The 72,089-nt window shown below is 42.9% G+C and overlaps 2 protein-coding genes across 8 annotated transcripts in view; both read right to left on the bottom strand.

The window, feature by feature from the left end:
• Window positions 1-20,469: 20,469 nt before the first annotated feature.
• On the bottom strand, window positions 20,470-54,135 carry IL20RB (interleukin 20 receptor subunit beta). Of its 5 annotated transcripts, none has more exons than XM_077752352.1 (7): window positions 53,940-54,135; window positions 40,249-40,375; window positions 38,482-38,672; window positions 34,206-34,330; window positions 32,379-32,557; window positions 28,576-28,718; window positions 20,470-21,395 (listed from the first exon to the last, which is right to left on the bottom strand). In XM_077752352.1, exons 1-7 carry the CDS (start codon window positions 54,010-54,012, stop codon window positions 21,148-21,150), a joined length of 1,086 nt encoding a protein of 361 aa, XP_077608478.1. In that variant the 5' UTR covers window positions 54,013-54,135; the 3' UTR covers window positions 20,470-21,147. The 5 variants fall into 5 exon arrangements, with proteins under 5 accessions (XP_077608478.1, XP_077608480.1, XP_077608482.1 ...); XM_077752353.1 differs by having other exon boundaries at window positions 21,194-21,395; window positions 32,379-32,529; XM_077752354.1 differs by lacking the exon at window positions 28,576-28,718 and having other exon boundaries at window positions 32,379-32,529.
• A 10,710-nt stretch (window positions 54,136-64,845) lies between these two features.
• The window catches only part of NCK1 (NCK adaptor protein 1), a 71,304-nt gene continuing 64,060 nt past the window's right edge, over window positions 64,846-72,089 (bottom strand). For all 3 annotated transcript variants that reach the window (XM_077752342.1, XM_077752341.1, XM_077752344.1), the window contains 2 exons: window positions 69,641-70,353; window positions 64,846-66,736 (listed from right to left, as the gene is read on the bottom strand). In XM_077752342.1, coding sequence (XP_077608468.1) covers window positions 66,542-66,736; window positions 69,641-70,353 — 908 coding nt within the window. In that variant the 3' untranslated portion in view covers window positions 64,846-66,541. The remainder of the gene's footprint in view (window positions 66,737-69,640; window positions 70,354-72,089) is intronic.

The following is a 72,089-nucleotide window of genomic DNA, read 5'->3' as shown; positions in this document are numbered from 1 at the left end:
AACCCATGATCAATGAGATCATGACCTGAGCTAAAGTCGCACACTTAACCAACTGAGCCACCCAGGCGCCCCTCAGCCTTCTTATTCTATTCAGGCCTTCAGTGGATTAGATGAGGATCACATACCTTAAAGAGGGCAATCTGTATTACTCAGGCTACCAATTCAAATGTTAATCTCATCCAGCAAGGTCTTCACAAACACACCCAGAACAATCTTTATCTGCATATCTGGGTATCCCATGACCCAGTCAAGTTGATACAAATTAATCATCACAAGTCCACCCCTTGTCAATTTGGCATTCACATGCCTCTCTGAAAACATGCTCTATCTCCAGGGGCGTCTGGGTGGCTCAGTCCATTGAGCATCCAACTTCAGCTCAGATCATGACCTCCTGCTTTGTGAGTTCAAGCCCTGAGTTGGGCTCTGTGCTAACAGCTCAAAATCTGGAGTCTCCTTCAGATTCTGTGTCTCCCTCTCTCTCTGCCCCTCCCTGTACTTGACTCGCTTTCTCTCTCTCTCTCTCTCTCTTTCCTTGTCTCTCAAAAATACATAAACATTTTTTTTTAATTTTTCCAAAAAAATTTAGAGGCTCAAAGTCCCCAGCTCCATCAGGAACTTCATCCCACACACCTCCAACCCAACTCACAGGATTCCATTCTTTCCCAGTACGCCCCCACTTTAATACCCTGCAAGGCTGGGAGTTCAATTTACATTATAATTCAGCCAATTGCAGGGAAGATTCTGCATTTATTTTCAGCAATTTCAACTCCTCCGCTGTAGTAGAGAAGAGTCTCCTTCAGGGCACACAGAGAAGCTTTCAGGTGATTTGTGTGGCATTTGAGCTGGGAATTCAAATCCCTGAGTTCATCCTTTTCTTCTGCCACTTTGTCCGGCAACATGAGAAGCAACCAGCCAATCTCATTAGATATGTTACTTTTCAAAAAATGTTAGAGAGCATTATATACACAGTTACCCAGTTCCTTGTTTATTAGTGGATGATTAAGACTATCCAATAAAGATACTTTGTACATCTCTATTGCCAAATTATGCCATGGATTATCAGTGTTCTCCTTACTTAGGAAATAGAGGCATTAGGATCCTTAAATCTAATCAAATTAAAGAACCAATTCCAGAAACCTCAGAAACAATTCAGAAAACTCATCCTTAAAAATTCTTTTCCTCTAGAACCACTCTATCAAGATCTGTATTGGTCTGGGAGATGGATGTATAGACAGATAATAAGGAATTGGCTCATGTGATTATGGAGACTAAAAAGTCCCAAGGTCTGTATCTGGCAAACTGGAGACTCAGGACAGCACTGGTGTAAATTCCAGTCTGAGTCTGAAGGCAGGAGAAAACTGATATCTCTGCTTGAAAACAAGCAGAGAGAGAATTCTTTCTTACTCAGCCTTCTTATTCTACTTAGGCCTTCACTGGATTGGATGAGGCTCACCCACACTGGGGAAGGCAATCTGCCTTACTCAGTCTACCAATTCGAATGTTAACCTCATTCAGAAAAACCTTCACAGACACACCCAGAATAATGCCTATCCAAATATCTGGGCACTCCCATGGCCTAGTCAAGTTGACACAAACGTAACCATCTAAAGCTGGAAAAATAAAATTAATTGCCTACATCATGGAGTTACAGTCTGAGAACTTCAACAGCAAATCTTATAAGGAGCTCACAAACATGTCCATAGAGAAAGAAATTAGCTTTAAACCTCAGCCAGACCCAGGGAACCCAAACCCAGCTTTCAACTGTTTCTATCACGTAAGCCCCTCCCTGAGCCTCTTTTCAGCTCTGCCCTTCTTGAAATCCAGTATCAGACAGGCCCACAATGGCAGCAGGAGAAGGTAGAAGAAGGAAAAAAAAAAAAAAAAGAGAGAGAGAGAGATGGAAACAGACCACATACTTCCCTGAAGTAAGGGACCCCCACCTGCTAAAGACAAAAGAAGCTTTCTCTCTCATAAGTGTTCAAAGTTTTTCTTACTATTTGGGAATAAGTGATTTTAATTATGAACTGAATTAAAGTGACTGAGTTAAAGTAACTATAGAGCTTGCTATCACCTAAGAGTGACCAAAAAAATCATCGACTGACAAAGAATAAAACTGCCCCCACTAGATAAATTTTAAGGGAGAATGGGGGACACTCCGTGAGTCAGTAGATTTTCAAAGTATCCATTACTTCCATCTCTTGTGTTTTGAATTTTTCTGTTTGCTGAGTCTGTGAAATATGCCTCATAATGGATTCCATCATGTCCTTTGTCATTTTTCTTTTCTAGCTCATTCTCCATGGGAGTGTTTTCCAGGAACAAGTTGCTCCACGGTAGGTACTTCTGCAGCTGCCTTAGCCCATTCTTCCCAGTTTGCACACCCAGGACCAGGTTGTATGTTCTGGAGTTTCAAGTGTTTGCTCTCAGCCAACAAAATTCCTGATGCTGTACCCCTGTGCAGGACCAGCCAGTTCCCATTTTTTAACAAAGATGTCCCTTTTTCTTCCTGCACCTTGGGCAACAACACATTTCTGGAATGTTTTCAGTCCCCATTCACTAAACAGACAAGACAATCAGCCCCAACCCAGCTTCATGCAGGGAGCATGGCTCCACTCTTCTGCCAAGTGTGAGGTACACTCACTGCCATTCCCACATGAGCTTTGAAGCCCAACCTATGTATAGCCAGTTCCGTCTACACTTGGGCTATACTTCATCAACTTACTCCATACTTTAGTCTTCACTACTGGTCCACAAAGACTGTGTGTGTGTGTGTGTGTGTGTGTGTGAGAGAGAGAGAGAGAGAGAGAGACAGAGAGAGACAGAGAGAGACAGAGAGAGAGAGACAGAGACAGAGACAGACAGAGACAGACAGACAGAGACAAAGAGAGAGAGACACTTCAGTGTTTGGAGGAAGTTACAGAGGTTTGATGTGTGCTCACTCTGCCAACTTGATCATATTTCTTCCAGCCATGCCTCACACACTATAAGTTACTACATGTTCCCTTAGTGATGGGAGGAACTTGCTTATTACTGGCTTTGGCAGAAATCGCTCCCTGTCTTGTCCTGCCTGCTCAGAAGAGTGGACAGCTCTCCATGGGAGCTGATACAGGACAAACTGTTCCACATTCTGGAGAGCCACAGGGCTAGAAGCTCCCCCAAGCTGGAGGGAGCCCTCCCTCTCAAGGAACCTCAGAGGTGACTCCAGACTTTCAGATAAAATCTCCGATGCAGATGCTGATACCACACAGGTCGGCCTGCTACTCCAACAAGCTCAGAAGGCTCTGAGCCTCCAATGCTCTCTCCAGACTCCTATTCTCTTCTGGGGCTGCACCATCAGCCCAGCCTGGCAGAGCCTGGCTGATCAGCCCAAGCCCTGAAGCTCCAACAGGGTAAAACTGACAAGAAGAGGGGCCTGAGCACTCCCACTGGGGCAGGTAGAGTCTAGACCCAGAGAGGCAACAGAGATACCTCAGGAACCACATTTGCTTGGCACAGAAGCAGCCCACAGAGCCACACCCCTCAGGCCTCAGCAGCCATACATCACCTTCCTTGAGAGCAGAGCAACTGGCCAATCAGCAAGAAGTTCAGCTGATTGGAATCACGGAGTACCAACTATCCACCAGACACTGCACTAAAAATTTCACATACATTTTCTCATTTACTATCCTCCCACCATGATGGGGGAGGTAAGATTAGTTTCATTTTTCAGATGAGTAATTGAAGCTCAGAGAGGTTAAGTAACTTGCCCAAGATCACACAGCTATTAAGTGATAGAGTCATAATTCAAACCCAGGGAGTCTAAAGGCAGAAGCAATGCTATTGGTCCCTCTGCTCCCACTGCCTCTGGCAGTGGGGTTCTCCAGGATGTTGAGTTAGCGCACTCCACATCAGTTCCCATGGAGAGGTATCTGCTCTTCTGGGAGGGACAAGAAGAGACTGGGCCTCTCTGTCTAGGCAATAGGGGAAGGAAGACTGCACTATGGAAGGAGAGAGCAATCCTCCAACCATACAGAGTCCGAGCAAGAGGGCCCTCAAGGATCCCTTTCAGACTTGCTTTCTGATGAGGTCCCAGGGTTCACCTGCAATCAAGACTCCCAGGTATCTCTTATTGGAGGGTGCCCCAAAAGTCCAGTGCAGCCCTACCCTGGCAAGGCAGTCCAGACGCTCCCAGCTCTGCCTTCAGGGGGAATATGGGCATTCGTGTCATTTAGGGCTTGGAATTAGGCAAGACACCAGGTAACCTCACTAGCCTACTTCTGTGACCCAGACTCTCCCTGTAGCTGCCTGCACGCAGGTCTCTGGCTCCTCTGACCTGCACTGCTGGCGAATGCCCTGTGCCAGGCAGCCTTTGCCTGCTGGGCACTCCAGGACTTTTGGGTTCAGACCAGTCCCCAAAACCTACATAGTCCTCAATGTGGAGAGTGCCCACTCCCTGAAAATCTTTCATAGGTGGCAGCTTTATACCAGCGACCCTCAGCCCCTACTTGAACTGGCTACCTGAGGTGGTTCTGGGTTTCTCCAGCAAGCAAGGCTCCCAGGTGTCTGTCACCGGAGGGTACCCGGCCAGCCCAGGTGGGGCCCACCCTGCCAAAGCAGCCCACAGGCCTCCAACTCCACCTCCAGGGGCCATATGCACATTTGTGCAGATGAAGGCCTGGAATTTGGCAGATGCTAAGTAGCTCCCAAAAAATCCTTTCCTGTAACCCGGCCTCACTTAACGTTGTTCTGTCCCAGGTTCCCATCTCCCCTGTGCTGTAGGCACATGCACAATCACAGACCACAAACGGCACCTTGTTAGCGGGCCTGGGACTACAGGGGGGCACTCCCAGACCTGTGGGTCCCCGGCAAGACCCCACCAACTACATGGCTTCAGGTATAGAGGGAGCCCACGGCCTGAAGATATTTCTGAGGCGCCATTTGAAACAGGACTTCCAGTCCCTACTTGGACCCCGCTGCCTAACGGTGTCCTGGGCTCCTCCAGCAGTTAAGCCCCCCAACTGTCTCTTATTGGAGACCACTCTGACCTTCCCACGTGGCCCCACCCAGCAAGGCAGCCCACCCGACTCCAGCTCTGCCCCCAGGGAAGCTTGGAGCCTTGTCCCCTCCCCCCCCTCCCCACAGCCCCCAGCAACCTTGACTGGGCCTGAGCGACGCTTGCCCTATAGCAGGTACCTGGCTCCCGCGACGCACACGGCTCACACATGCGCAGCACGCACGGCTCACACATGCGCAGCACGCACGGCTCACACATGCGCAGCACGCACCGGTCAGCTTTCCCAGGGCAGCCCCAGGCGTCCAAGCCTGTAGACCTCAAGGCGGTCCCAAACCACCTGCAGAGCCCCCAGGGAAAAGGGAGCCCAACTCCCCAAAACTTCTCTGAGGCAGCTGCTTTAAAGGAGCAACAGTCAGTCCCCATTTGCACTGGCTGCCTGCTAGGGTCCCTGGCTTACCAGTCATCAAGACTCCCAGATGTCTCTTAGGGAATGGTACCCCGGGCAGCCCGCCAGGCTTCGTCCTGGCCAGGCAGTCCAGACTCCTCCAGCTTCTCTTTCGGGGGAATGTGTGCATTCTAGTAGGCTAAGGCTTGGAATTAGGCAGACGCCAGGTAACCCCAGTAGCTCCGTCAGGTAACGGCTTCTCTCTACAGAGGCCAAGTTTGCGGAGCCTGCCTTCCCGGACCTGGGCAGCTCCCGCATGCTCAGTACACACCCTATCAGCCCACCCAATGCAGCCAGGCCCTCCGGGCTATGGAGCCCTGGACAAGCCCCAAACCACATGCACAGCCTCCTGCGTGGAGGGATCCCACCCCCGAACATCTATCTATCAGAGGCAGCAGCCTTAAACTTGCAACAGTCTGACCCCATTTGGACTGCCTGATGGGGTTTAGGAGTTTGCCCACAGTCAAGGTTCCCAGGTATCTCTTACTAGAGGGCACCTCAACTGTCCAGCACACCCCCCTGCCCTGGCAAGGCAGTCCAGATGCCTCCCGCTCTGCCTTCAGGGGATATATGCACATTTGTGTAGGTTAAGGCTTGGAATAAGGTAGATGTCACGTACCTCCAAGCANTGTGTGTGTGTGTGTGTGTGTGTGTGTGAGAGAGAGAGAGAGAGAGAGAGAGACAGAGAGAGACAGAGAGAGACCGAGAGAGAGAGACAGAGACAGAGACAGACAGAGACAGACAGACAGAGACAAAGAGAGAGAGACACTTCAGTGTTTGGAGGAAGTTACAGAGGTTTGATGTGTGCTCACTCTGCCAACTTGATCATATTTCTTCCAGCCATGCCTCACACACTATAAGTTACTACATGTTCCCTTAGTGATGGGAGGAACTTGCTTATTACTGGCTTTGGCAGAAATCGCTCCCTGTCTTGTCCTGCCTGCTCAGAAGAGTGGACAGCTCTCCATGGGAGCTGATACAGGACAAACTGTTCCACATTCTGGAGAGCCACAGGGCTAGAAGCTCCCCCAAGCTGGAGGGAGCCCTCCCTCTCAAGGAACCTCAGAGGTGACTCCAGACTTTCAGATAAAATCTCCGATGCAGATGCTGATACCACACAGGTCGGCCTGCTACTCCAACAAGCTCAGAAGGCTCTGAGCCTCCAATGCTCTCTCCAGACTCCTATTCTCTTCTGGGGCTGCACCATCAGCCCAGCCTGGCAGAGCCTGGCTGATCAGCCCAAGCCCTGAAGCTCCAACAGGGTAAAACTGACAAGAAGAGGGGCCTGAGCACTCCCACTGGGGCAGGTAGAGTCTAGACCCAGAGAGGCAACAGAGATACCTCAGGAACCACATTTGCTTGGCACAGAAGCAGCCCACAGAGCCACACCCCTCAGGCCTCAGCAGCCATACATCACCTTCCTTGAGAGCAGAGCAACTGGCCAATCAGCAAGAAGTTCAGCTGATTGGAATCACGGAGTACCAACTATCCACCAGACACTGCACTAAAAATTTCACATACATTTTCTCATTTACTATCCTCCCACCATGATGGGGGAGGTAAGATTAGTTTCATTTTTCAGATGAGTAATTGAAGCTCAGAGAGGTTAAGTAACTTGCCCAAGATCACACAGCTATTAAGTGATAGAGTCATAATTCAAACCCAGGGAGTCTAAAGGCAGAAGCAATGCTATTGGTCCCTCTGCTCCCACTGCCTCTGGCAGTGGGGTTCTCCAGGATGTTGAGTTAGCGCACTCCACATCAGTTCCCATGGAGAGGTATCTGCTCTTCTGGGAGGGACAAGAAGAGACTGGGCCTCTCTGTCTAGGCAATAGGGGAAGGAAGACTGCACTATGGAAGGAGAGAGCAATCCTCCAACCATACAGAGTCCGAGCAAGAGGGCCCTCAAGGATCCCTTTCAGACTTGCTTTCTGATGAGGTCCCAGGGTTCACCTGCAATCAAGACTCCCAGGTATCTCTTATTGGAGGGTGCCCCAAAAGTCCAGTGCAGCCCTACCCTGGCAAGGCAGTCCAGACGCTCCCAGCTCTGCCTTCAGGGGGAATATGGGCATTCGTGTCATTTAGGGCTTGGAATTAGGCAAGACACCAGGTAACCTCACTAGCCTACTTCTGTGACCCAGACTCTCCCTGTAGCTGCCTGCATGCAGGTCTCTGGCTCCTCTGACCTGCACTGCTGGCGAATGCCCTGTGCCAGGCAGCCTTTGCCTGCTGGGCACTCCAGGACTTTTGGGTTCAGACCAGTCCCCAAAACCTACATAGTCCTCAATGTGGAGAGTGCCCACTCCCTGAAAATCTTTCATAGGTGGCAGCTTTATACCAGCGACCCTCAGCCCCTACTTGAACTGGCTACCTGAGGTGGTTCTGGGTTTCTCCAGCAAGCAAGGCTCCCAGGTGTCTGTCACCGGAGGGTACCCGGCCAGCCCAGGTGGGGCCCACCCTGCCAAAGCAGCCCACAGGCCTCCAACTCCACCTCCAGGGGCCATATGCACATTTGTGCAGATGAAGGCCTGGAATTTGGCAGATGCTAAGTAGCTCCCAAAAAATCCTTTCCTGTAACCCGGCCTCACTTAACGTTGTTCTGTCCCAGGTTCCCATCTCCCCTGTGCTGTAGGCACATGCACAATCACAGACCACAAACGGCACCTTGTTAGCGGGCCTGGGACTACAGGGGGGCACTCCCAGACCTGTGGGTCCCCGGCAAGACCCCACCAACTACATGGCTTCAGGTATAGAGGGAGCCCACGGCCTGAAGATATTTCTGAGGCGCCATTTGAAACAGGACTTCCAGTCCCTACTTGGACCCCGCTGCCTAACGGTGTCCTGGGCTCCTCCAGCAGTTAAGCCCCCCAACTGTCTCTTATTGGAGACCACTCTGACCTTCCCACGTGGCCCCACCCAGCAAGNCCCCTCCCCACAGCCCCCAGCAACCTTGACTGGGCCTGAGCGACGCTTGCCCTATAGCAGGTACCTGGCTCCCGCGACGCACACGGCTCACACATGCGCAGCACGCACGGCTCACACATGCGCAGCACGCACGGCTCACACATGCGCAGCACGCACCGGTCAGCTTTCCCAGGGCAGCCCCAGGCGTCCAAGCCTGTAGACCTCAAGGCGGTCCCAAACCACCTGCAGAGCCCCCAGGGAAAAGGGAGCCCAACTCCCCAAAACTTCTCTGAGGCAGCTGCTTTAAAGGAGCAACAGTCAGTCCCCATTTGCACTGGCTGCCTGCTAGGGTCCCTGGCTTACCAGTCATCAAGACTCCCAGATGTCTCTTAGGGAATGGTACCCCGGGCAGCCCGCCAGGCTTCGTCCTGGCCAGGCAGTCCAGACTCCTCCAGCTTCTCTTTCGGGGGAATGTGTGCATTCTAGTAGGCTAAGGCTTGGAATTAGGCAGACGCCAGGTAACCCCAGTAGCTCCGTCAGGTAACGGCTTCTCTCTACAGAGGCCAAGTTTGCGGAGCCTGCCTTCCCGGACCTGGGCAGCTCCCGCATGCTCAGTACACACCCTATCAGCCCACCCAATGCAGCCAGGCCCTCCGGGCTATGGAGCCCTGGACAAGCCCCAAACCACATGCACAGCCTCCTGCGTGGAGGGATCCCACCCCCGAACATCTATCTATCAGAGGCAGCAGCCTTAAACTTGCAACAGTCTGACCCCATTTGGACTGCCTGATGGGGTTTAGGAGTTTGCCCACAGTCAAGGTTCCCAGGTATCTCTTACTAGAGGGCACCTCAACTGTCCAGCACACCCCCCTGCCCTGGCAAGGCAGTCCAGATGCCTCCCGCTCTGCCTTCAGGGGATATATGCACATTTGTGTAGGTTAAGGCTTGGAATAAGGTAGATGTCACGTACCTCCAAGCACCTGCTCCTGTGATCTGGCTTTCCTCTACAGCTTCCCTTTTCCAGATGCTTGGCTCCCCTGACCTGCAACGCCTTGCATGCTCATTCCAATCCCATCAGCTTTGGGTAGCCTGGCACTCCAGGCCTGTGGCCCTAGGCCAATGCCCAAACCCCTGTGTCCAAGGCCATACAGCAAGGAACCAGCTACATCAGGACAAAAATGTATCTGTAATAGGAACAGACTTCAGTACAGTGTTTCTTATTCTTAGCCATCTTCTCAGTAGTTACAGTCTTTTGTTTTCCCTTTATTTTGTTGTTTGCTTGTTTACTGAACAGTAGATTAGCAACCTCCTTACCGACTCCCCAACCTTCCCCAGGAAATCCTTATTCAAGTCATCTGAGGACCAGACATCTGTCCTTTTTAACATTCCCCAAGTGACTCTGGCATGCTGGTATCTGCTACTCCAGCTGCTCTTGCTCTCCTTGATTCTTTCCTCCTGTACCCATGCTTTTGGAAGGAGTGGGCTGCCTCTTCCACTCCTTCTAGCTCCCTTCAGAGCTCCAGGCAGTGGGGCTTTCAGCCCCCACGTTTAACACAGCCTTCCTGCCAGACCCATTGACCTCTTCTCTCCACAGCACAGGATACTGACAACCACCCTCTCCTTGCAGTTCATCTCCCTCAAGTTCTAGGAAACTGTAAAGATGGAGAGAACAAACTAACCCACCTCAGTTCTCTGCTCACACAACTTGGCCTCCCTGTCCACAGCCAACCCTCCACTGCAGAAATGAGTCCTGTGTCTTGGGACTGTTGCTCTCACTGTCTCCTGGACACGTGGCACCCCAAACCTCATCCCAAAACAAACTCATCATCCTTGCCCCAAGCACAGGCCATTCCACCTTCCCAGTCTGTCATTCTTCCGGTCTCTTAGACCCTGGACTTGAGTAATTCTTCCTTCCTCTGTCTTATTCATTGGCTAAGTGCATTGTTTAAGATCAAATGCATAGTTTATGGGGCTCCTGGTGATGAAGCAGAAAAAAATGTCATTAAAGGCACATAAAAAGCTTTTTCCTTTCTTCTGTGATATATTTCCATGCTTGTCATAGGGTTTTTATTTGTTGTTTAATGTGTTCTAAGTAAAAAATATCATAATCTTTCAATATTAGCACACATTTTACTGTTCGTTTTTACATCGCAAATATCAAAGCATTTAGGTGTTGCATGGAGTCACTAAAATGACACAGTTTCTATTTCCTGGCTGTCCCCAGACAGTGCCAGGAGCTGGCCAGAAGAAGCAGACTCAGGAAGCTTGGAAGGCCAGGATCCATTAAACTTCAACTCCTAAAAGCATTAATTTTATGGGTCTTCTCAGTACATGAGTAAAATCAAAGATACTTTAATTAGAGTTTGATATCTTATGGGGCCTTGTCTGACTCAGGGTTTCAACTGGCAGAGTCAATCCACTTATGTTCTCCTGAAACATAAAAATTCTTTCTAACTGAGGTATTCATGTTTATGCATTTCTGTTTACTTCATCTATACAGTAGAGAAGATAGTAATACCAACATAATACACTTTTTTAATCTTCTCTTAGACTACATGATTTAAATACATTCTGCATACCATTTTAGACTCATGACTTTTCAGGTTTACTCTATGTCAACTTGGCTTACTCTGTGAGAGTAAGCCGATACTCTTATTTCTAATGTTCAAGTTATCTCAACTTTGCTGGTGGAAGCCCCTTTTAAATTGGTTCCAATGTCCTTTTGATTCCATTAATTTATTTAGACTCTCCTGCTTCCTGGTCTTGTTTAGTTATTCAGGTTCACCTTGAACTTTCAGTTTGAAGTACAGAATCTGCCATTTCTCCCAAGGTGCTTTCGGAGGGAAAAGAGAACTATAGACCAGAATGTGGAAGCCAAGATGCATTGTCGGGTGACATGTCTCCCTGGCCACTTCAACAGACAAAGAGACAAAAAGATGTATTTTTAGTTTACTATTTTTATTCTTTTAAAAGCATGAGTTCATATTGATTTTTCCAGTTCAGTTCTAACAATACAGTATTCCTACTCAAATCCTTTATTCTACAATTGTACTTCCTTTTCTTTTATGCTAAAAAAAAGTCTAGAGTCTTAACAAAATTAATATAATTGCTCATTTTCTTTGTCTGAAAAGAAAATAATTCTGAAATAGCTTTACAACATTAATGTAAATTATCTAATTACCAAATAAAGTTCAATTTTTCTAATGCTCACTTTTTTTAGGCTGTATTCCACTAAAGATTTGCAAAAAAAAAAAAACCACAAAAAACGAAAAAACAAAAAACTGCTCTAGAGTCATGTATAATCTCTCATTCTATTTGGCTTTGTTAGTCCTTGCATAGGGCTTTGATGCAACCATTTTCCTTCATTTTCTTTTTTTTTTAATGTTTATTTATTTTTAAGAGAGAGAGATACAGAGCATGAGCAGGGAAGGGGCAGATGGAGAGGGAGACACTGAATCCGAAGCAGACTTCTGGCTCCGAGCTGCCAGCCTGATGCGGGGCTCGAACCCATGAACCGCAAGACATGACCCGAACTGAAGTCAGACACCCAACAAATTAGACACCCAGGCACCCCCGTTTTCCTTTGTTGTCAGTCTGAGAGCCCTAGCATTAGAACAGCCCACAGACCAAGGCTCTTAGGAGGTGGAGACTGGCAGCCACAAGGAGAAAGAAGGTCCTCTCTGACATAAGATGATGGAGAGAACTCTAGTAGTGGAGTGGCCAAAATTCTGCATGATGATTGCATTTCACCATTACCCATCCATCTACAATGGCTTACCCCATAGGGATAGTATCAAGATTGGTACACATGATTTCTGGCTGAAAAAACCAATTCTGCCTCCTATTAACTAACCTATCCAATCTACATTATTTTTACATCTTCAGTTGTTTTTTTTTTCCTTTTCTTGTAAAGTCCTTTTCTAATCTTCTAAGCTTTTTAATTTATCTTGATCCTTTTATGAGCTACAAGCTCTCTCTTCTTTTATAATGTTCAACATTTCCTTACCAACCTATTATATGGTGTTATGTATTGTTACCTCAAGGTTTGCAGTGAAGAATCAAAATCAGTTAGCAGTATCTTAAGCCCAGAACTAATCAAAGCTTTTAATTTTCTCACAAAAGGATCAAATTCTTTATGATTATCCAAGAACAGTACCTGTAAATTCAGAATCTTGAGATTTTACCTGAAATCCATTTGACTTATGGATCAAAACTCAGACTTTACTTCATGTACATTATTATTGTCCTTATTTCAATTGCTGATCAACATAGAGTAGAACTCCAAATTCTCCAGTCTTTGGGAAACACAGTTACCAATTACCTTCATTCTATACAAAATTCAAATTTGCCAAAGCCAAATAAGAACTTCATAAAATACAACCAGATATACTTCAATAAAGTTTCAATTTAAAAATACATAGCTAGATATATCAAATTATATCACAATTTTTAATGACTGAAAAGAACAGATTATTTCACCTTTAAACCATCCTCAAAAAGGTTAAGTGGAAACCCTTTATAAATCCATAAAATTTCCAGATTATGTGGATTATCACAGAACCCATTCATAAAAGACATCACTGTTTAGAAATTATACCACAGGGGTGTCTGGGTGGCTTGGCTGGTTGAGCATCCTACTCTGGATTTCGACTCAGGTCATGACCCCAGGATGGAGCCCCAAGTCAGGCTTTGTGCTGAGTATGGAGCCTACTTAAGATTCTCTCACTCTCTTCCCCTCTTCCGCTCTCCCCTACTCGGCATGCTGTCTCTAAAAACAATAAAAATAAAAATCCTTTAAAAAAAAAAAGAAATTATAGCACACTGCTTCATAGGACATTAACTAGTTAGAGGAGATATCAAAATTCCACCCCAGAATCAAATAGGTCATGCCCCCAAATGCCTGACTTTGCAGTCTGTAGAAAAGACTTCAAGTGAATCACAAAACTACATTCTTTGAATTTAGGGTAAAAAGATACATTATCTGGTTTCAGCTATCAATATTGTTGATGCCTTTTTAAAGTTTGAAGTGGTATTTAATCTAAAAAATAGTTTTGAAATAAATGTTTGTGGGGGAGAATGTGAGTTTTTAAATGACTCATTAGCCAAAGGAAAGAGCGGGCCCCACCCACCTCGGGCATCCACCCTGCTGATCCCGCACATATCTCCAGGACCTGGGCTTTTTGCTTTTAGGCAGCATGTTTAGAACCATACCTCAGATTCAAGCTGCTGCCTATCAGTTCTTCAATTTGCAGCTTGTCTTTGCCAACCCAAAATTAAGCTTCTCTTGCAGAGTTTAAAACTTTCTCAGAAAAAGGAATAATAGAAAGAAAGAGAGGAAGGAAAGGAAGAAAGAAGGAAAAAGATGAGGAGGAGGGAAGGTAGAGGGGAAGGAAGGAAGGAAGGAGGCAAATCCTTATATCCGACAAACAGCTTATCTCATAATTTAAAACTGAACTGCTTACAGTCACTCATATTTAAATTTACAGCATCTACTTGCTGCCATCTGCTAACTTAAAACTCTTCACTTAAAATACAGTAATTCTTCACCCCATTGGCAATCCTCCATAATCTAGGCTTAATCTGAGGAGAGGGCGCTATTCCGTTTTGGTCTATTTCCAATTGCAAAACTCAGATGTGAAGGTGAGAGAGTAGAGAGCTAACTTCCTCACCTGGGAAGACCTTTCAGCCAAATTAATGTAGGTGGGATGACCTCAGAGGGCCCTAGTTCTGGGAGATGATTTCCTAAGGCTAGAAACCGAAGATGATGTTTGTAGGCTTAGTCTTATGCCGAGGCGTCTCCAGGAAACATGGAGGCACGGGCCACTTCATAGATGACTGGTTTAAAGTCTAGGAGCAAAATGTAGACATTACTGAGGTTTGTGCTCACTTTTCTAACAGCCAGGATTTTTAATGTAGTCTTTATTAATTTCCCCGAGGGAGTCCAATGGCAGGACCATGGACAAGTACCACAGTAAGTGGCTTTGTGCTTGTGCTTTTGCTCTGGGGGCTTTTTTGCAGGTACCCAGGAAGGCTCCTGCTCAGTTTTTCCTCTGGGATCCTTAATGGGGTTTTACAATTGTTGTGCCCAATTCGCGAGTCCCCTGAGACCCCCAAGGAGCCGACACCGATGCAAGTACATAAGGGTGTTTATTACAAGCTCGAGCAGGGGCTCACCCGCCTACCGGTGTCGTGGCAGCAAGGTGAAGCAAAGAACAATAGCGAGCAGGGTTTTTAAGGAGTAAGGGATGGGGGTGTTACAGTATGTATAGCATCATCACATAAGCACCAATTACAATTGTACAGCAGCACCCATGGTCACAGCTTTGACCATTCAGTATCTGTGAGGTGTTCATTACTTTTGGTGGGACCCAATCATAACTTTTGAGAATCCTTTGAAAATGACCACTTATGAGGTGAGTTCAAAAGGCCCACGTGGGGGTCAGGCAGGCGGTGAGAAATTGGCTAGTTTGTATAAAATAACTGTTTGCAGTTCCCAGCCTTGACTCAGACCATAAGAATGTTTTTTTGATTAGCTCATCTGAGGGCGGTCCAAGGATGGCTTTAGCCTTGAACAATCTGAGGCTTTTCCTGGAACTGGGACTGGGGCTACGTGCAGCCCGAGATTGCTCTTAATGGAGGACTTAATTTTAGGCTCTTCACAACCTCTCCTGGGCTTGCAACCTCTCATAGGGAGGTGGGAAGGCCTACACGGGAGAATGTAGGACTTTTGGGAGCATCCTGCTTTTGGGAGCACCCTGCTCCCCACATGTGCATGCTCCCACTTCAGGCAAGTTGGGTTTTCCAGGATTTTTTGTTAGATGCTTGAGGATCTGAGAGTCCCTAGAACCCACAAGACAAACTGTAATTTGAGGTCAACTCTTGTATGCCAGTTCCAAATTTCGCAGACTGGGTGCCACATTAGTTTAACGTGACCTCATGAACAATGGCTTAAGGAACACCTCAGAAAATCAGTCTAATCTAGGGACAGGTGAGAAATAGGACACATAGAAGAAAAGAAAACCCAAAAACTCTTTTTTTAAAGAGATAGGGAAGGACAGCACAGGGGAAAGACGGACACCCAAGTATAGAAGAGAATGCCACGTGGGCACAGAGAAGCCACCAACGACATGCTGGAGACAAGAGCCCCAGTGAGGAGATGGCATCCACTAAATTCTGAATCAACTAATGACAGTGGAGGTTTGCTAGATGCCAAGCCCATGGATGTTTGTAACTGAGTTCTCATTCTGGGAAACTTGTCTGAGTTTTCCTTTATCCAGGAAATGCTAGGCGTTTGGCTGAGTGGAATACAAGAAGGAATTTTTCCAGCACTTAACACAAGGTGGCGCCAGACACCCGTGAACTTAGTGAAGTCCCCCTTCCAAGTGGGCTCCAGATGCTTTGCAAAAGTTCCCGGAAGGGATCAATCAAGTCGGATCAGATTCAAAGGAAACTAAGAGCTCTGCACCCACAGAGAGCCTAAGAAAAAACTAGAGCACATCGAAAATAAGAAAAAGTATATACAGATATATATAGATTAGATAGATAGATGATAGATAGATATAATATATACACATAACACTTATATAAAAGATGGGGAAGAGGCTAGACAAACTGAATCTACAAAACTTCTGTAAAAGGAAAGTAAAAGCATGTCACTGGGAATCCCGGTCAGGACAGGAGACAGTCATGTATGGAAGGACTGGAAATGGAGAGCAGCCAGTGAAGAGGCTATTGCAGATGTCCGGGCAGAAAAGGGTCGTGACTTGGGCCAGGGATTTGTGGCAGTGGAGAAAAATGTCTTCTGACTGAGGTATTTACACTTACTAGTATTCTTCATTGATACGGAGTCAAAAAACCCAACATGACTGCATAACAAGACTTGCTGAAGTGCATTCTATTCATCTTTTTTGAGAATTCACTCTATTAGCTTAGTTCTTTTTATGTGTTATTATGGACTCGTGACATTCCAACTCTGTCAATTGATGTCAGCCAATATTCTCATTATGATGCTCACACTTTCCCAACTTTGGCTGGTGGGGGCCCCTTTTAGATTTCAAATGACCCAGTTATTTAAAGCTTTCCTTCTGGCCCAACAAGGTGTTAGGTGTTCTGAGATGGCCTCATACTCTTCTGCCCCAGACCAGATACAAAATCAGACATTGTTCCAAGAAACCCTGGCTTCTTTGGGGAGAAAAATAGCATTAAAAACCATACTGTAGGCGTTAGGGTGCATTATGGGGTAACATGTCACTGGGCCATTTTGATGGGGAAAAAGCCAGAAAAGAAATAAATTTGTTGGCCTCTGGTGGTTCAGTCAGTTAAGCGGTTTGTGGAATGGAGCCCACATCGGGGTCATGCTAACAGCGCAGAGCCTATTTGGGATTCTGTCCCTCTTTCTTCCCCTCCCCCGACCTGTCCCCCGAGCATGTGCATGCATGTGTGCAGTCTCTTAAAATAAATTAAAAACTTACAAAAAAGAAATATATTTTTAATTAAATGTTTTACAAAGGCATGACTTCATACTGATATATTCAATTCAATTCTAACAATACATTGCTCATACTCAAATTTTTGAGTCTACAATTGGCTTTCTATTTCACCAATCCCAAAATCTAGGTTCATATCAAAATAAATGTAATTATTTACTTGCTCTGACAACTTAAGAGAATATCTCCAAAAACAAACCAAATACACACACACACACACACACACGCAGAGTCATTACAAACAGTATAAATACTAAATAAGGTTTTCGTTTTGGAGTGCACACTCCTCAAGATTTGTTCCCAAATTATTCTGTTCTAGAGCTAACAGTCATCTCCCCACCCCATGTCACTATATAAGGATGTAACTGACAGTTGTGGTTCAGTTGTTTTCATTCACTTTCATTTAGAGGAGGCTGCAAATTGCCCCCACCCCCATTTTCTGCTCTACCTTTTTTCATTTTTCATTAGACTTACACATTCCCAATATGCCAGATAATTCATTTAAAAATAAAAATTACTATAATTATTTGATTTTGTATTATCTTATTATTCATGTTTCCCCTCTTCCCTATGAAATGTAAACTTTATGGAGCAGGGTGTTTTGTTCACTGGACTCTGGCAGTTCCCTGAGGGCAGAGTAAGAAAGCTGGGTTTGCGGGTGCCTGGAGGGGATCAGTTGGTTAATTGTCCAACCTCCCCTCAGGTCACGATCTCAGTTGGTGAGTTTGAGCTCCCAGTCAGGCTTTCTGCTGTCAGAGCGTGGTCTTGCATGCTCGCTGTCTCAAAAATAAATAAACGTTCAAAAGAAAAAAAAAAAGAAGCTGGGCTTGATTCTGTGGAAAGGGGCATTCCACCGGTTGAGCAACATCAAGGACTACAGAGATGGTCTTCCTGTTCTGTTGTAGTTATTAACTATGCCCCTTTTCACCCCTTAAAGATTTTTGTTTTTAATTTTTAAAAATTTTTGCAATGTTTATTTATGAGAGCGAGACAGAGTGTGAGTAGGGAGGGGCAGAGAGAGAGGGAGACACAGAATCGGAAGCAGGCTCAGGGCCTGACACAGAGTCGGACGCTCAATCAACAGAGCCACCCAGGCGACCCTGTTTTTAATTTTAAAGGAGGAGAGTAAGTAGGGGAGAGGGACAGAAAGAGAGAAAATCTTTTTTTTTAAATAAAAATATTTTTAATGTTTATTTTTGAAGGCGTGATAGCATGAGTGGGGGAGGGGCAGAGAGAGAGAGAGGGACACACAGAATCCAAAAGAAGCAGGATCTAGGCCTTGAGCTGTCAGCACAGAGTCCCAAGTGGGACTCGAACTCATTAACTGTGAGATCATGACCTGAGCCCAAGTCGGTGAGCCGAAGTCAGATACTTAAGCAAATGAGTCACCCAGCCGCCCCAAGAATCTTTTTATTTTAAATTTATTTATTTTGAGAAAGAGAGAGAGAGAGAGTTCCACCACTCTCAGTACGGAGCCTAATGCAGCGCTTGATCCCATGACTGCAGGATCATGACCTGAGCTGAAATCAAGTCAATTGCTCAACCCACTGAGCTACACAGTGTTGTGCCTGAATCGCGAGTCCCAGAGACCTCCAAGGAGCCGGCACCGATGCAAATACAAAAGGGTCTTTATTACAAGCTCGAGCAGGGGCGCACCCGCCTACCAGTGTCGTGGCAGCAAGGTGAAGCAAAGAACAATAGCGAACAGGGTTTTTAAGGAGTAAGGGATGGGGGTGTTACAGTATGTATAGCATCATCACATAAGCACCAATTACAATTGTACAGCAGCACCCATGGTCACAGCTTTGACCATTCAGTATCTGTGAGGTGTTCATTACTTTTGGTGGGACCCAATCATAACTTTTGAGAATCCTTTGAAAATGACCACTTATGAGGTGAGTTCAAAAGGCCCACGTGGGGGTCAGGCAGGCGGTGAGAAATTGGCTAGTTTGTATAAAATAACTGTTTGCAGTTCCCAGCCTTGACTCAGACCATAGGAATGTTTTTTTGATTAGCTCATCTGAGGGCGGTCCAAGGATGGCTTTAGCCTTGAACAATCTGAGGCTTTTCCTGGAACTGGGACTGGGGCTACGTGCAGCCCGAGATTGCTCTTAATGGAGGACTTAATTTTAGGCTCTTCAACAGGGGCCCCAAAGATTTTTTTTTAAAGTAGTCTCTATACCCGCTGTGGGGCTCAAACTTACAGCACGGAGATCAAGAGTTCCAGGCTCGGGGTACCTGGGTGGCTCAGTCGGTTAAGCGTCCGACTTCAGCTTAGGTCATGATCTCATGGTTCGTGGGTTCGAGCCCCACGTAGGGCTCTGTGCTGACAGCTAGCTCAGAGCGTGGAGCCTGTTTCAGATTCTGTCCGTCTCCTGCTCATGCGGTCTCTCTCTCTCTCTCAGAAATAAATTAAACGCTAAAAAAATTTTTTTTTAATAAAAAAAAAAGAGTTCCAGGCTCTACTGACTCAACCAGCCACATGCCCCTCTTTTCACTCCTTAAAGTGTACACTTTAAAGAGCCAGGTGATGGGGGTAAATGGATTGGAGGGGAGGAGAGGAGGTCTCGGGAGTCAGTACATAAGCGCTCAAGGGGAGAGGGAATGACCAGCTACATAGGAGCCAAGCCCTCCAGTGTCGTGAACTAGCTCAATGTCTGGTACATGATTGCAATGACCTCAGTGGGTACATGTTTGGGAACTGGAAAGAACAGAATAATCAAGAGAAATTTCTCTATACATATATACACCAGCAAGAATGGATGAGCACTGGGACAGATCGTGAGAGGGACTCGAGCAGAGGGAAATCTTGGGTGATTTCTGGGTTCTAGGCCTGGACAGGTGACAGAGGGACGGCAGCCCCAGGGTAGAAGTGGGAAGAGGGAGAGTGGTAACCAGTAGAGAAATATGGCCTTTATTTTTACAAACTGAAAATATGTTTCCAGTTTAGGCTAAATATAAAATCAACACATGCTCTTCATGAAAGAAGAACAATATGGAAGCACTCAAATGGTACAAAGGAAAAGATCTTCAGTATTGTCATCCTTCTGGAAAGCCCACCTCTGGCTACTTGAGACCCCACTGGGTAGAGAGGGGGTTGTAGGCCTCTATCTTATAGGGGAAACTCCCTGGTTGAAACAGGTAGATAGTCCCCACCTCTGGGCTGCCTGGGAGGGAGGGCTAAGAAGGGAGGCACAGGTCCTACCCATCAAACTCTTCACCTCTCAAGAAACTCCCCTCTCCACTCCTTCTCTAACCCTGACTTTCTTCCTCACTTGGTAGAAAGAAGGGCAGGAAGAGGCTTCCAGGGGTGAGTCATGAACGAACATGCCGGAAGGGGCTAAGGACACTCAAGTGAGCTGTCTTAAGCAGGAGAGGTACCCAAAGGCATTTCCTGTGGAGCAAGTCCTCCAGGAAGGTCCAGGGGCACCCTGACCAGGTAAAGCTTTGGCCGGCGGCATAAGTCAGGGTTCTCATGAAGCCAGAAGCTGTCTGCCACTCTCACTGCCCCACCCCCTACCTGAGGTCACCCCCACAACTCCTAGCCAATGGTGGGCTTCAGGAGCTTCTCTGGACACAAGGCTGATAATGTAACTAGAACCCCAATGACCACTTTTTTGGAAGAAGCCAAAAAGATTCCCCAAGGTGACCCCTTTTTATTTTTAATGCTCTACTTTAACAACTCTACAGATAAAGGGAACACAGCAAACATCACACTTATTATTGACATCTTTCTGCATTCTCCTCTCCTCATATGCATACATTTTATGTGCTGCCTTCAGTGTGCACACATTATTTATTCTTTAGTTAAGTTTCTCATGAACCCACAGTATCCCATTTTCCATGGGCCTGCGGCCTCCATCTGGGTCATGTATTGTAGAGCTGGCTGAGCCGTTGACCTCTGCACAGGCGTTTGGCTGGAAGCAAAGTCAACGCTGCTGTGCCCATCCTTCCTTTCTTCTTCCAGGTTTCTTCTACGAAAGCGGGATCTTCATGCTAGCTGGTGTGAAGAGTTTTTATCATTCTTATTACACTGCTATTACACTCTGCAGAAAAGGTGAAACAATCACAATGTACAGTGTTGCCGGTCTCCCAAAACTCTCCAAGTGCTGGATATAAATATATATGCATATGGTGGTTTAACGGTTGTATAGTTAATTCCCCCATTTTATAGATGACAAAACTGAGGACCAGAGAAACCAAGTCACTTCTTCAGGGTCATTCAGTCCATGAATGCAGCCAGATCCAGTTCTTAGAGGCCACATCTCCTCACCCCGACTCAGTGCTCTGTCTGCCAAACCACTCTGCCTCTGACGGTCGCTTCTAGACATGGACCCAGCAGGCTCTGCTAGCTTTTCTTGTCATTTGTCCATGGGGGAAAACTGATCCACAGCCTTTCCCTTCGTGGTTCCAGTGCCATGCCCACCAGCTTCTCAGTTTCAACTGGGGCCTCGCAAAGCCCCCTAGATCCAGGTCCTGAAGGGCTCCTCTGAAGACAGCATGGCAGTGGCACAGGCTTCCACCTCTTCCCTCCTGCAGCTGATTAACTTCTGGGGTGAATTGGTTATTTTCTGAAAAAATAATTTTCATTAATATTCATTCATTATCATGTCATAATATTCATTATGGTGGAATATACTACTGCTACATTATAGTAGCAGTAAAGTAGTCACAATTATAGAGAATATTGCAGAAATCTCAGCTACTTGATTAACTTTCAAGCAACAACAACAACAAAAAGATAATTTTAACCCCTTGGATCAGAGGCTTCCAACATTTACTGAGAACATCCCCCAGTTCACAGACCAGCAGATCTCTTAGGGCCCTGCTATGCCCATGCCCATCTCTCTGGGACACTGTGCCACGAAACCCCAGAATGTTAATTCTGGTCAAAAAGTCTAACCTTCCACCAGAGAGCTCTGAAAATAATGACCGTCTGAGATGCTCAACGTACAGCATGTGGCAGGGCGCCCAGTCCAGAGATGGCGCTCCATAAATTGGAGTCCCTTCCCACTCATATTCATGTTGCTATCATATTCTCCCAGCGACTCCAGTACATAGTCCTAACTGGCTGTAAAAGTGCAGGTGTCAACATTTCAGAAGGACTCTCCCCACTGTTCCTAGCCCGCTCACCTCCACCAGATTCACTAGCTTCTTCTACAGTTATCCCCCACGGTCCTTCCCATCATCACTCCAAAGAGGAGCACATGGGCACAGCAAGTAGGCACAAGGGGTTCCTCCACCTCAGTGCCCGGGAGACATCAGCTTCAGGGAGCCAGGTGCCCTTGATCCTTGTTTGCAAAGAGGCAGCGGCAGGGCTGAGTCCTGGTGTTCACAGGCAATTAACGGGGAAAGACAATGTACAGGGTTCACTGAGGGGGACTGTCGTGTGGAGGCCAGCACCAATCCCCTGCTGCCGGTCCAGTCAGATCCTTAGAATACTAGCTACCTAAATCTGCAGTGATTATATGTGATTACTTAACTCTAGAGGAGTGTCCAATGGAAACATAATTTGAGCTACATACACAGCTTAAAATTCTCTAGTAGCACATTTTAAAAAGTAAAAAGGAACAGGTTAAATTAATATTAATAATGTGTTTTATCTTTAAAATATTATTTTAATTTATGATCTGCATAAAAATATTAATGAAATGGGTATTCAAAATCCATTGTGTATTTTATACTTACAGTACCTCTCAATTGGGACTAGACACATTTCAAGTGCTTAATAGTCACACATGGATTACACCTACTATACTGGACAGTGGAGTTCTAGAACATGAAAGTAAAGCAGCATAATCTCAGAAGTTCACAAGGTGTGAAACTCTTGTCCTGTATGCTAGAACAAACTTTCAAGCAAGGCTCAGTTGATTTGGTTTTTGTGTGTGTTTTGTTTTTTTTTAACAAATAGTTCATTGTCAAATTGGTTTCCATATAACACCAGTGCTCATCCCCACAAGTGCCCTCCTCCATGCCCATCTCCCCCCTTCCCCCCACATCCATCAGTCCTCAGTTTGTTTCTCAGCATTCAAGAGTCTCTCATGGTTTGCCTCTCTCCCTCTCCCCCACCATTTCCCCCCTTCTTCTCCCCCATGGTCCTCAGTTAAGTTCCTCCTAATCCTCCTATACGTGCAAACATATGATATTTGTCCTTCTCTGCCTGACTTATTTCGCTCAGCATAACACCCTCAAGGTCCATCCATGTTGCTACACATGGCCAGATTTCATTGTTTCTCATTGCCATGTAGTATTCCATGGTATAGATAAACCACATCTTCTTGATCCATTCGTCTGTTGATGGACACTTAGGCTCTTTCCATGTTTTAGCTATTGTTGAGAGTGCTGCTATGAACACTGGGGTCCATGTGCTCCTATGCATCAGCATTTCTGTATCCCTTGGGTAAATTCCTAGCAGTGCTATTGCTGGGTCATAGGGGAGTTCTACCGTTAGTTTCCTGAAGTTGATTTGTTTTTTAATCTGAATTAGTTTTCACATTTATAAATCAGGAGATTTCTCATAAACATTTGGGGTTCTAGTTGCTCATTTAAAACTTGGAGATTTGGTACACTGGTTCACAGCCTCTCTCAGCAACAACATGTCAGAGCTGAAAAACAGCTGCCTTCTTTAGCTGGAACATGTTTGCCATGGTCCCCACCATCTCTCCCTATTGAATTATGTTCACTGCAGTGCACATTCCTTTTCTTTTTTCCTTTTGGTACCTGTCTGGGCCCCAGAGGCATCTGAGTTCACAAATACCACTTTCTATGAAACATACAAAGCCAGACTTGTAATGGCCCATTGAAGAATGACTAACTTGGGACCACCTTTATGCTAGCTACCCATATTCCAGGGTAATGTGACAGCAAGAAGAGAAAGAATAAAGTGAGTCATAGAAAAGAAAAAAAGACTCTTTCACACCAAAGCTCCATCCCTATGAAGCAATTAAGGATGAAAGATAAGGAGAAGAAATAATACTTTAAAATAGGGAGTATACACTGAGCATTCCTTTTAAAAATTTTTTTTAATGTTTATTTATTTTGAGAGAGAGACAGACAGAGTATGAGTGGGGGAGGGGCAGAGAGAGAAGGAGACACAGAATCGAAGCAGGCTCCAGGCTCTGAGCTGTCAGCACAGAGCCTGACATAGGGCTCAAACTCATGAGCTGTGAGATCATGGCCTGAGCCAAAGTCAGATGATCAACCCACTGAGCCACCCAGGCGCCCCTCAGCATTGCTATAATTTTCCTTGCATATATATTTTTGTTTTAGAAAACTGTTACTTGGTGATATAAATTTGAATGGAAAGAAAGACTTAATGGTGTATTTCAGAGTACAACCATCACCAACCATGAAATTACAGATGTAGACATGAAGTGTTTAATCCAAACAGATAAATTAAATACTCACAAACTGCATAGGGCTATTTGAAGAATTGTCAAGGATTTCCACTTGGCAATTTTCCAAAGTTTGATTGGAAAGATGTGTGAGTTTTGCAAGGAGGCTGAAAGTTGTTTTTAACACTTTAAAGGATTATAAGTAAGGCAAATGTGAAGTGCAGCTAGGCTGTGCTGAAGTCAAGGCTGTGGTAGGAGAGAGGGTGGTGGTGACATACAGCTCCAGAATCTGTTTGGGGTTTAATGGACCCTAGTGATCGAGTTCTCATACAGCACTATGGGAAGTACATATACCCAGAGAAATTGTCCACTGAAAACAACTAGGGAGAAAAAAAAATTAAAAACCTTATGGAAAGGAATACACACAGGAACAGACACCGGAATGATGGAGGAAGGATGGTAAGAACAGAGAAGTGAAAGGTAGGCAAGGGTAGTGGTATCTATCTCCCATGGATAAAAGTGGTCATACTCTCATAGAATATCCTTGTTTCTGGTCTCCTCTAAAGTTGCTTGGTTTTCTCCAAAAGCTATTTTTAGGGTGTGGCTTTAAAAAATTTTCTTAATGTTTGCTTATTTAAAAATTTTTTAATGTTTATTTTTGAGAGAAACAGAGCATGCGGCAGGGAAGGGCAGAGAGAGAGAGACAGAACCTGAAGCAGTCTCCAGATTCTGAGCTGTCAGCACAGAGCCCATGCTGGGCTCGTGAACCATGAGATTATGACCTGAGCTAAAGTTGGACACTTAACCGACTATGCCACACAAGTGCTCCAATGTCTATTTATTTTTGAGAGAGAGAGACAGAGTGTGAGCAGGAGAGGGGCAGAGGGAGAGGGAGAAACAGAATATGAAGAAGGCTCCAGGCTCAGAGATGTCAGCACAGAGCCCAGTGCAGGGCCCGAATTTGTAAACTGTGAGATCATGACCTGACCAGAGATCACATGGTTAACCAATTGAGCCACCCAGGCGCCCTACAATGTGACTCTTAATGCATTAGGATTCCTAGGACTTTTTGCCATTTGAGGGCTCTTCTTGTGTGCCTGAAATTTTATAAGCAACTGACCTTCTCCATGATTCTTTCCCTGGCCCTTTGCTCTGTCACTCACTTTGGGTCTTGGAAGGATCCTATGTCCCTGATCCTGGAGTAAGGAGGAACCTCTACGGGGCTGCTGAACTGTAGACTAGAAGAAGAAAAATGAGAGACGGTGTTAGGAATGGAATACCCTGTGAGTAGAGGGTGACCATGAGTAACAGAGTTGAGAGGAAAACCACAAAAAGTAGTTTGATGGAGTCCGGCTGAGTAAGGCTAAATTTTTACCACATGTGGAAAAGAAGAGCTGTGACCTGCCTCAGCCAGGGATGCTACCCTACCATTATCATTTTGGATTGGTCCGGGACATTCTCTTTCACTGCACTTATGGTGGAGCAGCACCAATCAGACCAATCCTCCTACAGATAACAAATTTAAAAACTGGTCAAAATATGGGGCATCTGGGTGACTCAGTCAGTTAAGTGTCTGACTCCTGGTTTCAGCTCAGGTCATGACCTCAGGTTTCGTGGGCTCAAGCCTTGCATCGGACTCTGCGCTCACAGCACAGAGTCTGCTTGGGATTCTCCCTGTTTTACTGCCCCTCCCCCACTCATGCGGTCTCTGTCTCTCTCAAAATAAATAAACTTAAAAAAAAACTGATCAAAATATAATATCGACTTCCTTAAGTTACTGGAGAGCAATCAACAATTGACACTTGAAAGAAGATAACATCACCGGGTGAGTTTCACATTTTTTACAGTTCCTTGACTGGGGGCAAGTCTCTTTTGGTGCCATGAACAGTGACAAATATGGATGCAAACACAGAAGTTAGATGGTGAGAGGACCAAAGCTCGGGGTTAATGGACTAAACATTCCAGTTAAATGGCAGAGATTATTGGAATGGATTTATTTTAAAGAATAAAAATTTAAGACCAACATATGCTGCTACAAGAGACACACTTTAAATATGAGGACATGGATAAGTATAAAGTAAAAATATAGAAAGAAGATAGCTGTTCAAACAGTAAACAACAAAGAGCTGTATCAATATCAGGATAAGGGCTGATTGCCAGAGATAAAGAGGGACACTTTATGATGATAAAAGTCTCAATTATTAAGGAAGGCATGACAATTATAAGTACGCATGCACCCAAAACAGAGCATCAAAATACGTGAAGAAAAATTGACAAACGTAGAAACAGACACATCTACTCTCCTAGTTGGAGATTTTGTTTTGTCACTCTCAATAACTAATAGGACTATACCAAAATATCTGAACAGTATGATCAAGTATTTTGACCCAATTGATATTTTTAAAACACTACTCCAACAACTGGAGAATACACATCTTTTTGAGAAAAAGAGAGAGAAACAGAATGAGATAGTATGAGCAGGGGGAGGGTCAGAGAGAAGGAGAGACAGAATCCCAAGCACGCTCCACACCACCCCTGCAGAGCCCTGATGCTGGGCTTATATTCAGAAACTATGAGATCATGACTTGAGCCGAGATCAAGAGTCAGACACTTAATTGACTGCGCCACACAGGCACCCCCAGAATGCACATCTTTTAAAGATCCCACAACTTTGAGCCCCTGGGGTTCTTGCTGAAGGGGAATAGGCCTGCCCTGCTCCCCTGTATGTGCTACACCACGGTGCCTTCCTCTTTAGCAGTGAACCATTTAGTCATTCAGAGTGGGCTGGCGGGGCACTGATGAAACGCACATTAGTAAGCAATTATGGAAAAGCAAAAATGAAATGAATCAATATATTTAAAGACTTAGAACAGTCTGGCGCTTAACTCTACACTCATGTCAGCTAAAGTTAGGACCATGTAGAAGCGACGGGAAGAGAAAGAGAGCTGGCTTTAGGATGACAGCGTGGAGGGCATCCTGGAGCCTGGGTCACAGGGAGGATTACTTCCCGGTGTCAGGAGAGCATGGCCTGCACTCTCAGGGTCATGCAGATGTCGTTAAGTAACTCCTTCCAGAATGACTCCAGGCTAATAAAGAACTACAGGCAGTTCTGATTCTAGGTGCCTCTGAGAAGCTGACTGCTAACTCCCTCCTGCCAGGAGAGGTCTGTGAGAAATCCCCGAGGTGACAGGAGTGGGTTTGTTTTTGTTTGTTGTTGCTTTGTTTTGTTTTCTGCGGCTTTAAGTGTTGAGGTCTGAGTGGCATGGGGGGCACAGGAGGTAGCAAAATGGAACACAGGGAGTTACTGGAGGCCTGCATTTGCTTTTCTCCCACCCTGGCATGGGCATAGGACTTGCCCCCACTAGAGACTCAAATCTGTGGTCCAGAGTCCACAGGAGTAACATAAGAACACTGGCCTTGCCAGGAGCTGAGAAAACAGGTGGGGACCCCTAACCGTAGGTGGTCACTGGCCAGGCCCAGACTGTCCCCCAGCCCCCAGCCAAAGGGAAAGCACAGTCCATGCTTTTTGCCCTGAGAAGCAATGAGGCTCTTGGCGTATGAGTTGAGTATGTTGGGATGGAACATACTACTGCATGTAGCTGCTGTTTTAATTATGGCACGGGGCCAAGAACGCTCGCAGGCCAGGCTGGAAGAGTATGACTGTGTGTGACTCTTGAAATGCGGAACATCCTGAGCGGTAGAACACACCTGCTCTCTTGGCTGTGCCAGGTCCTGAGGGCAAGCGGCAGTGGCCTGACGAGAGCCTGAGGAAGGCCACCGCTCCCCAGAGAAGGGGGTTCTCTGTCAGCCCCTCTAATTAGAAGTGAATTCTAATTCACTAAGTTAAGTGTCTGACTTCTGCTCAGGTCATGATCTCACAGTTTGTGAGTTGGAGCCCCACATTGGGCTCTGTGCTGTCAGCACATAGCCTGCTTCAGATCCTCTGTCCCCCTCTCTCTCTCTGCCCACCCCCACTCTTGCATGCTCTATCTCTCTCTTGAAAATAAATAAACTTTTTTAATTTTTAAAATTGTTTTTATTTATTTATTTTTAATTTAAAAAAAATTTTTTTTCTAGGAGAGAGAGAGAGAGACAGCATGAGCAGGGGAGGGTCAGAGAGAGAGGGAGACACAGACTCTGAAACAGGCTCCAGGCTCTGAGCTGGCTGTCAGCACAGAGCCCGACGCGGGGCTCGAACCCACGAACCGCGAGATCATGACCTAAGCGAAAGTCGGACACTTAACCGACTAAGCCACCCAGGTGTCCCTAAATAAACTTTTTTTTAAAAAAAGGAGTGAATTCCTATAAATCCTCTTCTCTCCTCTTTGTGCAAATGCTTGTAAATCCACAGAATGTGTGCCCACGCCAGACTCCATCTGGTCAGTGTCTTGCTGAAAGGAAAAAAGAATATCATTACCAAGGTGTCGGGGAGCACCACCACGGGGCAGCAGGAGTGCCGGAGCAGCCGGCCCATTTTCCAGATCGAAATGGGCACCACCACGAGGATCAGCATGAAGCCAACAAACGCAAACAGGGCCAGCGCCAGGGGGAGGGTCTCTCCTGGAAATGAAAAGATAAGAACAGGCTGAGGAGACAACAGCGAAGACGAGATCTCCCGTCCTGGCCTCGCTCGCTGTCCGGGTGCTGGCTCTGCACATCGGCCAGGACAGCAGATGCCAACATCCGGATATGTGACGTCTACCTAGCTGACTAAAATTAACCACCATTAAAACCAATTTTTTTTTAGAATCCAGATTAAGGTGTTGTTTCCAGAAAGCCCCAGGGAAGATTAAAATCTTTTTCTTGGGAAGGGAAAGGGAGGAGCATCATGTGTTAAGGCACTAGCTGTGTTAGCACGTCCCTTGGCCCAGCTGCCAGGAGGAAGGCGATGTGCCAGGACCCCGGCAGGATGAGGGGGAGGTGCCGAGAGAGAACGGCACAGAAGGGAGCTGGGTGGTAACTGAAAACAAAATGTGTTTCACAATTTGCTCTTGGCATTGCCTTACATTGTGGAGGAAAATACTGACCTCGGAAAACGGTCACACTGTAATTATGATATATCGAGCCTCTACTATCATCAAGTGACTTACCCCAGGTCACACAGGTAGGGCTGGCTCCGAAGCCCAGGGTCATTGTACTGAGCAAATGTATCAGAAAGTGCCAAGTGTGAGCATCTGCAGTTGCAGAAGGGGTGATAGGTTATGTTCCCATCTTCCTGTTCCGTGTGACGTGGAGCGACTCATTGAGCCCCTCTAGGTCAGACCCCTCACCAACGATGTGAAGGGTGGCACAGCCGGGGAGGCCGCAGAGAAGACAGTGGTATCACGTAGGTGGCTGGGGGCACTGAGCTTTGTTTCAGTACTTTTGAAACTACTTCGGCAGTACACAACAAGAAATAAACAAATGTTCATACTCTCTCATTTATTCCTCTGGGTGGATTCCAAAGAATTATTTCAAGGAAGGAAACAATTATATGCAGAGAGCAGTTCATAGCAACACCTGGGGTAGGGCAAACAGCCTCATAACCAGTTTGTTTCTCTACCCCCCACCTCCACGTATGCTCTGTTGTGTTTCATTCATAGCACACACCACCAAGTGAAACTATCTCATTTGTTTACTTGTTTGTAGCCCATCTCCCCAGCTAGAGAATAAACTCCCATGAGGGCAGGGGCTTCCCTTCTGTATCCCAGTGACTAGACCAGCGTTTGGCACATAGTCAATGCTCAGTAAATACTCACTGAATGAATCAATCAATCAATGAACATCATCATCAAAAGCAAATGGAACTGACCTAAAACATAGAAATTATCTAAATACCCCAAAATAGGAGATGATTTAATATATCATGTGACATTGACATGGTAGGTTAGGAATTCAACTTTTAAAATGGGAATTGGGATATACACACATTTGTTCACTCCAGCATGATCTCCAGTGGCAAGACTGGAAGTATATGTTTTGTTACATATATATATTTTTTGTTATATATATTTTGGCACATCAATAAATTCACTTATTATACATCTGCTTTAAAAATGAGGTAGGTCCGGGTGCCTGGGTGGCTCAGTCAATTAAGTGTCCAACACTTGATCTCAGCTCAGGTCATGATCTCACAGTTCATGAGTTCAAGCCCCATGTTGGGATCTGCACTGATGGCATGGAGCCTGCTTGGGATTCTGTCTCTCCTTCTCTCTGTCCCTTCCTCGCTTGTGTTCTCTCTCTCCCAAAATAAATAAATAAATTTTTAAAAATGAGACCAGTTCACATGTAGTGACATGAAAAGACGTTCACAATATACTTCTAAGTGAAGACAAGCAATGTACAGAACGGTAAGCACAGTACACTCCCATTTTTTGCCTGTGAGTATTGGCATCACAAGACGACTAGAAGATTCGATGTCAGACTTGGAAAAGGAAACCTGAGTGATGTGGGGGAGAATGGAGAACGTGTACCTCTCACTTTATATGCTTCTGTGTTGTTTTAATTCTTCACCAAACTTGACTTACATGGTTTTAAAAAGTAGTATAAAATAGTAACCAAAAAAATCCATGTGGAAGATGTTAGAAATGTTACGTCTGCTCTCTCTCAAAAATAAATAAAACCTTTAAAAAAAAAAAAGGGGGGGGGGAGGGGCGCCTGGCTGGCTCAGTTCGTTGAGCACCGACTTCGGTTCAGGTCATGATCTCGCAGTTCGTGAGTTCGAGCCCTGCATCAGGCTCTGTGCTGACAGCTTAGAGCCTGGAGCCTGCTTCTGATTCTGTGTCTCCCTCTCTGTCTCCCCCACTCATGCTCTGTCTCTCTCTCTCTCAAAAATAAGTAAAACCTTTAAAAAAAAAAAAAAAGAAATGTTATGTCTGTGAAAAAGCAAGCACACAGTGTGCAAGTATCTACACGTAGACAACGGTAGAACAATCACACCACCTTGCAGAGCAATTTGGGAACAGCGGTCAAAACTTAAATATGGATGCTTGTGACCAAGAAGCTCTACTTCCAGGAATTCATCCTTCAAATATACACACACCAGGGGTGCCTGGGTAGCTCAGTCAGTTAAGCGTCTGACTTCGGCTCTGGTCATGATCTCACCACTCACAGTTTCAAGTCCCGTGTTGGGCTCTGTGCTGGCAGCTCAGAGCCTGGAGCCTGCTTCAGATTCTGTGTCTCCCTCTCTTCCTTCCCCTCCTCCACTTGCACTGTATCTCTCTTTCAAAAATGAATAAATGTTTTTAAAAAAAAAAAAAGCAAATATACACACACCAGCAAACTGATCTATGTACAAGATAATTAATTAAAACATTGGCTAGAAGAGAAAAATATTGGGGCAAAAACTAAATATCCACCAATGAAGGACTAGTTAAATTAGTCACATATACACACAACTATATACTGTGCAGCTGTAACGAAGGATGAGAAAGTTCTTATTGATATGGAAAAATCTATAAGATATATAAGGTGAAAAAGACATGATCCAGAACAGCACAATAAGTATGCTACCATTTGTGCTAAAATAAAGGGAAATCTATATGTGTGTGTGTGTGTGTGTATATATATATTCACATTTACTTGTATATGTATTTAAAAGTCTTTAGAAGGATATACAAGAAATGAATACCTATAAGGGAGGGGCTAGAATTGCAAGGATGGGGAAGAGGAGTAGAAAGGAGAGTCTCCACACGTATCTTGTGGTGTTTGAGTGGCAGAATCGTGGGATATGGGGTGTTGTTTTGTTTTTTTCCAAAGGATTTTTTTAACACTGTAGGGGTTTAGACTATAAAAAAATTCAAGGGAAAAAATTAAGTCAAACAAGAGGATTCTGTAGACTTTCCATCAAGTCCCTTCCAGCTGAAAGCAGCAGTGATATACAGCGGGGTGCCTCTTTCCAAGGTCTGACTCTCATACCCCTGGCGGCTTCTCTGGCACCCTCAGCCCCCTCCAGTTCCCAGGTGCTTGCAACATCTGGCCTCAGGCCTAGGAAGCTCTCAGGAGGAAAGTGTTCCAGACACCTGCTCAAGTGACCCCAACAAGACCCAAGGTGAAATCTTGCTTCTAGGAGACTTACAGGAAATCACACTTTCACCACAGAAACCCTCCCAGCTCGGGGGCAGGTCAGTGAAACCTAGAGCAAACTCAGAACTAAAGGAACCCAGAAGATAGCCAAGCAAACACCGGGAAGGGCCTTCATCTGTGCAGGAAGGACTCCAGGAACAGGAAAGCCATCCATACCTTGCACCTTGACACATTCTGCCTGGCTGAAAGGGCTGTGCCTCCCGATGGCCTTCACGAATGTCCGGACCTTCACACAGTAGGCAGCCCCCGGTTGCATGGTTTCCAGGTGCACCGGAATGCCCCTGCTCCTCACCACTTTGACATGTTCCTTTAGGAGACCAGAAGACAGTTACACCCTGAGGGAAGCAGGACAGGACAGGGCAAGAAGAGCCAAGGAAGTAAAGTTTTAGATACTTCCTTTCTGGGATGCATATAGAATGTCCCCTCTCATTTATTCATTCATTCATTCTTTTGTATTTATTAAGTACCTACTATGTGCCAGGTACTGTTATAGGCACAGAGACATAGCAAAGAACAAAATAAAGTCAGTGCTTTCATGGAGCTTACATGGGGGGAGACACAATTATAGGACACATGTCAGGTCGTTATAAGGCTGTGAAGAAAAAGGAAGTAGGGCAAAAAGGTAGAATGATGAGGAAGGACTAAACAGAGTGGTTAGTGAAGTCCTCCCTGACAAGGTAACATTTGTGCAAACCCCTGATGGTCAGAAATCTGACTGAGCCGGGGGGCTTGGCATGGCCAGTGTGGCCAGAGAGATCAGTTCACAAGAGCAGTGGAGCCAGGAAGCTATGCCTCCTCATCCATCCATCCATTTNTGGCTGGGCCCAGCCCCAGTGACTCAGAGTACATGTTCCTCTCTTGGCACCGGCCCTGCTAATTACCAAGGGTTGGGAATGGGCTCCATCCCAAAAAATCTGAGGAAGCTGCATGCTCCCTCCTGCCCAGGCCCTGATCTGTCCCCCATACTACTCCCTCTGCCTGGCTGGCAATGCCATGTCCCACCACTGGGCCCTGACCCAGCACGAGTAAATACTGGAAACCATTGTTATTGCCTGCCCCACCTACACACATCACTTTTCAGGGAAAATACCCAAACTACAGCCCGTGTTGAGTAGATGTTAGGGCATGTGCCTTGTCCCCCAGATACTGCTGTGAGGTCAGGGGCACCCTATGCCAGCTCTGCTGTAGATTCTATGAAAGCTCTCTACTGCCTCCTATCCAGACTTATTATGAAGGCTGTTTTTCTCGTGCTGCCTGCAGTACCCTTTGCAAATCAACTTGGACAGGGTCTCCAGTAGGTCTGACTGTCCCTTAGTTTCTGCTCAAGCTCTAGCCCTTCTGCTGCTGCTGCTGTTTGGTTGGCCATTTGCTCTGGGAGTGCCAACAGCCCACCCAACCCGGTCTGCGGCAACTCTCCCACAGTATGATGGGGCGGTGCCCCATTTAGGCATTCTGGGTGGCCAGCTGGCTGATAATTAGTCAGGTTTATTCACAAGCCAGCTCCTGGCTCTCTGCCCCAACTTCTGTACCCTACCCAGATACACGCCCTCAAGAAGCTTGTGCCAGTCTCATATGCTTTTGAAATCATCTACATAATCTAGAACACTCTGGTCTGCTACACCTAAACATACCAGGGAGAATGGCTGAGTAGACAGGCTGATGAGGAAGGAGAAAGCACTGAAAGGTATTATGGATCATGCTATGTTAGAGTTTAGGGCAAAGAGGCAACCCCCATACCTCAGCAAATCTGGCCCGAGAAAGCTCCCAGCCAAAGCATGGGGTGGACCAAAGCAATTCTTTGAAAAGGCGGCTCTAGGACTGTCAGTCTACTTCCATTGCTCCTTTCCCACCCTCCACCCAGGACTCTTCATGCTCAGGCCACCCCTGTGAGCACTTCAGGGGCCGGCTTTCCTCGCCCAGCTCTCAGAGGTCTGTGACACCATCCCTGAGGCCCAACTCCAAGGCCAAGGCCGGAAGTCTCACCTTGGCACCAGGCTCCCTCCTCCAGTAAGCCACAAGGAACTCGAACTGGGGTCCCAGGTCTTCCAACTTAATAACCAGATGGAAGCCGTCTTTAGTGACCTCCATCACAGGCGGGTTGAGGATGGCTGTTGGCAAGACAGGGGGAGAATCAAAGCCAGCCCCAGAGAGGACTGACTTTCTGTCCTGTGAGACCAGAACCAAGTCATCAGTAGAAACATGCGAGGGTTATAGGGAAGGGAGGGTGATGATGTCACTTCCCAGCATGCAGAAACTGTACCATCATCCCCCTTATCTGAGATTTTGCTTGCCATGGTTTCAGGTACCTGTGGTCGCGAGGGAAGCAGATGATCTTCCTTCTGATATATGATCAGAAAGTCAGTAGAAGCCTAACACTTACATCCCAGTATCTGTGTCATGCAGCTCATTGCATTTCATCCCTTAGGCATTTTACCATCTCATATCGTCATGAGAAGAAGGAGGACCGGTATTGCACATTAAGATACTTTAAGAGAGGAGTGACCACATTTACAGAACTTTTATTACAGCGTATTGTTATAATTGTTCTTTTTTTAAAAAAATTTATTTTTTGAGAGACAGAGCGTGAGCAGGGGAGAAGCAGAGAGAGAGGGAGACACAGAATTTAAAACAGGCTCTAGGCTCTGAGCTGTCAGCACAGAGCCCGACGCAAGTCTCGAACTCATGAACCGCGAGATCATGACCTGAGCCGAAGTCAGCTGCCCAGCCAACTGAGCCACCCAGGCAGCCCATAATTGTTCTTCTGTTATTAGTTTGTTATTAGTTATGCTGTTCATCTCTTACTGTGCCCAATTTATAAATTAAACTTTATCATAAGTATGTATGTATAGGAAAAAACATAGTATATATAGGATTTGATACTATTCTCGGTTTCAATCATCCACTGGGGGGCTTGGAATGTATCCCCTGTAAATAAGGGGGACTACTGTATGCCAATACTCTCTTGTACTCTGCAGGTGCTTAGTAAATGTTTTTTGAATAATGAGCAAAATAAAATTTTTAACGACAAAGACTTACTATAATTCTCTTTTCACTCTTCTCCTCGACCATAATAAAGTCCTCTGTTCCTTCTTCACGAGGCATACATACTCAAGAAAAGTGACTCAGTACTCAGATAAACATCTCTTTCTGTTTCTTTCATGCTCCTCTTTTTACTTTTTTGGCAGAAATTGCTCTTTTCCTTGACTCATCTAAGTGAGCAGATGCTATTTCATAATGCTTGCCAAACACCTGCATGGGCTCAGTTCTATCCTGAAAGGTTGGGTCCATTCTTTGCCTCCTGGGAATGAACAAATCTGTCAGGGACATGTGTATCACTGTAACTCGCATAGATCAGTGATATATACTGGCTGCTAATGACTTTCAAGCATCAGGGAATCAGCGGCCTGTGGATGGCTTGGCCATTCATTCTATTCTTGGTCCAAGAATTTTTCATTTCATATTCTTACTGGGGATGTTGAAAAGTCAGAGGGCATTACAAATTCCAATACTCAACTCTAGAAACTACAGCTTAAGCACAAACTCCCATCTTTCACCTTGTTGGATCCCAAAGAGGGTGGGAGCAGGCCCTGTGGATTCTTACCCATCAGCACACCGAGGACAGAAGGGCACACAGAGGCAGCCTCCAGTCCCTGGCCACTGGTGATGGATCCATACTTGCCTGTCAAATCTAGACACTGCAGGACCAGAAGAGCTACCCCAATGGTTGACCTTGACTTGGGAAGTATAGTGGGGTGTGTTCTGGGCTAAATCCCCGTGCACTGAGGTCAGTGGATACTCAGAAGAAAGGCAGTTCCTGGAGGGAGTTTTTGGAGAGCAAAGCGTTTTCTGGCATTTGAAGAGCTGCCTGGATAGGGGACAGCAGAATAGGGGAAGTCAGGGACCAACTGCAAAACATAACGGGTTCTGAAGCTTCAGTTTTAAGTAAACATGATTAAAATTGGATCTTCTTTTCTCCAAATTTGTTGAGAATATAATTAGAGAAAATGACCTAAAGTGATTTCAGTTCAGAGGAGAAGTTTTTGACAGTGTTGGGGCAGGAACCTCTCTGTCCTGTGCTGTCTACATTCTTATCTCATTTTATCCATCCAGCAAGCTTAGGAAGGCAAACACTATTCTTATTGTATGATGACATAACTGAGAAGTCAGAGAAGTTATATGACTTGCCCAAAGTCACATAGTTAATGGCTGGAATTTGAGCCCATGCTTTTGGATATTTCTCGACTCTGCTGTGTGAGCTACTTAGCCTCCATATAGTGAATCTCAAAACTAGCCATATATGAGAACAACCTGAGGATGTTACAAACTCCCAGTGAACAGAATGCACACAGATTCTTTAAATTAGACTCTCTGGGGATGGGCCCCAGACGTGTGGTTCTAAAGGTCTGCTGTGACTGGAATGTACAATCAAGGTTAAGAACCTCTACTCTCAGCAAGACTTCCCCTTAACTTGGGCACCTGGGTAGCTTAAGCGGTTAAGCATCCAACTTTGGTTCAAGTCATGATCTCACTATTTGTAGGTTCAGCCCTGCGTTGGGCTCTGTGACGATAGCTCAGAGCCTGGAGNGATATTTGTCCTTCTCTGCCTGACTTATTTCACTCAGCATAGCCCTCAAGGAACATCCATGTTGCTACACATGGCCAGATTTCATTGTTTCTCATTGCCATGTAGTATTCCATGGTATAGATAAACCACATCTTCTTGAACCATTCGTCCGTTGATGGACACTTAGGCTCTTTCCATGTTTTAGCTATTGTTGAGAGTGCTGCTATGAACATTGGGGTACATGTAGGGTAGCCCTTTTCAAAGGCAAAAGAACAGATTTAATGCCCCTTTAGGAGTCACGATTCCATCCTAACTCTGTAGTGAACTCCACCCACACAGGGATCACAGAGGATGACATCTTCTACCTTCTGGTGCGGGTATAGAGGCTCCTTCTTGTTCCTCAGCTGCTCCTGCAGTAAGACCGTTTCCTGTTTATATGCGCCTTCTCAAGCACAAGCTGTTACTGCACACCGCTGCCCACAAAGGCTTATAAGCATTTTCTTATCTCCATCTGACCTGTGCCTTCCTTTCCAACAATAGATGCCAGCTCCCAGCAATGGTCTTGGCTAGAGCCCCAGGCTCCCAGGAGCTGGAGAGAGGTGGTGCTGGGTGCTGCCTGAGCACTGCACCCTCCAGTGTCCCTCAGTCTCTGCCAGTGCCTCATACTGGGATCCCACTGCTCCCACTGTATCTGCTCTCAGTGCCTGGGAAAGAGGCCTGGTCAGAGAAGCCCACATTTTGCCCCAAAATTCCTATTGATATCCCATTCTGGGGGTCTCACTTCTGCCCCCACCTCTTCCCTCCTCTGCTCTCTGGCTCTCAACGCTGGGCATCCCTGGGGCAATAATAATAACACTTACCAATAGCTGAGTGCTATGATAGGACAGCACTGTCCTGAACACTTACACATTATACCTTATGTGTATAAGGTATACACATAACTATATGTGTATATGTTACACATATATGTGTATATGTGTTATATGTTATGTGTATACCTTATGGTCCCCACAACTACCCAGCAAGGCAAACTATTACCCTTCTTATGGGCGAGGAGGCAGGACCCCAGCTATCAAGTGGCTGAGCTAGGATTTGAACCATACTGCTCTGCTCTAGAGGGCCAACTTCCCTTCAAATCTGTCTTCACTTTCTTCATCCCTTCCACCTTGGGCTCCCTGATGTTCTGATTTCTACCCAATCCCTTCCATGTTCCCCACCACCTTCAGACCCTGACAGAGACAGTAGGAATGACTTCCAAAGTCTCTTTCAGAATGAGAGGGCATGGGGGAAGCAGTTGGCAATTTTTTGTTACTAATTTATTAGTTTGTTTGTTTATTTTAGCAGTTGGCAATTTTGTAAATGGACCAGTTAGGGGGCATCTGGATGGCTCAGTTGGTTAAGCATCCGACTCTTGATGTCATCTCAGGTCATGATGGAGCCCTGCATCGGTCTCTGAGCTATCAGCTTGGGATTCTCTCTCTCCCTCTCTCTTTGCCCTTTCCCCACCCAGATGCACACCCACACACTCTCTCTCTCTCTCAAAATAAATAAACATTTACAATAAACAAACAAACAAACAGGACTGTTTGTATTCAAGGCCAATTGATGCTCACAAGAATCCTGAAACTCTCAGTGAATTTGATTCCCCAAGGAGGGGCCAATAGGGATGGGGGAGTAAGAAGAGAAGTGCCTTACTTGAATTTCGATTAAAGGGATGCTTCAGGGTGCTCCAGGCTGAGGTCTCTGAGCTCTGAGTGGCCCTCACACGGAGACTGTACGGTACAGTGGCAGTGATGTCATCAGTGATGTCACACTCAGGACTTTTGGTGGGTGAGCACCAGCTGCTGGGGATCCAGATGTGGCTCATATACAGGCTCTCATACTCTCTGGCCAAGGAGAAAAGGGCATAGTGTCACACCAGCCCCTTTTACCTAGGCTCAGTGACAGGTGCAAGTAACTGCCTCATTCACTTACTTTTTATGATCAGCAAAAGAAGCATTTGTTCCATACTCCAGTTCCTCCACCCCCCTCCCTCATCAACCATCCATTCCTTCTTACTTCTTTTATCATTGGTATAAACCCCATCTGTCCTGGCCTTTCCATCTCCATAGCACCCCCTCAATCTCAGCTACTGTCATCCTTGGCCTTGCTGTGATCTCCTGACTAATCTTCCAGTGTCCACTTCTGGTGTTCTTTAAACTATTCATCACTCAACAGATCATGACATTTCTCTTCTTAGTGGCTTCCAAAGCACTTAGAACAGAATCCAAACTCTTCCCCGGGACCTGCAAGACTCTCTGGCCTTCTCTGCCCCTAAACGTGATGTTCCTTCTATACTGGCCTCCTTGCCATTCCTCCCATGCTGAGCTCTTGTTATCTTAGGACCTGGACTACCTGTTCACTGTGTCTCAAATGCTCCATCCCTGTTGTTCACAATAGTTGGCTCCTCCTGTCCTTCAGATACCGGCTTAAACATCGTCTCCTCAGAAGGACCTTCCCTGACCACCTAATAAAAAGGATCCTCAGAGTCTCTCTATTGCCTCAGCCTTTTGGCTTCCTCCTCACAGTGAATACTACTGAAACTACCTAGAGCAGTGCTGCCGGATAGAACATGTTCCATATCAGTGTTGTTCAATATGGTAGTCACTAGCCACATGTGGCTATTAAGAACTTGCAATGTGATTAGTATGACTGAAAAATAGATGTTTTAATTCAATGTAATTGTAATTAATTTAAATTTAAATAGAGATGTGTGTTTAGTGCTACCATATTGGACAGCATAGACCTAGTGTATTTATTTCTTTACCTTTTTACTGTCTCCTCTTCTAAATGGAAGCTCCCTATAACTAGAAATCTTGTCATCTGTACCCCTGAGCCTAGAGCAATGTCTACACACATAGGTGTTCAGTGTGTATTTTCTGTTAATGAAACCTATTGAGAGGCTTCTGTTACCCTGTCCCTACTCAACAGTTCTCAGAGCCTGGGCACCTGGAGAAGAGTACAGCTTGCTTGGCCCCAGGTCCTGCTGATCTTTAGGACCATGATTTGTTTTGGCTCCTACAGGCAAGCTCATAGTCAGGAAAACCGAGGCCTCCCCTTACCTCCAAAGGATCTGTGACTCTAATGATTTATCCACCTCAAGTCAAAGTCAGACTCATTTCTTAAGATTTTCTTTAGGATTGGACAGTTGGCTCACTGTTGGAAAGAAGCTCTACCACAATGTAGTATTATACACACTTATACACACTTATATTCCCAGAGAGCTCACTGTCAAATACACAGCACAATTTCCCTTGCTTCTTCAACTGTGGCCATGCAGACAGAGGAGGCAGATCATGGAAAATAATCTAACCCTGAGATCACAAAGCCTCCTTCAGCTCTGGCATGAAAACCGTATCTCCAGGAATCAACTACTCTTTAAGGAACAAAAATTTAAAACAAAACAAATCAAATCAAACTCACCCCTGGTACTCGACAAAATAGTGTATTAGTTCTCCAGGCACAAACACTGGGCTCCACATCAAGAGATGCTTCATGTTGGTTGAGTGTACAGAGAGGTTCTGGGGGGCAGGCAGGATGGCCACTCCATCTGGGATTGAGGCAGTTAGACAGGCTGACATGGAGCTCATATCAGGGGAATGTCACAGCTTCAAATTAGTTTCTAATGAAAGGCCTCACATTTTAATGAACCAGAAACAATCCTAATTTCATCATACTTGGGTTAATGCTAAATTGTTCTATCATCATTGTAATTCTGCCTTTGGTGATAAACGGCATATTCCCATTAATAATAATGGTGGCTGATATTTTTGAGCACATACCATGTTCTATCTGGGCCATGTGTTACATTGTTACATGATTATCTCTTCTAATCCTCACAATCATACTGTGAGATAAGGACCATCAGTTTCTCCACTATATAAGTGAGAAAACTAAAGCACATTATTTACAACTCTTAGGTCAGACCCACCTAGATGCACGCCTTGACTCTGCCACTGACCATGTGACTAAACCCATGAGGCTCCTGCCACTTTCTCATTATGTCCTTCCCCTGCTACTGCCAACCTCAGGTGCCAAAGCACATCCCTTCACATCCCCCAAAAGTAAAATAGGGCATCAGCTGCCTGCTGTGAAGTGCAGGCTCAGGTTTGCTGTGGAAGGAGTGGAAGGAGTCTGATCCAGAAGGGCACCGAGCCAGATCAGACCGCAGGGCCCTGAGGCAACTGGGACACGAGCATCTGCTCACACAGGGGTGTGGTGTGGCGAGGGTGTGCACACAGAGTGTGGGTCTACGGTTTTCACACAGAATCAAAGAGACCTCTGACACTGAAGCTGCACCCCAATGGAAGCGGGCAGTCCTGGGGCTCATCCCTGCTTGCAGCCCAGGATGCAGTCTGGATCTTCAGCCGCAGTCCTGCTCCTCTCACTTTGACACTCTTCTCTGTTAGTCCCCAACACCTGTCTCCCTATGCTGTTACAACCGCAGTGATAACATCAGGAGCACATGGGGCCCTCACTGGGGGCCTTTTCATCTCTGTGCCTATGTCCAGATTGGCATCTGTTGTTCATTATCAAGCCCTGTGACCCTGAGGGGATGGGGGACTGCTGGGGACATCTTGCCTGATGCCCTTTCTTCTCTAATATAGGACCCCGGTGATACACCTCCATCTTACTCTCTGCATCCACAGCTTGCCCTGCAAGGAAACACCTGGGGTACCCACAGGAAGGCCTCTTACCCTCCCCACTCAATTTTGCAGTCGCCCAGAGATGAAAAGGAAAAGAGGCAGCTGCAGTGGAGTGGCACAGGAGGGTGGTACATGGTCCTCTCTGACATCCTTCCTCTGCTAACGTATTCAAAATATTTCTCTAGTCAGATATATGGGTATCACATAGCTATGTAAATAGACAGCTATAAATCATAACTTTAAGACTCTCAAAAATAAAATCTCCAGGCCCAGATGGTTTCCCTGGAGAACATTACCAAATATATATATATTTTTAATTAACACCAAATTTATACAACCTCTTCCCAAAAATAGAAGAACTTTCCAACTTATTTTATGAAGCCAGTATTACCCTGAAACCAAAATCAAAGATAGTATATATTTAAAAAACAAAACCAAAATCCAACAGAACAATATATTTCTTGAACAAAATACAAGCAATCCCAACTCAATAATGTATTAAAAAGATTACACACCATGATGAAGTGGAATTTATTCCAGGTATGTAAGGCTAGTTCAACATTTGAAAATCAATTACTGTAATCCACCATATCAAAAAGCTAAAAAAGAAAAATCTTAGAATCACATCAACTGACACAGAAAAAGTACTTATAAGATCTAACATTCATAATTTAAAAAAGAAAACATCTCTCTTCAAGTTAAGAACAGCAGGGAGTTACCTCAATTTGATAAAGACCATCTACAAAAAAACCTACCCTTAGTATCTTACTTAATGGTGGAAAAGCTTGAATGTTTTCTCCCTAAAATCAAGAACAAGGCAAGGATGTTCATTCTCACCACTTTTATTCAACACCGTACTGAAGGTTCTAGCAACTGTCATAAGTCAAACAAAAGAAGTAAAAGGCATTACAGATTGGAAAGGAAGTAATAAAACTCTCCCTGTTTGCAGGTGACATGATAGGTTGTATAGAAAATCCCATGGAATCAGGGTGTCTGACTGGCTCAGTCAGTAGAGCATGTGACTCTTGATCTCAGGGTTGTGAGGGTGAGCCCCACATTGGGTGTAGAGAATACTTTGAAAATATAAAGGGGCGCCTGGGTGGCTCAATTTGTTAAGCGTCCGACTTTGGCTTAGGTGATGATCTTGCAGTTCGTGGCTTCAAGCCCCACGCTGGGCTCTGTGCTGATATTGTGGTGCCTATTTGGGATTCTCTCTCTCTCTCTCTCTCTCTTTCTCTGTCACTCCCCCACTTGCACACACTCTCTCTCTATCAAAATAAATAAACTTGAAAAAAATTAAAAATAAAATAAAATCTTAAATAAAAAGAAAATCCCAAAGAATCTGCAAAAAAAGCCCTCTTAAGGGGCGCCTGGGTGGCTTAGTCGGTTAAGCGTCCGACTTTCGCTTAGGTCATGATCTCGCGGTTCGTGGGTTCGAGCCCCGCATCGGGCTGTGTGCTGACTGCCAGCTCAGAGCCTGGAGCCTGTTTCAGTCTGTGACTCCCTCTCTCTCTGACCCTCCCCTGCTCACGCTGTCTCTCTCTCTCCTAGAAATAAAAAAAAAAAAAAGCCCTCTTAAAACCAGTAAGTATATTAAAGGATACAAGATAAACATAAAAAAATTAATTGTACTTCTATGTGTTAGCAATGAACATTTATACACCAAAATTAAAAATAATATTTACAATCACTCAAAAAAATGAAATAGTTATAAATCTTAGGTATAGAACACATCTAGGATCTGTATAGAGAAAACCCACAGTGCTGGTCAAAGGTTTCAAAGCCAAACTAAATAAATGGAGAGATATACTGTGTTAATGGACCGGACAATTCAACATAATTAACATGGTAATTTTCCCCAAATTCATATACAGATTTAAAGTAATTTCTATCAAAGCCCATCAAGGGTTTTTGTAGATATAGACAAGCTTTATCTCAAATGGATAAGAAGAAGTAAAGGAACTAGAATAACTAAAACAATTTTGAAAAAGAACAAAATGAGAGGAATAAATCTACCCAATTTGAAGACTTATAGTAATTGAGGTTGTGTGATATTGGCCAAAAAAAAAAAAAAAAAAAAAAAAAAAAAAAAAAAAAAAATAACACCAAGATAATAACATAGTGTCAGTTTATAGTGAGGATGAGGAGATTATAGGAGATTATAGCTTTTAGAAATGAATGGAAAATATGAAATCCTACTTCATATCTCACAGAAAGGACGATGGACTAGCCATCTAAACTCTCTCCAGGAGATTAATTATTAAAGTGACCTACCAGTAGTTTGTGCATAATTTTGGGGGACAGTGCAANGTGCAAAAAAAAAAAAAAAAAAAAAAAGAAAGAAAGAAAAGAAATGACACCTAGATCAATGAAACAGACTAGACATCCCAGAATAGACCCACACAAATATGCTCAATTGATTTTTGGGAAAGGCACAAAAGTAATTCAATAGAGGATGGACAGCCATTTCAATAAATAATACTAAAGCAATAGGACATCTGCAAGGCAAATAATAATTCCAAATCTCAACCTAAATCCTGTGCCTAGTTTAAAATGAACTCAAATGAACTATAGAGGGGCGCCTGTGTGGCTCAGTCGGTTGGGCACCAGACTCTTGATTTTGGCTCAAGTCGTGATCTCACAGATGATGAAACTGAGCCTAGCAGGGTTCTGTGCTGGGAGTAGAACCTGCTTAAGATTTTCTCTCTCCCTCTTCTTCTGCCCCTCCCGCTCTCACACTTGCATGCACATGTACTCTCTCTCAAAAAAAAAAAAAAAAGAATCATAGACTGAATGTAAAATGTAAAACTCTAAAACTTTTAAGAAAAAACAAAGAAGATTTTCAGGTCTAGGCAAAGAGTTCTTATTCTTGACACCAAAAGCTAGATTCATAAAAGAAAAAATTTATAATTGAGCATCATCAAAATTAAAATCTTTTTTTTTAGTTTATTGACTGATTAATTTTGAGAGAGAGCAAGAACGAGAAGGAGAGAGGCAGAGAGAGGGGGACAGAGGATTCAAAGCAGGCTCTGTGGTGACAGCATAGAGCTCAATGCAGGGCATGAACTCACAAACCATGAGATCATGACTTGAGCTAAAGTCAGACACTTAACTGACTGAGTCACTCAGGTGCCCCTAAATTAAAATCTTTTGCTCTGCAAAAGAACCTATCAAGAGAAGGAGAAGACAAGGTACAGTATGGGAGAAACCATTTGCAAACTACTTATCTTACAAAGGACTCATATCTAGAACATATAAAGAACTAATAAAACTCAACAGTAGAAAAGCAAACAGTAAATAGAAAATGGGCAAAAGACATGAAGAGACATGTCACTGAAGAGAACGTACAGATGGAAAATATGTACATGAACAGATGTTCAACATCATTAGCTATTAGGAAAATGCAAGTTAAAATCACAATTGAAATAGCAACACACAGCTATCGGAATGGCAAAAAAAAAAAAAAAAAAGACAAAGCAAATCCTGGGGAGGTTGCAGAGAAAATGGATCACTCATACATTGCTGGTGGTAATGTAAATGGTATTTGCCATTCTGGAAAATACATTAGCAGTTTCTTATAAAACTAAACTTGTCATTATTATACAACCCAGCAATTGCACTCTTGGGCATTTATCCCAAAGAAATGAAAACTTCTATACAAAAGATCTACACAGGAATGTCCATAGACAAACTGGAATCAGCCCATGTGCCCTTCAAGAGTTGAATGGTTAAATAAATTATAGAGTATCTATCCGTGGAATACTAAAAGGAAACAATTAATGACACACAAAACAACTTAGGGAATCTCCAGGGAACTTTGCTGAATTAAAAAAGCCAGTCTCAAAAAGATACATAGAGTATGATTCTATTTGTATAACATTTTGAAATTATAAAATTTTAGAAATGGAGAAGAGATTCGTGGTTGCCAGAGGTTAGAAACAGTAGGGAAGGGAGGGTGGTAACAGGGAGGTGGGTATAGTTATAAAAAGGCAACAGAAGGTATCATTGTGAAGTTTGAACTCTTCAGTATGCTGACCATTGTTGTAAATATACAAACGTATACACATACTTGTGCACACACATATAAACAAATGGGTACAAGTAAAACTGGGGAAATCAGAACAAGATAGGATTGTATCGGTGAGGTCAATATCCTGGTTGTGATATTACACTATCGTTTTGCAAAATACCACCAGGGGAAACTGGGGTCCTTATATTCTTTTTTTTTTTAAGTTTATTTATTTGTTTTGAGAGAGAGAAAGAACACGTGCATGTATGCCCATGTGAGTGGGGGAGGGGCAGAGATAGAGTGAGAGAGAGAATCCAAAGCAGGCCCCCAGTTGTCAGTGTAGAGCCCAACGTGGGGCTCCATCTCACGACTTTGAGATCATGACCTTAAGCCAAAATCAAGAGTCTGACACTCAACTGACTGAGCTACCCAGATGCCCCAATCCCTGTATTATTTCTTAAAACTGTATGTGAATCTAGAATTTCCTCAACAAAATTTCAATTAAAAAATACAACCGGGGTACCTGGGTGGCTCAATCGGTTAAGTGTCCGACTTCAGTTCAGGTCATGATCTCGTGGTTCCTGAGTTGGAGCCCTGCATCAGGCTCTGTGCTGACAGCTCAGAGCCTGGAGCCTGCTTCAGATTCTGTGTCTCCCTCTGTCTCTGCCCCTCCCCTCACTCACACTCTCTCTCTCAAAATAAAATAAAGACATAAAAAAAAAAACCCACAACCATAATATCATCACATATTAATAGTATTAACTCTGATTATCTGAATGACAGGATATACTTTGAAAGATCATGATGGGAAGGGGCGCCTGGGTGACTCAGTCATTTAAGCCTCGAACCTCAGCTCAGGTCATGATCTCACAGTTCATGGGTTTGAGCCCCACATCGGAGTCTGTGCTGACAGCTCAGAACCTGGAGCCTGCTTCAGATTCTGTATCTCCCTCTTTCTCTGCCCCTCCCTTGCCCATGCTCTGTCTTTCTCAAAAATAAAATAAACATTAAAAAGGAAGTTTAAAAGATCATGATTGGATAAACTCAAAATGAGACGCACCAAGGAAAATGTGAAGTTCTACAATTAGGTCCAGTCAGTTAAATCAGTGAGGGAGACCTTTTAGGGAGGGTGTCCAGATGATTAGGTCACTCAAGTATTTAAGCAACACACTCGGAGGTTTAATTACTGGGTATGTCTTTCTTCACAAGAAGGCACCTGGGCAGGAAAACAGCAAGAGATGTCCCAACTTTTAGGTGGTTCCATTATGTTAATGCAATAATTTGTACTTGTGTGACTCTCTTCTACTTGTAAAGTTCCATACCTGACTCCATTATGGGCAAAATACTCAGTCTTGTTCCTGTATCAAAATGAAAATTGCTGCTTCTTTCTGAGCCCTACAGGCAACATCATTAATATCCTTATGCTACTTGTATAATATATTCCAAATATCATCTTTGTTTAGCCCGTGTTTATGCAACACATATACATTGGGTGTGAGATGGAAAAACAGTAATGCCCATGAACGACTGATGCCACGCAACATAATAGAGTTACGTAGAAAGTATCATGGCTCCTCCGCATGAGGAATGATTCCTTTTCTGCTAGGACGCTAACTAGGAAATAGGAAATGACTCTATGAGATGGGAACTCAAGCCAAAAGTGATTCTTTCCACCTTCAAAGGGATAAAAAAAATCCTCTCCAACTGTTACAGAATGTTGTCTTGAGAACACAGTTAAGGGGAGGGGAAAAATAAACCTTTGTTATCCACACAGCACTTTTTTTGTAAGAAGTGTCATCAGTCATGTGTATTGAAGTCAAGTCTCTGAAGAAATCAGTTAACAAAGATTCTACCTGATGTAAATGTACAAGTGCAAAAACAGAGAATACAGTTTACCCTTAAACAACAAGGGATTGAACTATGCAGGTCCACTTACACACAGATCTTTTTTGATAAATACAGTACAGTACTGTAAATGCATTTTCTTGTCCTTGTGATTTTCTTAGCTTACTTTATCATAAGAATGTTGTAGATAATACATGTATTATATCAAACATGTGTTAATCAACTATTTATGTTATTGGTAAGGCTTCTGGTCACTAGTAGCCTATTAGCAGTTAAGTTTTGGAAGAGTCAGAAGTTATATGTGGATTTTCTAATGCACCAGGATTGGCATGTTGTTCAAGGCTCAACTGTATAGTCAAGGGGAAAGGGGAGAGTAAACTCAGAAGTAGGGACAGGACAGACAAATTAGCCACATTGAGGAGGGTGAAAAATCTTAAATAATTCTATCTTAAGCCACACTGGATAGGGTGGAGAGAGGTGCTGGAACCCTCTGTATAATCTTTTGATTCCTTCTAAATATTTGTACTTTTGTTTTTATAGAGAAATGTATTGTTCTCATTCTAGCAGTCTCGACTCAAGTATCTGAAGAAGGACCACCGGGTGGAGCCTCTGGTGTTTCCAATAGAGTTGAGACAGGTGACCATGACCTGACTATTAAGATTCAGCGTGGGCAACACTAAGCAACATTTTTTGCACAGAGTTTCATTCACAATGTCGATCTCTCTCTCTTGCAGTCTATTAAGTGCTCTATTGCTGTTGTAACAAATTATCACAAATTTAGCATCTTCTAACAACACACCCTTTTTTCATTACAGTTCTATAGGTCAGAAGTCTTACACAGGACTCACTGGGCCTATGAGTAGGCAGAACTACATTCCTTCTAGAAGCTCCAGGGGAGAATCTATTTCTTTGCCCTTTCAGCTTCTAGTGGCTGCCGACATTCCTGCTCATGGCCCCCTTCTTCCATCTTCAAAGCCGACAATGGCTGACTGATTACATTTCATGCTTCAAATTTCTCCTGCCTTCCCATCTCTCTCTCACTGCATCCAGAAAATGTTCTCAGTTTTTCAGGACTCATGTATTATTAGATTGGGCCCTCCCTGATAATCCAGGATAATCCCCCAGTCTCAAGATCCCATAATATTAATCACATCTTTAAAATTCCTTATTCCATGGAAAGTAACATATCACAGATTCCAGGGATTAGAGCATGTATATCTTTGGAAGACCATTTTTCTGCTTATGACATGGAGCTTGCAGTGTAGAGGATATTGGCACTATAAACTGACGCCATGCTCTAAAATTCCTCCCTCCAATACAGTTAATTATTGTAAGAAAATTACTTTGTAAGTGACCAGAAGAAGAACAGGCTAAGGCTGAGCTGGGACATGGCTGCTGGCATCACTTGCTGCTGGAGTAACTGGTGCCTACGTCCCAGCTTCAAAGGTACACAAACAAATTCATGCCTCAGGAAAGTGACAGATTACTTCATAGTCTTAAAGTGTGGTCTTTGGATCAGCAGCATCACATTACCCAGAAGCTCATTAGAAATGCAGACTCTCAGGCTACAACCTACATCCTACTAAACCCGAATCTGCATTTTAACAAGTTTCCCAGGTAATTCATGCGCACATTAAAGTTTGAGAAATGTGGGTCTAGAGGCTATTCTCAACCTTGGCTGCCCCACTAGAATCATGAGGGAGATGGTTTGGTTTGGTTTCTTTAAGTTTTGTTTTAAAATGATTTCAGACTCAGAGAAGAGTTGCAAAATATAGTACAGAGAGCTCCCATATGCCCTCTATTTCGGCCGTGCATATGTACATAAGCATGGTACAATTATGAAAATCAAGATATTAACACAGATACAATATCATTAATTAAGCTTCAGGTTCTATTTAAACATCATCAGTTTTTCCCCCTAATGTTCTTTCTTTTTTTCTCAGGAACCAATCCAGAATCCCATATTTAGTTACCACATATCTAATTAATCTCCTCCAGTCTGTTCTCAGTCTTTGTCTTTATAACATTACCTTTTTTTTAAAGAGGACTACTCAGTTGTTTTGTAGAAAATTCCTCAGTTTGATTTTGTCTGATGTTTTCCCATAATTTGACTGAGGTACTACATTTTTGGCATGTATTGACAGGGAGTACATGAGGCTAGTATGTCTTATTCCTGGTGATGTTTGGCATCTCTAATGTAAAAAATACGATTTCCCTCTTTATAATTAATAAATAATAACTTAGGGGAGATACTTTGACACTATGAATATTCTGCTTCTCCTCAAACTTTCATCCATTAATTTTAGCACTTACTAGTGGCTACCATTTGCAACAATTACGGCTGTGATGTTCCAATTAACGGTGATTTTCCATTTATTACTTAGAATTTTGTAAGGAAGGGCTGTTCCTTCTCCACTATTTATTCATTCCTTTGTTCAACTATTTATATTAGTGTGGACTCATGAATATTTATTTTATCCTATTGTTACTTACTTTGGTACGCAAATTATTCCAGCTTTGGCCACTGGGAGCTCTTTCAAATTGGTTCCTGTGTCCTTTTGACTTACTCCCACTCCTCACTCTCTTTTTTTCATGTTATTTTTATTAACAGAATTTTTATTTTTGGAATTATTTTAGATTTACAGAAAAAAAACTGCAGACAGTACACAGAGTCTCTATATATCTTCACCCAGCTCCCGCCAATACTAACACCTTGCATAACCATTATATATTTGTCAAAACTAAGAAGCCAACATTGGTGCATTGCTACTAAATAAACTCCACACTTATTTGAATTTTGCCTGTTTTTCCACCAATGTTCTTTTTTCAATCCAGGATTCAATCAAGGATACTCATTTCATTTAGGCCTCCATCCTTTTTTGGAGCACTTTCTTACCACAAATACTCCAGACTTGTATTTTCTTTGCCCAGTCCTGGAACAAACCACTTCTCTGAGGAGCTCCACCCAGGGAGTTTTGAAACATCCCAATGGCCAGAAAGCACCATAGATTAATTAAGTCAGACTCTCTGGCTGCGAAACCCAGCATTTGTAGTTTTAAGAGCTCCCCAGATGACTGCAATGTGCATTTGAGACTGAGTGCTACTAATCCAGACCTTACCTCCAGTTGCCAAATAGTAGTTGAAGCTATAATGGTAAATTCCCAAATGCCAAAGACTTAAATACATTTCCCAGGAGGCTCTTAGGTTCCCTAAAGGCAAGGGACTCCAATTTGTCATCTATAATCAGCACCTTGCCCAGAACCCAGCACATAGTAGGTACCAGAAATGTCAAATGAGGAAAAGTAAGTAAGTGAAGCAAGCTTGGCTCCCTTCATGAAATTAGCTTCAGCCTGACTTCCTTTTTCCTAATCTCCTATGTTGCATTTGACCTTTTGGCTGCTAAATGAAGGCTGCCCACCGCAAAGCCCCTGGGCAAACTTTCCAGGCAGAAATCCTTGTTTCTCCTCCCTAGAATGATGCCACGCTGGTTTCGTCCCACTGGGTCTGCTGTCAACTCCCCTCTTTTGGGTTCCTTTCTGCCACTTTCACCTCCAACAGCCATTGTGGAAAATGCTCAGAAAAGGTATTTCTTTTTGTTTCTTTATTCCCTTTACTTTGTCCTCCCTTTTCCTGGTCTGCTTCAGTGTCTCAGCAGCTTCTGCAGAGGAGTACAAAGGGCACAGGCTATGGAATCAGCCAAACCAGAGGCAAATTCCAGTTCTCCCACTTACTAGATGCATTAACTTGGGCAAATTATGGAACCTCTTTGAATCTGTTTCCTACTATGTAAAATGGGGATAAAGCCACCTACCTTACAAGATTGATGTGAGAAGTCAAGAGAACATTTTTGCTAATCTGGAGCACAGTGTGTGCTCAAAAATGGCCAGTGTGATTATTATTATTGTTATTATTATTATTATTGTTGCTGTTGGTGGTAGTAGTAGTAGTAATAGTAGTAGCAGTGGCAGTAGTAGCGAAAATAGTAGTAGTGGCAGTAGGAGGATAGTGGTGGTGGTGGTGGTGGTAGTGACAGTAGTAGTAGTGGGAATGGTGGTGGTGGTGGCGGCGGCAGTGGCAGAAGGAGGAGGGGGAGGAATGTGAATAGACTGAGCTAAACCCCTGGCATGTGCCTGTGCAGATAAACCAGTGACCCCTGGAAAGACCAGCAATTACCTTTACCTCATTATAATATGAAAATCTCCACCCAAGGAGGACCACACGCTTCATTTATGTAACATAGACTATATGGATAGGCATGTTTCCTTAAGGTGCATGTGTGACAAGGCTTCCCTATCTAAACAGTCAGCCTAACCCTAAATAAAAGGAACCCATTCACCCTTGGGGAGTTACTGCTTTTGAAGCCATTCCCTACGATCTCCTTATTTGCTGCAAATACAAGTTTTCTTTGTGCAAAAAATGAAGCTGGTGCAGTTTCTGACTCCTCAAGAAGCGAACTCACAAGGGTTCGGATACATAACTATGTATGGTGATGGATGTTAACTAGATTTGTTATGGTACAAGTACCAAATCATTACGCTGTATACCTGAAAATAATATAATGTTATCTGTCAATATACCTCAATAAAGGAAAAAGAACCTAGAAGAAAAATGCTGAGCTTTCCCCTTCTCATTTGACCTTCCTGTCTTCTCCCTCTGGCTTAGTGGGGGCATGTTTTCCTGGCAACTTGTTCCACCAACTGATCAACCAGCTAACTAACCAATTAACCAACAGGTTTACCCTATGCTAGGAGCCAGCATAGGTGAGGACACCAGAAAAGATGCCCAGCACCCTGCTACACTGCTGGTGGGAATGCAAACTGGTGCAGCCCCTCTGGAAAACAGTGTGGAGGTTCCTCAGGAAACTAACAATAGAACTCCCCTATGACCCAGCAATAGCACTGCTAGGAATGTACCCAAGGGATACAGAAATGCTGATGCATAGGAGCACATGCACCCCAATGTTCATAGCAGCACTCTCAACAATAGCTAAAACATGGAAAGAGCCTAAGGGTCCATCAACGGACGAGTGGATCAAGAAGATGTGGTTTATCTATACCATGGAATACTACGTGGCAATGAGAAACAATGAAATCTGGCCATGTGTAGCGACATGGATGGACCTTGAGGGTGTTATGCTGAGCAAAATAAGTCAGGCAGAGAAGGACAAATATCATATGTTTGCACGTATAGGAGGATTAGTAGGAACTTAACGGAGGACCATGGGGGAGAAGAGGGGAGAAATGGTGGGGGAAAGGGAGAGAGGCAAACCATGAGAGACTCCTGAATGCTGAGAACAAACTGAGGACTCATGGGTGTGGGGAGGAAGGGGGGAGATGGGCATGGAGGAGGGCACTTGTGGGGATGAGCACTGGGTGTTATATGGAATCCAACTTGCAATAAACTATTTGTAAAAAAAAAAGAAAAAAGAAAAGAAAAGATGCCCAGGCATTTCCCTCAGGTCAATGCAATTAACAGAAGTAGCCCCCCTAAGTAGAGTATGTGGGGTCAAGGGTCAAAGGGGAGAGAGGTCCAGTAAGAGTCTGAAGGAAGAGCGGCCCATCCAGAATGATGATAGGAGGTTGGGCTGGAGATGGGGCTTCTGGTGGGAACCATCATAAAAGCCAGGAGGAGGAGATGAGGGTGTTACATGTCAATGTGAAGACAGCAGCTGCCTGTCGTTTGTACTTGTTGTCAAGGAATAGTGAGAAATAGACTTGAGGCCTGAATATGCTGGGTCATGAAACAAACAGCAGATTTGAACACCATGTGCTGAGCAATTGGGACACCATAAATATGATGTTAAAGCCAATTCTAAACATTTGCAATCACTTTAGCACTAATGTGTTGCCTGATTTAAACTAAAACAATTAGTTCTCAGTGTTAAAAAAAAAAAAAAAAAGAAAAAGACAGTACTCAAGGCTCCTACCAACAGTGCAAAGTTCCCAGTACCTTGGAGCATTAAACATGAAGAAACATCAAAGACTAAAGAGCTTCAATTTTGGAACAATAAAGCATGTAGGTACAAGCAGCCAGGGGTGGAGCAGAGAAAATTGTGTAAACTGACTGGTAGGGAAAATACTCCAAACCAAGTTTGTTCAAATGCTATGGAATATCTAACTGCTACTTTCTCTGCAGTGATCAGGAGAGAAATCCAATTTTTATAAGTCTTATACCCAATATCAAGGTTGCAAATTAAGCCTTTTTATTCATGTGTATTTTGTTAGAATCTTTATTTTACTTTAACATGTCCTTCCAATTAACATCTCCAAAGCACACAAAGACTGAGATAACCATGTTGTGCCTTTTAAAACCAGATGAGATAAATAATAAAATGCATGGAGCTCTGCTAACCTTTAAAACTGTTTGTTTTGATACTTTATTTTTTTAGATTGTTCTGTGACCATTAGGAAAGAGATTTCCAAACAGAACGTTGGCTTTTTGCTTTGTGATATGGGATGAAGATTTAGGCGGTGAGAAACCTTTTTATAGAAACAGACAGACATAGGATGTTCTATGCATATATTACAACTCCAAACTCTGCTGAAGTTATTTTTCCACCTTCTTAACCTACATTTGAATCCCAAGCTATTGGCCATATCCTAATTCGTACTTACCAAGGAGCAAACATGGAATCAAGGCGTAGAAAAACCACATGGTAAGATGTGTCAAAATTTCTTCTAGAACCATAGAGTGGGTCTGTATTTGGCCGACTCAGCTTGACCTGGACCACTGTTTCCTTCCAGAATGAAGCATTCTGTCCATCTCAGCCATCCTTGCTTCAGAGTATAGATGTTGGAGCTGAGGTTTGAGTTGCTGTGAAGCCTGAATTGTTCTAGGAAGAGGAGCCAGCCCAGACAGCTCAGAAGGGGCGGGCTGTGCAGCACCGTCCTTTCTGTCCAAACCCATATATTGCATCAGAGGGAGTGGTCTAGGAGAGCTCCAAAGATAACTCTGAGGAGCTTGAAAATCTGCCAGAACCTGCCTCGGAGAGATACCTGACCACAGGCTCTGTCTTGGGGGACCCTAGGAGTCCCTAGAGGCCCCCTTGGTGGTAAGCAAGCAAGATTATTTTACCTCATCAAATAAACTATCCTCTTCCAAGTCTCCATCTTGTGAATTCATTCCAGCTGAGTACTTATTAGCTCTTTTTGCTACATACTTCAGAAAAAGTACCTAAACATTTTTCTTTTTAATATAAATTTTTAAAAAGGTCAGAAGGTGAAGAATATAGCTTTATATTTGCTTGTATTGGCAAAAATAAAACCTGGGAGGAGACATAGAAACTAACAAGATTGGTTACCTTGGGGCAGAGAGAGAGGGAATCGGGACGATGTAGGAGAAAAATGGGAATGAGACTCCTTGCAGTATATTTTGTTTGGGGGCTTTTCTTGGAAAATTTTTATTGTTGTAACATACACATAACATAAAATTCACCTTCTTAATAATTTTTAAGTATAAAGTGATATTAATACATTCAAATTGTGCAATCATCATCACCCTTTGTCCCCATGAATTTTTTCAGCTTGTAAAATTAAAACTCTATTATCAATTAAATAATAACTCCCCATTCTCCCTTCCCCTTAGCACCTGGCCACCACCACTATACTTTCTGCCTTTATGATTTTGACTACACTAAGTATCTCATACAAATGGAATCATGCAATGACTTGTCTTTCTGTAATGGACTTATTTCACTTAACTTGATGTCCTCTAGGTTCATCCATGTTGCAGCATATTGCAGAATTTCCTTCCTTTTTAAGGCCAAATTATATTCCATTGTATGTATATACCACATTTTGCTTAGCCATCCATTTACCCATCAGTGGACATCTGAGTTGCCTCCACCTTTTAGCTATTGTGAATAATGCTGCTATGAACATGGGTATAGAAACATCTCTTCAAGACCCTGCTTTCAATTCTTTTTGGTGTAGTATCTTTTTATACCGTTTGATGTATGCATTAGTGGGAGAACATGGGTTTTAGAGTGCCACAGAATTTTGGTTCCAGTTTCAGAACTTATTTGCAATATAATCTTAAGAAAGTTAATCACTTATTTATTCGTTCAGCAAACACTCACTAAGGGCCTACTGTGTCCTGGAAGATCTGGGAATTCAATAGTTCCTGCCCTAAACCACAAACTTACCAACTAGTGCAGAAGATAGGTATGGGACAAATCATAAATCAGTACTGAAGATGAAGTGACAGAAATATTCACAATGTAGGGGTGCCTGGGTGGCTCAGTTGGTTAAGCGTCCGACTTCGGCTCAGGTCATGATCTCATGGTTCATGGGTTTGAGCCCCACATCAGGTTCTCTGCTGACAATTCAGAGCCTGGAGCCTGCTTCGGATTCTGTTTCCCTCTCTCTCTGGCCCTCCTCTGTTTATTCTCTCCCTCTCTTTCAAAAGTGAATAAATATAAACATTTTTTTAATTAAAAAATATTCACAAGGTAAAATAGGAGCATTAAAGAGAAATATCTAACCTAGCCTGGGGGATTAGAGAAGGCTTCCTGAAAGGGGGACTTTTAAGCTGACTATTAAATGCTGAAAAAAAATTAGTGAGGCATGGTGTACTTAGGAAACCACAAGAAGTTTCGTTTAACTGGAGAGCAAGGCTGGGTAATGGGGCTCAAAGGCAGACAGAACCAGGATTCCAGACAGCTTTGGGTGTCTTGTTGAAGGGTTAGAGTTCATCCTGAGAGCAATGAAGATCAAAGGAGGGACGAAAAGCTCAAAACCGATGTTATTCCCTGCATTTGAGCTTTAAAAATGTTATGACTGGAGTGGAGAAAACAAAAGAAGGGGCCAAACTGGAAGTAGGAAGACAAGGAGTGAACTGGTGGTCAACGAGGTGAGAGGTGTTGTTGGCTTCCACTAGGTTTTCCCAGGTCTGTAGACAGAAGTGACTAAATTCAGAAGATGAAGGAGACAGAATTGACAGCTCTTAGATTTAGAATGGATTAGGAGGGTGGAGAAGAACATGACTTTCAGGTTCTAGGTTTGAGTAACTGGGTGGTTGACAGCACCTCAACTGAAAATAATGGAGAGGAGGGAGAGGTGGCTTGAAGCCAGGTAGGGTTGAGGGTGGTACAGTAAAAGGTTAAGCTTGATACACTTCAACTTGAGATGCTTATGGGGCAGTTGCAGTCTCTTTGGGATGTCTTTGGGATGTCAAGGGTATGGTGCCATTTCCCCTACCTTCAGCATTCCAGTGGTAGCTGAGACCAGGAAGTGGGTGAGAACATTCAAGGAAAGTATGTAGATTAAGGAGACATGTGGATGTGCTCCTGGAGAAGACTCATATATAAGAACCAGCACGGGGCGCCTGGGTGGCTTAGTTGGTTAAGCGTCCGACTTTCGCTTAGGTCATGATCTCGCGGTTCGTGGGTTCGAGCCCTGCGTCGGGCTCTGTGCTGACTGCCAGCTTAGAGCCTGGAGCCTATTTCAGAGTCTGTACCTCCCTCTCTCTCTGACCCACCCCTGCTCATGCTGTCTCTCTCTCTCTCCTAGAAAAAAAAAAAAAAAGAACCAGCACAAGAAGAAAGAAAACAGGGGAAAAAAAATAGGTCAGAGAGGTAGCCCTGGAAAAAAGCTATAGTCCTGTAAATGATGAAGGTTGAAGAAATCATCAAGGGGGAGTGCAGAAGAGTCACTGAGTTGATCACTGAAGAATGTCCCCTGGGTTTAGCACCAGGAAGGCTATTGTAATCTCACTAGAGAATTTTCAGTGGAGAACTTGCATCAGAAGACAGTTATAGAGGGGCGCCTGGGTGGCTTAGTTGGTTAAGTGTCCGACTTTCGCTTAGGTCATGATCTCGTGGTTCGTGGGTTCGAGCCCCGCATCGGGCTCTGTGCTGACTGCCAGCTCAGAGCCTGAAGCCTATTTCAGAGTCTGTGTCTCCCTCTCTCTCTGACCCTCTCCTGCTCACACACACACACACTCTCTCTCTCCTAGAAATAAAAATATTAAAAAAAAAAGATAGTTATAGATTGAGGAGTGGATGGCAAAAGTAGTATTCCTTTGATGTGAAGGGGAAGAAAGCAACTTCATAAGCCTCATGTTTTCATTTACAAAGTAGGTAATATTTTACATAGTAGTTGTGGGATTAAAGAATACAGACAAAGCAAATTAGTCCAGTGCCAGGAAATCAAGTCTTCACAAATGCTATATTAACCATTTGTTATATTAATAATGTTAACAATAAATAGAGGGGTAGCTGGCTGGCTCAGTCAGAGGAACACGTGATTCTTTTTTTTTTTTTGTTTTTAAATGTTTTATTTATTTCTAGGAGAGAGAGAGACAGCGTGAGCAGGGGAGGGTCAGAGAGAGAGGGAGTCACAGACTGAAACAGGCTCCAGGCTCTGAGCTGGCAGTCAGCACAGAGCCCGACGCGGGGCTCGAACCCACGAACCGCGAGATCATGACCTAAGCGAAAGTCGGACGCTTAACCGACTAAGCCACCCAGGCGCCCCAAGGAACACGTGATTCTTGATCTCAGGGTTTTTGGTTCAAGCCCCACATTGGGTGGAGAAAACCTAAAAATAAAAATCCTAAAAAAAATCACAATAAATAATTAGAGATTATTTGCTCTGCTGGCTGACCCTTTCCAGGCTCCCCATCTTCTGGCTTGGCCCCTGGATCCTCAAAGAAAAGCTTCCAGTTGGAGATCTCTGTTAGAGGGTAGTAGTTAAAAGAATGGGCTCTTGAGACACTATCGGTTGGCCTCTGGGCTCTGCCACTTACTAGCTATGTTTTTTAGGCAAGTCATCTAAACATTTAGTCTGTTTTAGTGTCCTCAATTATAATAATACCTAATTCATAGGGCTGTTGTGAGGACTAACTGAAATGGTACACTTAGAATGGGATATGGCAAAGTAAGTATACAGTAAATATTAGCTTTCTTATATATTTTTTACTACATCATGATCAAGAACACTTGGTGGATACTCTCCTTGACCCCAGCAATGTAAGTCAGTGGCCACATCTGTGCCCTGACCTTTAGCTGCTTGTAGTCTCACTGCTCCCCTGGTGTCTGATCCTGGTTCCCTTTGCCCTTGGGTTAACACACCCAAACTTCGGAGTGCTTCATATTTGCTGGCCTCAACACCTGTCCCCAATTTTATCTTTGTCCTCCTAGTCCTGGCTTCCTAATCCTCTATCCTAAATCTATTTCTGCCCACAATTTCCACATGAAAAGCTAACAATAAAAGTCAATGTGTACTGGGTATCTACTATGTGCTGGGAATTGTCTTAAAGACTTTCCACAATTATAAATATTTCCATATATTATACAACAGACTTGCAAGGTAAGATTTGATTTCCAACTTCTCAGATGAGGACACAGGGCTCAGAGAAATGTACTTACTGCAGATCACAGAGCTAGTCAGGGATAGAGACAGGAATTCCACCAAGGTTTGCGTAATTCCAAGTCCCTGTCACTCACCTTACTGTCCTAGGTCTGAGGAGTAGTGTGGTGAGTGATTCCAAGATTAGCAAAGAAGGTCTTAGGGAATAGACAGCTCTCAATATGGAATCCTCTGGATCTACCAATTTAGATTTGGGTTGGAGAGATGCATTCAGTTTAGCATTCCAAGTGAGAGAATGGCATGAGCCAGGCCCAAGGATTGAAAAGCTGCAGGGAATATAGACAAAAGGATGGAAAGGAAAAGCTAAGTAAACAGAAAATGAGAGACCGAAAAACACTTATTTACTGATGCTGTGGGGGAAGGAGTTGTTCATCAGACTGGGTCTTAGGATAGTTAGCTCTACTTGGATACGGGTTCTTGTTAAGATGCCCGTCTGCCATTCTGACAAGGCAGTATTGCCTACCAATCCTTCACAAGCCACTGCAAGGAGTCTCTATCTTGGGCTCAGCACACCTCAGGGGACACTGAGGGGGTAATGCTACCTGCCTGCTACAGCTTTTGAATGACAGTCCCTGTCAGGGCTGGTTCATGACTCAAGGAACTCAGACCACCCATCTCTGCTTTGACCTGACTTTGGTGAGGACTTCCGGAGGGCTGTGCCTCACCGAGCTCCTACCCTGGCCTAGACATCCCCACTCTGACCTTGCCCTTCCTCTTCTGGCTTTGAGGTACTTCTATTCCTTCTCATTAGCTGGTTGTACCCTCTTGTCTATGCAACATACCCAAGGCAAACTATCCTTTAACCTGTTTCCTGCGCTTCTTGGGTTAATTTCTACTGTTCTCCAGAACTGAAGGATCATCTAAGTCTGAAAATGAACTGCTGGAAGAATGGAACTATTTCCTACCATAAGCAAGTACAGTCTAGAAATAGGATTTTTTTCTATTACATTATTTGCCACTCAACTATTTGATATTTAATTATGGAAGAAAAAAGGAGATAAAAAGTTTTTATGTAAAGGTAAAGATGCAGTGGGTAGGGATAGGAGGTTGATGGTCAAAGAAGAAATTTTTAAAAAGCCCTCCGAGCCCTGTAGGGCAGGGACTAGAATGAAGCAAGGGGCAGTAGGGTGCAAAATTGGAAGCACTCACTCTTAGGGTTGCAAGCTGGGCCCTGGTGCCCTGGCACAGCCTGCATCGTCAGTATTCATTCCAATAACCATTCCTTGCCCTTCTTAGCACAGAGGAGTTCCCTTCCCTTCTCCAGGATTTCTAAGTATCTATGCCCTATGTTTTTAGCACATCTAACATTTAGTTGTAATCCATTCTAAAATTTTTTTAAAGTCTATTTTGAGAGAAAGTGCAGCAAGGGCAGAATGAGAGAAAAAGAGAAAATCCCAAACAGGCTCTGCACTGTTAGTGTGGAGCTCGATGTGGGATTCGAACTCAAGAATAGTGAGATCATGACCTAGGCCAGAATCAAGTCAGGCATTTAATTAACTGAGCCACCCAGGAACACCCCCACCCCTTTTTTTGGAAGTAACACATGGTATTTAAACAGTGGAATTTCCATCGTCTTATATTCTTCGAGCTCCTGCTTTCACGGAATCTGCTCCAGATGTAATTTCCATACTTTTAAGCTCTAGTTTTCAGGATCCTTGGAGCCCTTTTTCACCTCCTCTAAATATACTTTAGTTTTTCCATTTCCTCCTTAGTTTATTATGGTCTGCCCACCAGGGCAGAGCACCAGGAATTTAACCTTCCTTGACCTCAATGTTTTCCTTAAGGTGTGATCAATGAGAAACCTTACATTGGTCAAATGGTCCTTCTTCCTGTAGTTATGACCAATGTTTTTCAATGTGACACTCCCCCCCCCCCAACAACTCCTCTTAAGATGGAGAATCAAGCTTTATTCAGAATAGCCCTTTGTAGTTAAAAGTTCTGTATTTAAATAAAATACCATTTTATTCAATTTAAAAAATTGACAACCAGAAATAATGCTCTGTATAATTTTCAAATGATTATGGTTGCTATATTTTCCCTCAACCACTGGTTTAACCCCAGTGAGTCATCAGTGATTATATTAAGAGGAGTACACAATATGCTCAAAGGTCAATTTTTTTAAAGTGTTTATTTTTAAGAGAGTGTGGCGAGCGTGAGTGGAGGAGGGGAAGAAAGAAAGGGGGACAGAGGATCCAAAGCGGGCTCTGCACAGAGCCTGATGCAAGGCTCAAACGCAAAAACAGTGAAATCCTGACCAAGGTAAAGTTGGACGTTCAACCAATGGAGCCACTCAGGTGCCTCAAAGGTCAAATTCTTTTTTTATTAGAGGCTTCCTTTAATCACCCTATTAAATTAACACCTTCCTCTTACTCTCAACCCCCTTAGCCTGCTGATCTTTCTTTAGAGCACTTCTCCATCAGGCATCACTAGAAAGGGAAATTTTATAACAACTTATAGACAACTTTGTCTATTTTCTTCACTATCACATTGCTAGCTCAGAACTCTTGATATCTAAGCATTAAAATATTTGAGGTGAGTTGGTTAGATGCATGATGGATAAGTATCTCCAAACGCTAAACACTGACAATCATACACAGATGTAACGGTTCAAAAATTATTTTTTTCATCTTGGCACCTAGTGATTAGCATATGCCCCAAGGAAATCAATATTTGTTTTCTGTAACATCCTCTTTATCTATAATCTAGAAAACATATCAAAACAAGTAAATTTTGGCACTGCATTCTCCTAGAAACAACATGCTTGAATATTCAGGGATTACAAATTTCTTCCACAAGAACTCAAGAAAATCAATTTAATAATAATTCCTCCAAAATAGACATTACTTCAGTCTTATTCTGGAACCCACCTGTCTCCCAAACGCTATCTGCAACTTTTCCAGATACAAATTTTCATACAGCCAGCCCAGAGATATATTTAAACCAACTAGATCTCTTTACCTTAGATGTCTATTTATGTTTTCCTGTTTCAAAGTCATTATTATTCCAAAAGGTACCAGAAAACATGAAATAAAGGAAATTGACTACTCTTTTTGTCTTCCGTGGTTAAAACTAAAAATGAAATTCGCCACATTATTACAAAATACCGAGCTCAGCTTTACCTGTTTTAAAAACAGCTTAAAAAAGGGGCGCCTGGGTGGCTTAGTTGGTTAAGCGTCCGACTTTCGCTTAGGTCATGATCTCATAGTTCGTGGGTTCGAGCCCCGCGTCGGGCTCTGTGCTGACTGCCAGCTCAGAGCCTGGAGCCTGTTTCACAGTCTGTGTCTCCCTCTCTCTCTGACCCTCCCCTGTTCACGCTGTCTCTCTCTCCTAGAAATAAATAAAAATATTTAAAAAAAAAAAAAAAGCTTAAAAAGTAATTTGAGAAACATTTAAAAATGAGCCAGACTGGAAGGTAAATTAAATGTGCTACCCCACTATAGGCAACAGGCCAATTCTGAAATATTTGATAATTAAAGTGCTCTGGCCAGCAAACCTTTGTAAATTGACACTTTGGTTAATACATTTACCTCTATGAACATGGCCAATTGCAACTCCTCTGTCCTTCAAGATCTCAATTTCAATTTAGGTTTTACTCCTTAAGCAAAAAACGTCTTGGCAAACTGTGTACACTTCCAGATCAAAAGAACACCTTGTTAGTAAGCCAGAAAAATATATTTTGGTTCCTTGGTCACTTGGTTTAGTTCATGTAACAAGAAATTAGGGTGTGGAGTATGCATAGTTATACTGGTCTGCACGTGCTTAGAAGATGACAGAGTCGAGTCATATAAACAAACCTGCTATACCAATAGAATGAGCTTATCAGAAGAGAGGAGCTTCCTACTTGCCTAGAGAAAAATCAAGTAATGGTTTTCCCTAGCAGTAATGCTGCATTTTTTTAAAAGTCCACTGGATGCTGTTCAGAACATAAAATGAAGATGTCATTTCTCTTGTATCAAGTGTCCTTTACGGAAGAAGTGACTAAAATTGTAAAGCCATACTATTAAAGAAGAATAAATTAAAGCATGTTGTAATGCTACATTTCTAATTTGATTTGGATATTTCATCTGTTTCTAAAAATGATAGATTCCGGATTCTAAACTAAAAAAATCCATGTTACAGGAAAGTTAGGGCCTAACAACAACTGCATTTGGAAACACGAACTAGGGAGATAAGGGCTGGGAAGTAGACTTTTAGAGGGGTTATTTTCCCCCCATGTACATCACTTAACACAAGGGTACCATTCACATTAGGTTCTATCCAATAGTCACCTATGGGAATGCAACTCCAGGATGGTCAGCTTCTTATTATTCAAGGTAAAGCAGAACTCTGAATTTTATGTGAAATTCCTCAATTTTTAAATGTTAACAATGACTTTTTAAAGCACTTGTGGGCTATATTCCTATTTGGCTGTACCCTGCACAAGGTACCTGGCCAAGATGTGGGAAAGGGGTAGTGGTGAAATTTGGGACTTTTCAACAAGGAAAAAGGCTGGGCTTGCATTGACGGGGCAAGGGGAAGAGGTTTCCTAATTCTCACAGAAGTACTTAAACTGACAGTAGTGCCCCTGCTTCTCTGCAATCTCTGGATTAGATGACTGAATTAGAGCATTAAAGCTGGAGATAATTTATGTGCCACAGATCTCTAAGGATGGCCTTTTTCTAACAACCCAAGTTACTCATCTGCTAGGCCTTTTTATTCTCCCAGTAATAGCAACGGGTTACTTAGCTGTCCTGTTTTCAGTGATATACCTGTGACACTGTCTTTAATTATGCTAGGCACCTGTGTTACTGCTCATAGTAAAAGATATGTTATGTGTTCATATATATCCAGCTGAATCCTAAGGACTTATGACCGATTAACAGCTACTGCAAAAACAGTTTTTCATTATCGGACTTATATAAAGTTCTGAAACAAATTCTTCCAAGATTTTGGAGAAGTTATTTATAGAAGTGGGTTGGGCAGGGTTATGTGTATTATCTGTGTTTAAATTGATGGCTAACTGTCTCCTTATATGTGGAAGAAAATTTCTGTAATACTGCTCTCATCCCCAAACTCTTCGTCTAAAACAAGCACACAGAGGGCAATGTGGTACGATACACGACGTACCAGGCTGGGAAGAAGTGAAACCTTGTTTCCAATACAAGTCCTGCTACTAGCTATGTAGATGTTTTCTATGGTTTTTTCCTTCCTCTTAAGAAGACTGCTCCAAGTAAAATTTGTGCTTATAAAAACAGCCATTGATGTAACGACTGGCTTAAGATGTTTAAAAACTGACAAAATATTGGGGTGTCTGGGTGGTCCAGTCGGTTGAATGTCCAACTTCATCCCAGGTCACCATCTTACAGTTCATGAATTCAAGCCCTGGATCAGGTTCTGTGCTGATAGCTCCGAGTCTGGAGCCTGCTTTGGATTCTGTGTTTCCCTCTCTCTGCCCCTTCCCCGCTTGCACTCTCTCTCTCTCATTTAAAAAAACTAAAAACAACAACAACAACAACAAAAAAACCCCAAACTGATAAAACATTTAAGTACAAAATTCCACAGTTCCCAGTGAGGTTTTCATCCCATAATAATCAGAGCTCACAACAGACATTATTGGCTCATCAACTCCCTGGCATTTGCAGCCACCTGGACTTGAGAAACTACAGGTATGAGGATACCTTTTATATCTGTATGGAATAGGTTTTTCTCTTGCCTGACTTGACAAATGGAAGAGTTCTACAGCCTGCTCTGCCTGCCTCACTCAAAGGATGCTGTTCAAGCTTTGTTTTGTTGAACAACCAGATGCCCAACTCTGATGAGCTGGAAGATGAATAAATGCAGTGCTTGTTAACATGGTCATAGGGGCTATCTGGGAACTCTACAGTTATTATAAATCTAATTGTGGCACAGAAATGTGCAATCTACTTCCAGTGCTACTCCATTCCTAGCTGCTTTCTCAAAATCCTTAACATAAGCTCACTGGAGTTTCCTGTAAATACTTTATGACTGTGATACAAAGTATTAATTGTTCTTCTTAAAAAAAAANGGAAAATGGAGAAAAAGCATCATAAAATGTTTAAAATTAAATAAAAAGATTTTTACTACCTAGTCACATTTACAACCACTTTTAAAACTATTCTCAATTTCTATTAAAGTGATTTTACAGCAAAAAAGGTACATAAACAAGACTTTTATTTCCATTACACTTCTCCACTAATAACCATCTTAATAAGCAAAGTGAGATTGACAAAGATAATGAAATATGAACTAAAGGGCTTTTAAAAGTGATGTGATGAAAATGAAAAATTATACATCGATGTCTTAATTATATTTGCTGACTCCCGTTGCTTAATGGAAGAAGCCAGGGCTGCCACCCAGTGGCAATCTAAGTCTTTTAAATGATTTTAAGATTTAAAGAATAAAATATATTTAAAATAAATTTTAAAACACAAAACCAAAAACCTCATGAAGTAGACCTCTTCAATGTTAACATCAAAATTTTGGTATATTAAATGCTCATCTATTACATACTAAAGAAGAGAAACATTCATTTGCTTAGGCAGCACTGGGGAATTGTATGATTTCCTATTATGTTATATGGCTTTAGTAAGTATTTTAATTAAAACATTGAAGGTTACTTTGCTTAAATTTAAATTCCAAAATAACATGGGGCTGAGGAGCGAAGACCACAAAATACAGCTGTTTTCTTCTATGACCTGCAGAAGTAGATTCGATACTCCATAGTTACCTCCCATCTATACACCCAGACTTCTTGCTTATTAGTAAACAAAAAACGTTAACAGAAACCCTTGCAAAAGTAAGATTTTAAAAATAACTTTCTCTAACCATTTGGCACATCCCATTTTTTCCTCAGGTATAATCAAGTTTAGTGTCTCAGTTAACAAAACTCAGAGCTAAAAGGAGGAAATGAAAACAGTAGAAATACCATGCCTGGAAATTACTGATGTTCACAGGTGGAAAACCAAGTAACTCATTGCCTCCTATTTCCCCAATATTTGGCCACGGCTTTTTTTCACACTGATACAGATATACCCCAAAACAAGATGCCTTGGTAAAATAAGAATAGAGAAAAATAAATTACACTAAAGCATCCACTTATAGTTTGAAAAGCTAGATATCTCAGACACTGTTTTATTCTCCGGAATAACCAGTTAAGAAAGAAGCACTCCCTTCAAAAAATCTTAGAAAATCAGAGATTTTTGTTTCCAACAGCTGTAAATTAAAAGTCTACAAGATACATTTTCTAACCATGTCCCATTTGTTTTGCTTTACAATGAAGACAATGAATAAATTTTTAAAAATGGGAGACACAACATACTTGATATTTACAATGGCTTATGACAAATACCTGAAAATAATTTCTAATTTTCCATTTATTATTGCTATTTAGTCACAGAAAAGATCAACATTCTCCATGAAATTTATCTTAGCATATGTCATATACTGATATAATAATTTTATATGAAGAGAAATTGTTGCGGAAGTGACTTAACATGGCGCCCTTACAAGGAAATAAAGAAAAAAAAAACCAATAAATTCTTCCATATAAAGACTTCTGAGCTGCATCATTTCCTCAAAATATAAAACCTTAATATTAGAAGCAAAGAGAAAAACAGCAAAGGAAACAATAAAACAGAAGACCAAGGATAAGGAATTACTTTGTGCAGATGCTTTGCATATGTAGTATATATGTATGGGCTGAGTTATAATAAAAATACTTATGTATTATAGTCAATTCTCATGTAGAGTTAGAAAGCATTTCCAATCAAACACGACTGGACTGACATTTTCTCAGTCTTCAATTACATGATGAATTATAGCTGTGTAGCAGTCACTTCTGGTCAGCATCATCATGACAAATGCTTGATAAGATACAATTTTTCTCCTTGTTCACTTGTAAAAATTGGTGCCTTTTTGTAATGTTCTACAAGTTCTTCCATGGTGCTGAATTTACGCTGCCCAATACAGTAGACAGTCTCTTTTAGTTGAACTTTAAAATGCTTGTTTTTCCCTTGTGCTTTTAGTGATACAGAGAAATCATTTGGCTAAAAGAAAAAAACAGGTGGGGTAAACATTTTGAAAGACATCTACTACCATTTTTCTATTAAACTAATAATAGCTAAAATTTGAGCACTTACTAAGGCTCTAAGCTAAATTATTTACATAGATTATCTCCTTTACAACTCCAAATAAATCTGTTTAGAGATGACAAAATCGAGGCCAAGAGAAGCTAAGTTGCTCAAAATCATCCATCTAGTTAGTTAACAAGAGAGCAGTATTCAAACGCAAGCAGTCAGACTCCAAAGTCCCTTAAATAATATGCCCTAACACCCAGAGCAAATCTTAGTTTAACATCTGAGACACAAGAGCTAGTTTTTCTCCTGTCAGACTACTGGAGTAACACATGAGAAAACATAGGATAACAGTAGTTATCCTACAGACAAGCTGAGATAATGCTCTGAACTCTCAAAGCTGACAGACATTAATGAGCAAATCATAAACTCAAATGCCTACAAGGGGAAAAAGACATGTAAACGAGTCACAGAATAGACAGGAGGAATGACAGTACATGGCCAATCTAAAGAAGGTGACCACTTAGCTGTGATTGTTGCCTTATTGGAATATGCGCAATGTTGGCAGGCCTTGCAATTTTAAAAGGAAGTCTGTCAACTGATTTTTTATAATAAATCTCAATATTTAAATAATGGTAACAAATTCAAATGTTCAAAAACATTGCTCAGGTCAAACAAAATATGCTTGTATGAGACCTTTACTTTAAAAATTCTACTGCTAAACATAATGGTGTTTTTTTGGCTAATATCCATGCTCAATTACCCACCACAAAAAATACACAATATTCTGCAATCAAGCTACTTTCTGATTTTTGTTGTTTTTTTTTTTAATCTAACACTTTCCTGAACAGTCTTAAAGCCTCCAATTATATAGTTAATGCCAAAGTTTTGAACAGTGGGCTTCTTGGAAATATCCTATACATACGGTTACTCTTACTACCTGCTCTTACTACTTATTACCTGGGCTTCTTGGAAATATCCTATACATATGGTCACTCCCTTCCTAACCCCTCTGGCCCACTGCTTGTCCTAGAAAGCAGGATCAGGTCAGGAGTCTAACAGAAAACAAATCCCACCACTCGTCCCTATCATCAATCCTGCTCTTCCTGAGAGGTTACATTTCCTGAACTTCCATCAAATGTCCAATTAGCCTCAATTTCTCCCTCTTCTTTCCTCCCTCCCTCTCATAAATATATACACATCATATGCATGTGCACACACTCACACCAGACAGGTTTTCTTCTTTCATTCAGCCTTTTACACAATCACATCTTCACTTTTGTACAACTAGATACACAGAAATAAAGCCAATACTAATGATCTGAAAAGTGGAAAAGTAGTGGTATTCTTTTTTTTTTTTTTTTTTTTACAAATAGTTTATTGTCAAGTTGGTTTCCATATAATACCCAGTGCTCAGTGCTCATCCCCACAAGTGCCCCTCTCCGTGCCCATCACCCCACCCCCACATCCATCAGTCCTCAGTTTTTGTCAGCATTCAAGAGTCTCATGGTTTGCCTAGTGGTATTCTTTTAAAAGGAAAAAAGAAAGACCATTTTAAAGGGAAACTGAGTACCATCAAATTTCTAATATCCTCACCAAGAGCCCACAATTATTTTCTTTCAATTTTTACGGTTTTATGGTTTTACTAGTGCTAGAATAACAATATCTTTTATTGTAAATGCATTTCAAATACACTGAGTATTAAAATAGGTGTTTCAGCGGGCACCCTCCTACACTGTTGGTGGGAATGTAAACTGGTACAGCCCCTCTGGAAAACAGTGTGGAGGTTCCTCAGGAAACTAACAACAGAACTCCCCTAGGACCCAGCAATAGCACTGCTAGGAATTTACCCAAGGGATACAGAAATGCTGAGGCATAGGAGCACATGGACCCCAATGTTCATAGCAGCACTCTCCACAATAGCTAAAACATGGAAAGAGCCTAAGTGTCCATCACCAGATGAATGGATCAAGAAGATGTGGTTTATCTATACCATGGAATACTACATGGCAATGAGAAACAATGAAATCTGGCCATGTGTAGCAACATGGATGGACCTTGAGGGTGTTATGCTGAGCGAAATAAGTCAGGCAGAGAAGGACAAATATCATATGTTTGCACATATAGGAGGATTAGGAGGAACTTGACGGAGGAACAAGGGGGAGAAGAAGGGCGGAAATGGTGGGGGAAAGGGAGAGAGGCAAACCATGAGAGACTCTTGAATGCTGACAAAAACTGAGGACTGATGGATGTGGGGGGGAGGGGGGATGGGCATGGAGGAGGACACTTGTGGGGATGAGCACTGAGTGTTATGTGGAAACTAATTTGACAATAAACTATTTGTAAAAAAAAAAATGCAAATAAAAACTATTAACTTTTTAAAAATGTATAATAAAAAAAATAAAATAAAATAAAATAGGTGTTTCAGGTAAATAATAAAAGTGTATTTCAACTTCCAAATAGCCAATTTATGAAGAAACTTAAATCTGAATTGTTTTAATTTATGGATTTTTCTTTACTATAAGGATGACAGCGCATCCAGTATGCAATTTAAGACACATTTTCCCAGTTTAGTTTACTGCACTGTTAATCTAGGGTTCAATTTTCTCCATTTTTCAGTTTAATGCAACAGAAGATATTTCAGAAATGCAAGACCCAAAGATTTAAACAAGGCAAAAGAATCCAGTGAGGTATCACTGCTAGAGCGATATTTTATTCAAAATAAATATGGTTGGAAACAACACTGACATTAGCTTCCGAACATGTTAAGTTTACCACCTGGTTAATTTTAGGGAAGCAACTAAATCTCTCCAATCTTCTATTTATTTATTTACTACTCAGCGCTCTATTTCCATTTACCTTTGAGAACCGACTTACCGAAGATTCACTGTCACGAATGAGGAAATCACCTTCATGCCCTCTTTCATTTAATGCCATTTCTGCTTGATGCCTGGTGACCTTTCCATAATACCATGGATTGCCAGCAAACTTTCCAGTGAGTGAAGGCCTAATGTAATCACACTGTGGAGGTGATGGTTCCAAACCTGAGGTTAACGGATTATTCTGCATAATGGTAACATAGTTTTTTGGCACCAAACCAACCGTTCCATTGATCTTCCTGCATTTCCACCATTCAGGGTCATTTTCAGGCTTTTCAATAACATCCATTACATCTCCTTTCTCAAAATTAAGTTCTTCATCATTGGACGAACTGAATGGATAAAGAGCCTGTACCACATGCAACACTTGCCCGGTATTTAGGTTATTGACAACTGCTGCTAATTTCTCTGACAGGGAACCCACATGGTCACCCAAAGGACTATCGCCTTCCTCAGTTACATAGTTTGAAGGGAACCATCCAACTTGTCCATTGTAGCTACCCCGCCACCACCCATCACTGCATTTTTCCATGACGATCACCTTCGTCCCTTTTATCAACGATAATTCATCCTCTCTCTCTGCCATGTAGTTAAATTTCACATAAGCAGGCATATTGAGGTCATAGAGACGTTCCCCTGGGTCAACAAAGCTTTCATCAGCAGGAGATGCAGAATCTGGCACACTAGGTTTTCTTTTCACTTTTCCAATGCCTGTTGACATAAAAAAGAGTAATAGGAAGAGACTATAACACAATGATAATCCAAAAACCCAATTTATTCATATCTTCAACTCAGTAGTTCTCTTAAGGCTTTAAACTTAGGTAACAAATTTCTTTCTTCTTTTTTTTTTCTTTTTTTCACATCTTCACGACTTATTTATACTTGGAGGTTTGTACCTTTTGACTTTCTTCATAAATTCTCTTTTCATAACCAAACATATAAACGCAGTTATTATATGACAGTTTACCTTCTCATCTTTTCTCTCACCAAAGGTGCTGAAATATCTGTATACCATAATGACAGTGTTCCTAAATTAACAGAAGTTCTTCCAAATGTAAATATAGATTATTTCTCTCATATCTACAATGTAAGTACATGAAGGCTCCACCAAGCCCACATTATGATCTTATTTTATTAACCTATATTCTACAAATAGTTGTACAGAAATAAAACAAATCACAACTTGATATACAATATAAAATTGTAGTTATGTCTGGATAATCCTTCTATTTGCTTTCTAAGTTCCCAGATCCATGTTGCTCTATTTACCTCATTATGTTTATTTTAAAATAATACATTATTTACTTGTTTGTTTCCCTCACCCTGTTCACATGTATGCTCTTAAAGGACAGGAAGTTTTGTTTACTTTGTTCACAGATATAACACCAAGAATCTCAGATAGTGCTTAGTACATGATAAATGTATTTGTTGAAAGAGGTGAGAAAAGCACCAAAGAGTACTATCATCCCAAATGTATGCTACCATCAACTTTGGTCATGTGTTTTCACTGCTTATCATTTCTTACACATGATTTTGTGTTGTGCTTTTACTGGGTAAATGGAGGCATTTTTAAAATTTCTCAAACCTTCTCCCTATCTTAAAACTCTTTATTACCCTGACTCTTTTTCTTTGAGACTCTTTACAAGTTTTCAACCTCTGATCCTTCTGGGTTCTTAAATACCATCATTCTTGCCACTTTGGGACTCTTGGCCATCCCTGTTTCCCTCCTTCTTAGTCTCTTCTACTGTCTAAAATCATACTCACATCACTTCTATTCCAAAATAAAGTTACTTCAACTCTGCTACTCTTTTTGAACTACACCATTCTTTAAAAAGGTGTCTCCTTGGGGCACCTGGGTGGCTCAGTCAGATAAGTGTCCAACTCCAGCTCACATCATCATGATCTCACCATTCATGAGTTCGAGTCCCGTGTCAGGCTCTGTGCTAACAGCTCAGCCTGGAGCCTGCTTTGGACTCTGTGTCTCCCTCTCTTTCTGCCCCTGCCCGTGCTCATATTCTGTCTCTCTCTCAAAAAAGAAAGAAACATTTTAAAAATTGTTAAAAAGGTATCTCCTTTTTTTCCTTCAACTTCTTTACCACTCACGCAACTCACTCCCTAACGTCTTATGATCTGATTTGGTCCTTTAATCTCGACCATTCTACCAAAACTACCCATTTAACCATTCTTATAAAAACACTGTCATTTCTTTACTGCCAAATCAGTACCTTTTAAATCCTCATTCTTTACAAACTCTCTATGTGGCAACCAAGTTCACAGATTGATTACTCTATTGTTCTTTTAACTTCCTTGAAAGTCTCCTGCATTCCCTACTGACTAAATATTCTTGTGTGTATCCATCTGGACTCCTCTAAACCTTGTTATAAAATTGTATCATACTTGTTTCTTGAAGGCAGAAAACTAGAAAACTATATCTTAGTACCTTTTTA

Source organism: Crocuta crocuta, unplaced genomic scaffold (assembly GCF_008692635.1).
Source record: "Crocuta crocuta isolate KB4526 unplaced genomic scaffold, BGI_CrCroc_1.0 scaffold580, whole genome shotgun sequence".
Lineage (NCBI taxonomy): Eukaryota > Metazoa > Chordata > Mammalia > Carnivora > Hyaenidae > Crocuta > Crocuta crocuta.
The sequence above is the reverse complement of the archived record's forward strand: the minus strand, read 5'-3'. Positions and strand labels throughout refer to the sequence as shown.

Excerpts from the sequence above, each read along its gene's own strand:
- IL20RB (XM_077752352.1), bottom strand. The coding sequence starts at position 54,012 with ATGGTTCTAGAAGAAATTTTGACACATCTTACCATGTGGTTTTTCTAC. Across the intron at positions 34,331-38,481 it reads TCCCTTTAATCGAAATTCAA|CCATCCTCAACCCGCCTGTG; the intron begins GTAAGGCACTTC and ends TCTTGCCAACAG. Across the intron at positions 32,558-34,205 it reads GGAGGGAGCCTGGTGCCAAG|GGTGTAACTGTCTTCTGGTC; the intron begins GTGAGACTTCCG and ends TGCTTCCCTCAG.